This window comes from Chenopodium album, chromosome 1 (genome assembly GCF_948465745.1).
Source record: "Chenopodium album chromosome 1, dcCheAlbu1.1, whole genome shotgun sequence".
Lineage (NCBI taxonomy): Eukaryota > Viridiplantae > Streptophyta > Magnoliopsida > Caryophyllales > Amaranthaceae > Chenopodium > Chenopodium album.
In genome coordinates this window covers 39,635,365-39,707,453 of record NC_137834.1, presented here as the reverse complement: position 1 = coordinate 39,707,453, position 72,089 = coordinate 39,635,365, and positions in this window count along the sequence as shown.

Below are 72,089 nucleotides of genomic sequence, written 5' to 3'. Positions count from 1 at the left end.
GCACTGTTCACCGTGTCACGGCAAAACCTGCCGTGTCACGGCAAAGGTTCCCGTGACACGGTGGAATTTCCCATGTCACGGGAAGCGTATTATCAGCGGTTTGTTTTACGCGTGTGAAAAGATGAATTCTGGGCAGTTTCGAGCGCTTTTTCTATAAAATAAGACCAGATTATTCATGATATGCATAATTACGAAACACAAAATAATTTAGAATTTCATATTTCAATAATCATGTCTCAGAATTTTGATAATACATTGCGCGACTGGTCTTATTCTTTGACCAATGCTGAAAAAAGAGAGTTAGAACTATTTCATGTCAGGGGTTTGCTAGCCCTGCGACATGTAGCTATTGAACATGATTTTCTTAGAGCAGCATTAGATTATTGGAGTCCAGAAACGCACTGTTTCAAATTTGATTATGATGAAATTTGTCCTCTGCCGAAGGAATTTGGTGCAATCTTTGGATTTCCTGCTAGGAATCTTATAGCCATGCCTACCTTGCGTGAATATTATTACCAAGACTTTGAACGCCATCTGAATCTAACAGATCCAGATTTAAATAGAATTGTTTGTGGTAATGAAGTAGACTTAGAAAAACTTGCTAACTTATATTTTAATTGCCCCATCTCTGAGTCTTATCATGTATATCGTAGAAGGGCATATATTTTTTGCATGTTTAGCAAGCTACTATTTGCAAACGGTAGGGTAGGACATGCTTGTCTAGCATCTGTACTTGAGCATGTAGAATCCGGAAGATCTCCTATGCCAACGTGCCTTGGAGAAACATTTCGTGGCCTTGACGAGGCAAAAGATGACCGGAAAGCCATCAGGAAGGGCTCTCTGGTACTATTACAGGTAAAATACGCTCCGAATAGCCCCCGTGACACAAAACAGGCACCGTGTCACGGTTGGGGTCTGCCGTGACACGGTTAAAGCTGCCGTGTCACGGGAATCTGCAGTACCTCTTTTTTTTTCGATATCTCGATTTTGATTAATATTCTTTTTTCTTTTTTGCAGATTTGGTTGATGGAGCGTTTGGAATTATTTGAAGCCCCCGACGATATTGAAAAATATGGCCCTAACGACTTAGTCCGTAGGAAGAAGAATTACTCTGCGAACATGTCGTATGAAGATTGGAAAAATTTCTTTGCAAAGAGGGAATTTTCCATTCGTTGGGTGGTGCCTTGGTGGAGGCTTACTAGGATGGTTGGCACGAATGAAACTCCATATTGCCGTGTTCCCAGTATCTCCAAACTGACCTTTTACTGTCCCTCTCGACTGATGCGGCAATATGGACTTGAACAAGTAATTCCACGCTATAACGATAGTCCTCGTGAAGTATCGTTGCATGAAAGTAACGTTCACAAGTACGAGGCTTATTGGATTGGAAGACCTTTGTGGACCGTTTCTGCAAGTGACCAAGCTCCTCCTCCCTTATCTAGTGCATACAAGGCATGGTTGAACCCTAGAAGTAGGAGGGAACGATTCGGATCACGCAAGTCTGATGTAAAGAGTCGTCTTGGAGATAAGAAAGCTCCTCTTAAAGATCGCCTAGGTCCGAGAACACAAGGAATTGAGTTTAAGACTCCTAAGATGCCAAGAAAGAAGACCTATGTGAAAGGAAAGGGTAAAGAAAAGATGGTGTATAGGGAGAAACAACCGAAAAAGTTCAAGAAAGGTGAAAGGGGTGAAAGTTCGACTAGGGGTGTGACGGTTCGGGCTACAAAAGACACACTAATGGTGAAGGCCGACCTGACTGAGCAAGAAAGGGATGTTCCTAAAGAGAAGAGAGATTAGATCAATAGTGCTTTGCATTTTATTATTTATAATTTTTATTTAAAATAAGGCATATGATGCCAATACTTGTAGTCGCATTCATTTTAATAATAGCACATTTATTTCAGCCTTTAAAATAAAAATTACAATGACTTTTATTAATTATCCGAGTCAAGGAGTCGGACGCAATGGAAGAACGAAAACAAAAACTCGAACAATAAATTCGCAACGAATGCGCCAATAAATAAAACGGGAAACTGAAAATCTGTCGTGTCACGGTCAAATGGTCCCGTGACACGGTTCAAATTCCCGCGTCACGGCAAATTTTTTTTTTTTTTTTTGACAGACAGGGGTGACGTGGCACGGAACAATTCTCCCGTCAGACGGGAAAAAATCCCGTGTCACGGGAGTCACAATGTCCTTTTTGCCGTTCAGAGGTTGCCGTGACACGGGAATTTCTCCCGTCAAACGGGAAGAAATCCCGTGTCGCGGCATTTTTCCCCTTTTTTTTTCATTTTTTTTTTGGCGTGATGCAATGCTGAACCGACGCGCATATTAGATCAACGGAGGTTAGATCAACGGAGGGAGGATTTTTTTATTTTAAAGTGGCCGGGCCCCCTTGAGGGGTTGCCTACGTATCCTAAAAGGAATCAGGCCAGACGTAGCTCTATTGGGTCATGAACCCATGCGACTAGGCGTAGAATTTCTTGAGTTGATCCAAGTTGGTTAAATTATGGAAAACGTTACCGTCCATGTCTACCAATTGTGCCGCTCCGCCAGACAGGATGGCTTTAACAATGTACGGGCCTGACCAGTTCGGTCTAAATTTTCCTCTTGGATCTAACACATTTTTGCGAAGTGTCTTAAGCACTAGGTCACCCTCTTTGATGTTCCTGGTCTTGACTTTTTTATTAAAATGTCGTGCCATACGCTGTTGGTAGGTTTGGACATGATGCAAAGCTGCCAAGCGTTTTTGGTGAAGTAGTCGATTGCTACGAGAATGAATTCATGCCCCCCTTGTCCTGGTGGTGTGATTTTTCCAATGATGTCAATGCCCCAAGTGGAGAAAGGCCATGGAGAAGTATACGTGTAGAGAAGCGAAGGTGGAACATGCTGTAAGTTTGCGTAGATTTGACACTTCATACATTTCTTGACGTACTCGTGACAATCTCGCTCCATAGTAGTCCAATAGTAACCTTGTCGTTGAATCTTTTGGACTAACATCTTTGCATTCATGTGAGTTCCACATACACCAGCATGAAGGTTTTCCATGGTTTTATGTGCTTCTTTCTTGGCTATACATAAGAGATTCCTTCCCGTTACGGTTCTCTTGTGGAGTTCTCCCCTGATGAGCACATACTGTGAGGCCAGGAGCCTCAAAGCACGACGTGCCCTTTTATCAGTATTAGGAGGATATTCTGCTCTTGTCACATAATTAAGGATGTCTGTATACCATGGCTCTTCATCTTCCTCCTGTGGTTCTTGTTCATCATCAAGTGCATGAACATAAGCTGGTTCATATCTTCTCTCTATGGTCAGTGGCATTCTGATCGTGTCAGCTGGAATTCGCACCATTGATGCTAACTTAGCTAGTGCGTCGGCGAACTGGTTTTCTTCTCTTGGCAAATACGTATATTCCACTTCATCTAGTTGCTCCGTGAGAGTTTCCAGATGAGCTTGATACGTAGCGAGACTTTCACTCCTCACTTTCCATCTCTTAGAGATTTGGTTAATGATTAGTGAAGAGTCACCGTAGATTATGAGTTTCTTGATTCCCAAGGCGACAACTGTTTCTAATCCCAAAATGCATGCTTCATATTCTGCGGCATTGTTGGTGACATCAAAGTCGAGCTTCATGGAAATTGGGATGTGTTCTTCATTAGGCGATACGAGCAAGACTCCCACACCACATCCTTTTTGGTTTGAAGCTCCATCGAAATAGAGCGTCCAACTATCGTCTTCGGTCATGAGTAAATCTTCGTCAGGGAAATCGTACTCATCTTCTTCTTTTTCAGTCTAACGGGAAGTCTGCTAAGAAGTCAGAAACTGCGAAACCTTTGATGGCTTTTTGTGGCACAAATCTCAAGTCAAATTGAGCCAGATTGACTATCCACCTTGATAATCTGCCGTTGAGTGTTGTTTTCTCGAACAGGTATTTGAGAAGATCCATCTTAGACACGACATGCACCGTATGAGTGAGCATGTAATGTCTTAGTTTCTGTGCGGCCCATACAAGTGCGAGACACAACTTCTCGAGAGGCGTGTATCACGTCTCATATCCTTGGAGTTTCTTGCTCAGGTAATAAATTGCATTCTCCTTGCTTTCGATCTCTTGTGCTAGCATTGCCCCCATCGTTTCTCTTGTGACCGTAAGGTAGAGTCGAAGAGGAAAGTCAGGTATTGCTGGCGCTAGCACGGGTGGGTTTTCCAAATACTCTTTGATTTTGTCGAAAACCTTTTGGCAGTCGTCATCCCATGTGACTGGGACATTCTTCTTGAGCTTCTTAAATATAGGTTCACATATCGCTGTGAGCTTTGATATGAACCTGCTTATGTACTGCAACCTTCCAATGAAGCCTCGAATCTCCTTCTCGTTTTTGGGTGGTGGCATGGCCATGATTGCTTTTACTTTTGAAGGATCTATTTCAATTCCTCGAGAACTGATCACATATCCAAGTAATTTGCCTGACGTGACTCCGAATGCACATTTTGCTGGATTTAATCTCATGTTGTACTTACGGAGTCTTTCAAAAAACTTGCGAAGTGTGACGATATGGCCTGGGCGATCCTTAGACTTGACAATCATATCATCGACATAGACCTCCACTTCTTTGTACATCATGTCATGTAAGAGTGCTGTAGCTGCTCTTTGGTAGGTGGCACCCGCGTTTTTCAACCTGAATGGCATTACCGTATAGCAATATGTACCCCACTGTGTGATGAATGTGGTTTTCTCCATGTCTTCTTCGGCCATCAATACCTGATTATATCCGGCGTAACCATCCATGAATGACAGGAGTGCATGGTTTGATGCATTATCGACCAGAATGTCAATGTGAGGTAGAGGGAACCCATCTTTTGGGCTTGCTTTATTGAGATCCCTGTAATCAACACACATTCTGACCCTTCCATCCTTCTTTGGAACTGGAACCACATTTGCTATCCATTTCGGATACTTGGATACTCTGATGAAACCTGCGGCCAATTGCTTCCTGATTTCTTCCTTGATTTTGAGAGCAACATCTGGTTTCATTCGGCGCAGCTTTTGTTTGACAGGCTTCATACCTGGAATGAGTGGTATCGTATGCTGAGCTATATCCCTGTCAATTCCTGGCATATCTTGGTATGACCAAGCAAATACGTCAACAAATTCACTAAGCAAGTTAATTAGCTCTTTGCGTTCATCTTAACTTAGTGTTAATCCAATTTTTACTTCTTTAACAGTCGTATCATTGGAAATGTTAATTGTTTCTGTATCTTCAATAACTGCTGTTTTATTTTCGTGTTCTTTGATGCAAGTCTAAGCATGGAGAACTTCGAAGATTTGCTTATCATGCATCAAGATAGTTTATCCCTAAACATTGATTCAAGCCAAGCATTGCATGGACACTTTCTTGGATATCAAAGCAAAGCCACGGTTTGCTTAGTGGTTTTTCTTGGAGTCTAGTTCCCTTTCTTGAACTTTCTTGAATTTTCTTTACTTAGATTTTGCTTACAAGTTTTTACCTTTCACTTGAAAGGGTTTTTCTTGGTTCAAGCATTAGGATCTTTAATATTTATTTAGTTCTTTAATTTTTATTTATTTATTTAGTTGTTTTAAAAATCAGTTAGTTAGCAAAATAAATCAGTTTAGGCGTGTGCTTGTTCTCCAAGGAGTTTGGTGTATGCTTGTGCGCCAAGGTGCTTGCTCTTCAAGCAAGTTAGAATTCTAGTTTAATTAGGATTGAATTAGGGACTTGTCCTAATCTTCCTAGGTAAACTAAGTCTTATAAATAGGGCTGTAAACACACGAATAAACATACAGAGATTAATATTCAGATTTATTTTCTTAAGTTGCATACTTGAGTTTTGGTTGATTGCGATCAATTGCTGTTTTGCTTGTTTTAGTTAAAACATTCGTTTGGATTGATTAATTAGGTGGATTCTTAATTGATTAATCTTAGTTTTTGTTTAATTCTTGGTGGATTTCCTGTATAGAATTAGACTTAAACATATCCCTTGTGTTTTGTTGATTTTCGGATCAATAATTCACATCATCTTTGGTATCAGAGCAGGTTTGCGCAACTTCGACAAAATTTAAACTGGGAACAATTGGCTGGGAATTTTTGCGTGATTCTTTTTGCATTGAACTCTAAAAACGTCCAGCTATCACCATATAAAATTTCATAAATTTTAGTTGAGTTACGCGTTCTACACAGCCTCAAACATTTGGTGTTTGTGCACTGATTTGCGGATGGGAGTCCGGTTTTTGTGTTGCCTAGTTTTCCTTCAAGGTTCGATCTTTTAATCAAGATTTTTGCATAAACTGACTTGGTTTGTGTAGGAATCATGAGTGACGAAGAGGTCCCACAAGTTCCAAGGGGATTAACCTTAGAACAAGCTCAAAATCTTAGAAGAGATAGGCGAATTGACGAGTTGGCAGCAAGGATGGATGAGATATTAAAAAGGCTTGATACTCGTGCTGGAGATTCTTCAAGGAAAGGGAATTCTAACCCTAATTCTGGTTCAAGTGAGGAAGAACAACCAAGGAGGAACCCAAGGAGGCCACGAAATAATTATTCCTCAAGTGATGAATCACCAAGGCCTAGGAGAAGAGATAGACCAAAGGATGATGATAGGAACCTTCGATTAGATCTTCCCGAATTCAATGGGAGTATGAATGAACCTGAAAAATACTTTAAGTGGATTAGAAGGGCCGAGACACTCTTTGATTACAAGGAGTATGATGAAAGGAAAAGATGCAAATTGGCTGAATTAAAACTGACCGGTTATGCTAGTCTTTGGTATGATAATCTAAAGAAGAAGAGGCATAAGGAGGGGCGTGCAAGAATCTCAACTTGGGAACAACTCAAGAAGCACATGAAAAAAAGGTTCGTACCTAGTGATTATATTCAAGATGTTTATCTTAAGATGCAACTTTTTAAACAATATTCTATGACTGTTGAGAATTATATTGGTGAATTTGAAAAGTTATGCATGCTATGTGGCTTAGAAGAGATTGTTGAGCATAAGATTGCTAGATTTATTTCGGGGTTGAATGATAAAATTGCTGAAAAAGTTGAATTGCAACAATATTGGTCCTTTGAGGATGTTTGTAAGGTAGCTTTGAAAGTTGAAAAACAAATAAAGGGGAAGAAAGGGACGTACACTAAGTCCTTTGTAAAGGGTTTCACTAAACCTTTTGAGAAGAACAGCTTGGAGAAAAGTGGTTCTAGTTCGAACTACAAGGAGACTAAATAAAAATTTGAAGCTCCTAAAAAGCTTGTTGAAGATAGGAAATGCTTCAAGTGTGGTAGTGTTGGTCACATTGCAACTAATTGTCCATCAAAAAGAGTAATGACTGCTCAAGAGTGGGAACAAGAACAAGCTAAGTGTGAGCAGGGTAGTGACTATGAAGAAAAGAACGAAGAGGAAAACTTAGAAGAAGAGGAGGGGCATATTGACGAAATTGATCCCGAGACTCATGGTCAAAGTTTGGTTCTAAGAAGGGCGCTACACTCTAAAACCGTACCTATGGAAAACAATCAAAGGGAGAAAATCTTTCTTACAAGGTGCAAGGTAGAAGATAGGTTGTGTGACATGATCATAGACACGGGGAGTTGCATTAATGTGGTATCTACTACTTTGGTAGACAAATTGAAGTGGCCAACTACTGAACATCCAAGCCCTTATAAGCTTCATTGGCTTAACAATTCGAGTGATGTTAAGGTAACTAAACAAGCCTTAATCTCCTTTTCAATTGGTAAATTTCATGATAAAGTTTTGTGTGATGTTTGTCCTATGGATGCTTGTCATATACTATTAGGCCGTCCTTGGCAATATGATAGATTTGTGAAGTTTGATGGAAGGACTAATGTGTATGTTGTGAGAAAAGGAGAAAAAGAGAGACTGGTTGCTTTAAAACCTTTGATAAGCAACAAGTCTTCTAGTGTTACCTCTAATTCGAAGAGTTCTTATTTGATTAGTGAGAGGGAATTAGAAAAAGAGATTTGCAGCAACAATGTGGTATATATACTTGTTTCTAATGAGATTCGAATTGATCAAGATAAACAAGCAAAGAGGCCGTATGAATTGGAATCTGTTTTAGAAGAATTCAAGGATGTCTTTCCTAAGGAATTACCTCCGGGACTACCTCCTATTCGTGGGATAGAGCATCAAATTGACTTGATTCCGGGAGCACCATTACCTAATAAGGCAGCCTATAGAAGTAATCCGGAAGAAACAAAGGAGATGCAAAGGCAAATTAGAGAGCTTATGACTAGAGGATACGTGAGGGAAAGTATGAGCCCTTGTGCCGTGCCTACTTTACTTGTCCCAAAGAAAGATGGGAGTTGGCGCATGTGTATTGATAGTAGGAGTGTGAATAACATCACTATCAAATACCGATTTCCTATTCCAAGATTAGATGATCTACTTGATGAACTACACGGTTCAAAGTTGTTTTCTAAGATTGATCTTATGAGTGGTTATCATCAAATTCGAATGAGAGAAGGAGATGAGTGGAAGACAGCATTCAAGACTAAGTTAGGGTTGTATGAATGGTTGGTGATGCCGTTTGGACTCACTAATGCACCTAGCACTTTCATGAGGTTGATGCATGAGGTACTTAAACCTTTCCTTGGCAAGTTTGTTGTTGTTTATTTAGATGATATTCTGATATACTCTAAAAATTTGCATGATCATCTAAATCATCTAACAAGTGTGTTTGAAGTGTTAAGAGAGAAGAAACTCTATGCTAAGCTTGAAAAATGCTACTTCTTAGTGCCTAATGTTACTTTTCTTGGTTATGTTGTATCAAAAGATGGAGTTTCAGTTGATCATTTGAAAGTAGAGGCTATTAAAACTTGGCCTATTCCTACTAATATGAGTGAAGTAAGGTCTTTTCATGGTCTAGCTTCATTCTATAGAAGATTTGTCAAGAATAAGTTGATGCCTAGAAGTGAAGGTCCTTTCAAGATTATTGAGAAGATCAATGACAATACTTATAAGTTAGAACTTCCGGGAGAATATGGAGTTAGTGCTACATTCAATGTTGGCGATTTGGCTAAGTATATTCCTGATGAAAAACTTCGAGATTTGAGGACAAATTCTTTCGAAGAAGAGGAGGATGATGCAAGTCTAAGCATGGAGAACATCGAAGATTTGCTTATCATGCATCAAGATAGTTTATCCCTAAACATTGATTCAAGCCAAGCATTGCATGGACACTTTCTTGGATATCAAAGCAAAGCCACGGTTTGCTTAGTGGTTTTTCTTGGAGTCTAGTTCACTTTCTTGAACTTTCTTGAATTTTCTTTACTTAGATTTTGCTTACAAGTTTTTACCTTTCACTTGAAAGGGTTTTTCTTGGTTCAAGCATTAGGATCTTTAATATTTATTTAGTTCTTTAATTTTTATTTATTTATTTAGTTGTTTTAAAAATCAGTTAGTTAGCAAAATAAATCAGTTTAGGCGTGTGCTTGTTCTCCAAGGAGTTTGGTGTATGCTTGTGCGCCAAGGTGCTTGCTCTTCAAGCAAGTTAGAATTCTAGTTTAATTAGGATTGAATTAGGGACTTGTCCTAATCTTCCTAGGTAAACTAAGTCTTATAAATAGGGCTGTAAACACACGAATAAACATACAGAGATTAATATTCAGATTTATTTTCTTAAGTTGCATACTTGAGTTTTGGTTGATTGCGATCAATTGCTGTTTTGCTTGTTTTAGTTAAAACATTCGTTTGGATTGATTAATTAGGTGGATTCTTAATTGATTAATCTTAGTTTTTGTTTAATTCTTGGTGGATTTCCTGTATAGAATTAGACTTAAACATATCCCTTGTGTTTTGTTGATTTTCGGATCAATAATTCACATCATTCTTCCATTGCCTTTATTATTTCTTTGTCATTTTTATCATTAGCAAAGCAATATTGATCAGGGCTAGGGGAATGGCACGCATCGTAAGCAAAGGTATTCATTTCATTGAATTCACTGGTTAATACATCAAGAGAGGCAAGGTCAGCTGCGACCTCACCAGACTTATTAGGACTAGAAGGATAGGGCTCAACAAGAGACTCAGGGTTGAACTCTATAGCAGAAAGAGGGTCAGCCTCGGACTCTAAGGACTCATCTACAGAATTAGACTCAGACTCGGACTCGGACCCAGACGATTCAGACTCATCAAACATAGGACCCTCGCCAGCGATTATTTCCAACTTCTCTCCACTCGGCATAGTGATCCTCAATGTCTTGCGCCATCCCCTTGAAATGTTGTCAGCTTGGACGATTAACTCGGAGGGGTCGAAATCCTCGTTCGCTATGACGGCTTGAACGAGCTCGGAGTTATCATTGCAGACCGGCTTGGATTCATTCTTCTCCATTCCAAAAAGAAGGTTGATTCCCAGATCATCAGAGTTCAGGCTAGCTGACTTCTGGACTGTGGAGAGCTCTTCATCGATGAAGTCACAATCGAGGAACACCTCGAATCCCGGTTCACGGATCCCATCATGGACAAATGGTTCGGGGAATTCATAGCATGGGAAGTCTTCCCTTTCTTTGATGTACTGGTCGTTGAGAGTGAACGGATATGGATCCATGGTCATTTCCGTTTTCGTGATTCGAGCATTGTTGCGAGCCTTCATTTTCAACGCAGCTTGTTTCAGATCTTCCTTTGTCGGCTCGAATCCTAAGCCGAAAGTATCCTTCTTGATCGCACCAGGATGGCCCCAAGATTTAGCCATTTTCTTCTTGAGCCCAAGGGTCATTCCAGGAAAGTGACCTTGCTTCTTAAAAATGGCGTTGATACTGGTGTTTGAATAAGGATCGAAGTCGAGATGACACTTTTCCTCTTCTTCGATCGCAAGAACATCATCTAAAGAAAACCCCCACAGATCTTCATCTTCCTCGTCATGTTCAACATGGACGATAGGAGTATCAATAACTTGAATGCGCATAGAAGAAGCATCGATGGTAATCGGAACCCCTCCAACTATGGCTTTCACTTTCTGATGAAGCGATGATGGAATCGCCTTTAGCTCATGAAGCCAAGGGCGTCCTAATAACAGATTGAAAGAGGTCTTAATGTCCACCACCTGAAATTTGGTGCGACGTTCAATAGCCCCAGTAGTTATATTTAGTACGATAGTACCCACGGCTTGTTGGCGAGTATTATCGTAAGCTCGAATCCCTTGAGTGGAGGGAGTCAACTCTTCATTCTTTATACCCAACTTCCTTGCAGTACGGAGTGGGCACACATTGATTGCAGAGCCATTATCAACCAGGCTCATAGGAACATTCATCTGCCTACAAACTACAGTGAGGTGTAAGGCCTTATTATGTTGGTCCCCTTCCGGGGGTAGATCCTTATCAGAAAAGGAGATCAGATTGCTAGTACTCGGCAGCTCAGTAGTGAGAAAGTTGACCAATCCTTGAGGAGTCATGTCATCATCAACTCCTATCTTCACCAGAGCATTCATTACAGCCTTTCGATGCTCGTGGGAAGTGGCCAAAAGCTTCCATACATTCATCTCCACCTTGGTCTTTTGCAGCTGTTTGACCACATCGTTATTCACAGGGTCGACGGGATCAACTATCGGATTTGATTGTGGTGGAGGTGGAGGTGGGTTAGGTTGTTGCAACCGTCCACTTCTGGTGAGAACCTTGACCTCAAGGTCCCCCCAAACATTTTCACTGGTGCCAAGAGATGAACAGGCTATGTCTTTGAGATAGACGTCTTCATCATCACTATCCCAAATCCCATTCACTTCTTCAGTGCTTGAGATAAATACAACTTCCGACAGAGGTTTATTTATAGGTTGAATGAGTATTGACGGATCAAAGGAGACTTCATCTCCCATGATAGCCAAAGCATCAAAAAGAGGACCTGTTTGAATGTTAGGCTTCTTGCCCCCTGGAGGGACAGGAAGTTGGTTATCATCAATCAGGTCTTGGATTGCGTCTTTCAGCCTCCAACACTTCTCAGTGTTATGACCCTTGCCTTGATGATACTTGCAATAAGCATTGGGGTCATAGTTAGCGGTCCTATTCTCAGGTCGAGGTTCTGAAAATGGTCCGATTGGCATAATCAGTCCCTGACCATGAAGACGGTCATAAGCAGCATCATAAGTCATTCCCAAAGGCGTATAAACCCTCCTTTGCCTTTGGAATCTTTGAGGAGGAGCATTAAGGGCCAGCACATCATTGATGTTGATATTGTTGGTAGCATTATTGGGCTTAGAAGACGAAGAAGAAGGAGTGTCGTTCTTCTTGTTTTTCCAAGTGCTGTTGTTATTGTTGCTACCAACAGACTTCATCAGTTCGTCTTCGATATTGATTCCAATATCGTATACAGCATCAAAGGTACTTAGAGGCAGAAACTTCAGGTGTTGCTTGTACTTATGAGTCAGGTTGGCAATGAACAAGCGAACCATTTCCTTCTCCTTGGGAGGATCCACCAAGAGCGCAGCTGTTTCTCTCCACCTGCTTAGGTAAGTGGTGAAGCCTTCATTCTCTTTCTGTTTGAGAATGGAGAGTTCACGTTCAGAAGTCTTGGCTTGGATGTTACACTTGTACCGATTCATAAAGCTTTCAGTAACATCCTCCCAGGTCGCGACATGCTTGGATTCCAGAGAATAGAACCACTGTTGACAGGCATGCTCTAAGGAAAGAGGAAACACCGTAGGGAAGAGTGTCACATCTACTCCCTTAAGAGCCATAGTTGCAGAAAAAGCCTTCAAATGGAAAAGCGGGTTATCAGTAGGCTTGAATTTGGGAATATCAGCAGTGGAAAACTTCTCAGGAAGCTTCTCTCTTATAGACGAGGAGGTGATAGGCTGTTCCACATAAGTGAACTCTTCGGAAATCTTGCTCATTTGTTCCTTGATCTTGTCCATCGCAGCAGTAGTGACACTGTTTTGCTTGTCTTGCTCTACAGTGCTGACTCTAGTAGTGAGTATCTGCATCATGTCAGACAATCTTTCGATTGTCCTGTTGAGGTTCTCGATGTCTTCCTTAGTGGCCATTGGTTGAAAGTAGACTGGAGACGGATCTTGTGGAGATGACTGAGGTGGTTTCCTTGTACGCCTCTTTGGTATAAGAGGTTGTTGAGGTATGGACTCGAACCGTAACAATCTACCCTTGCTTCTTGCCCAAGTGCTGTGACACCGAAACAAACACACCTTTAATGACCAAACTTGACCTTAACCTATCCGGATTAAAAAAACAAGAATTTTTTTTTATTATTATTGAAGCTCTACTTATTAAAAAAAACATGGGAGGATACCATCCGACTTACTCCGAAAAAAAAAGACACAAAAAAACGAAACTTCCCTAAAATACGGTCAAAAGTGGTGCATGACGAAAAAAAAGTGTGTGGACATAATATGTGAGTGATTAGGTGAGGTTATAGACGCGTGTTTTGACCGTATAGCTAGACACGACTCAATACTGGACGCAAAAAACGAGAAAAAAGACTGACGGGACACATTCCTGGGCACCGTGTCACGGTGAAGACTGTCGTGACACGGTGCAGTCTACCATCAGACGGTAGACATTCCCGTGTCACGGCACTGTTCACCGTGACACGACAGAACATGCCGTGACACGGTGCGCAGTTCCAGGTCAGTTTTTGTGATTTTTCAGATTTTAATCGATTTTAAGTCCGTACTAATTACTATGTGAGAATAAAAACCCTTGGTCATGGGTTAAACAAAAAGAGCAAACACGTGAGGGTTAGCACCAAAATAACACATAGCATTTAGGCACGATGATGCAAAAAAGTTCGCAACCTAAAGTCAAGATCTATGTTCAACTATTGGTCAAGCTTTGGGTGTCAAAAGGGTACCATGGTTAAGAGTTTGGACGCGTTAGCAAGGCAGCCTCCCTTGAGGGTGTATGCCAACGGGCGGCTTCGCGAGTTCGTGATGAAATCGAACTCGACTCCATGGTTTGGGTGGATTTAATGACTCGGATGAACCCTTATTGCCATGAGCGTTTTTGGGTTGATAGAGCTTAAATCCCCCGGGGCTAAGACGCATGTAGAACACATACGTTTTTTCAGAAAAATCGAAGGAAGTCGACTGTGAGAAAAGAAAATAGGCCACCGGATTGATTTTAGGACTGCCGTGACACGGCAGAAATTCCCGTGTCACGGTACAGTGTACTGTCAGACGGTACACTGTACCGTGACACGGCAGACTCTGCCGTGACACAGCAGTCAGAAAATCTGACAGGTGCCCTGTTTACGGGACAGACCTGAATGCGACGTTAAAACGTCTATGCAGATGCAAAAATGCCAAATTAATCACAGGAATATTTTTTCAAGAATCTTTCAAGTCTCATCCACTCATCTTAATTAAATACCGATCACTCAAATCGATAAATAATTAAGAATCCTCCCAAGTGGAGTCGCCAAATTGTAGGCGTCGCTCGAAGTGCGCCTACGTTAAAAGCATGTGGTGAATATGCTTGGCACTCATAGGAAGTGGGAATTGACATTACGATTAAGGACAACGATTAGGGACAAATAAATTAGGGAGCCGCCAACAAGTTTTTAAGGAACTTGTAAACCGTTCACGGATCATAAAAGGCAACCACGATAAGGGACAACGATAGGCAACAACGATTGACCCGTGAAGGTTACACCCCATTCATAATCCATGAGATTATTAACTCCATATGGTTCGGAACCACGAAAGGAGGATCGGGGATGATGGTACGAAGTGAGTCATAGAGTCACATTCGCCCGTATTGGCCTCTACTCGATTCTTATATTGAAAAGCATTCATGTGACCTCAAAGGCATCCAAACAATAATTCAATTCGCTCCAAACTATTATTTAACTAAATTGGTTCAAAATTAATGCACACATAATTCTAAAATTTGGTGATCACTTCAATTAATAACAAGATTAAAAGGATCCTAAATCGGTTGTCCAAATTATCTTATTAGTCGTGACTTTCAATTACATATTCCCTTTAAACATGCAATATGGTGATCAAAATAAATAATAGAATCAATATTAATATAAAAACCAATTTAATCACAATTCCAACAACATATAAAAATCGTTAGAAAAATAATAATAATAATAAAAAGAGCATGATCCTTACTTTGAATCTGTTTGTTTGCAACTACAAAATAATAAACGAGTTAGTATGATGCAAGTCTAAGCATGGAGAACTTCGAAGATTTGCTTATCATGCATCAAGATAGCTTGTCCCTAAACATTGATTCAAGCCAAGCATTGCATGGACACTTTCTTGGATATCAAAGCAAAGCCACGGTTTGCTTAGTGACTTTTCTTGGAGTCTAGTTCACTTTCTTGAACTTTCTTGAATTTTCTTTACTTAGATTTTGCTTACAAGTTTTTACCTTTCATGTTGTATATTTGGAGTATCAACCCGAAATATACAAGGGATAAACCAAGATAAGTAAGACTAATGAACCAAATAGCTTCTTAGCTACAGTCACACCACTAAGAAACGAAATGGGTTCCTAAGATCACAAGCCAACTAGTAGTCTAAGCTAGTTAACTAAGCAAAGGAATTTAAATTCCAAATCCAAGAATTTCTGGTTTGTTTCTAATCCAAGAAACGAGTGTAAAACACAAAGTTTGTTTGTTCGAATAATCTGATTTTTCATTCACATTTGCTTGCTATTTATAGTAAACAAGCATCCTTAAGTACAAGCTAACTTAAGTGACTTTCAGCTTACTTGTTACACGCCTAAGCTAAGCATCAAAAACAGATTTTGTGTCTAGATACATCAATAAAAGAAGCTAAGCTTAACTAGATACATCAAAGGAAAAAGTGGCGGTTTGTAACCTCCACATTAAGGCTTCATAAAATCAGAAATAAAGAGCATAACTCTCCCTTGATTCACGCCCAACAAAGCAGCAAGTAAGAAGCAAAACAGCCCCTTAATTCACGCCCAATTCAAACAGCAAAAAGAAGTGTAACTCCTCCTTGATTCAAGCCTTGGATCAAGCTTGAATGTATGTAGACAAGAGTGTACTTGGACGCCTTTTAGATGCTCATTTGCTGACTGAAATCTACGCCCACTTGAAGGCTTAATTGAAAGCTTGTAACTCCTCATTGAAGCTGATTGTAACACCCAAGTTAAAGCCTTGAAATTCCTTTTAAAGAATTTCGAATTCTATGCTTCTTTCACAAGCTTAAATGGCTGCCTTCTTGATGTATCTTGCACTTGTACTTTGTGTGAATGTGACATTACATTTCCGAACTATAATCAGCTAAAAGAACTAAAGAAAAATGTAACTAATTTGCAAACTTAAAATAAGACTAAAGTTTACAACTTATTCAAAGCATAAAAGAACTAGAATGAACTAGTTAATAAGAACAACAAGAAACTCAAAGGATTGAATATCTTGCTGCACATAGATAGAACGCATAGCACCAATGCATGATGCTACGTCTTGGACCAAAGAAACGTCCATAACCAAGTTGTTAGGCTTGGCTACAACATTCCCCCCTTCTTGAAAAGAGTTTGCCCTCAAACTCGGCAACTCTTCAAACTCATCATAGTAAGGTGATAAATCAGCCACATTAAAGGTGCTAGAAACACCATAGTCTCCGGGCAATTCAACCTTATAAGCATTATCATTCACCTTTTCAACAATAGCAAATGGACCATCACTACGAGGACTAACCTTGGAACGCCTCTTGGAAGGAAATCTTTCCTTTCGTAGATGAATCCAAACCAAATCACCAGGTTGAAAACGGACCTCCTTTCTCTTCTTGTCATAGTAGGCTTTAGTCTTTGCATTAGTTTGTTCAATTCGAGAACGAACTTGCTCATGCATAGACTTGATTTCTTTGGAACGCACCTCGGCATCATGACTAAACTTGTTAGGTGAGGGAATGGGAGCAAGATCAATAGGAGTACAAGGATTGAATCCATACACAACTTCAAAAGGACTCAAACCGGTTGTCTTGCTAGGCACTCTGTTGTAAGCAAACTCCGCATGAGGGAGCATCTCTTCCCATTGCTTGGGACGTTTAGTAGCCAAAGTTCGCAACAAAGTTCCCAAAGTTCTATTAGTCACTTCGGTTTGACCATCTGTTTGAGGATGACTTGAAGTGCTAAAGTTCAATTTTGTGCCCATCTTCTTCCATAATGTAAGCCAAAAATGACTTAGGAATTTTGGATCACGATCACTCACCATGGACTTAGGTACACCATGTAAGCGCACAACCTCGTTAAAAAACAAGTTAGCAACATGAGTAGCATCATAAGTTGTATGACAAGAAATAAAATGAGCCATTTTAGAAAAACGGTCCACAACAACCATAATGGAATCTTTCTTTCGTTGGGTCATAGGAAGTCCCACAACGAAATCAAGACTAACATCTTCCCATGGAGCTTGCGGAATAGGTAAGGGCAAAAGATAGCCTTGTGGAAGACTATGACTCTTGGCCTTTTGACAAACCACGCATCTTTTCACAATAAACTCCACATCACGAACCAATCTAGGCCAATGAAAGTACTCTTGCACAAGAAGAGTAGTCTTCTCTATGCCAAAGTGTCCCGCCATTCCTCCTTCATGAAACTCTTTGATAAGAGATTCTCTTAGGCTTGATCTTGGAACGCACAACCTGTTTCCTTTGAACAAATAGCCATCTAAAATGTAATAATCTTTGTAAGCATGATTAGAACATTTTAGAAATGAATCACCAAAGTCATGATCATTTTTGTAACTTGCTTTCACATCTTCAACACTAATTACTTTTGCCTTGAAAGAATTCAAGAGTGTGTATCTCCTTGAAAGGGCATCAGCTCCTTTGTTCATGGCGCCTCTCCTATGCTTGATCACAAAATGAAAAGCTTGCAAATACTCCACCCATTTGGCATGGCGTGGTTGGAGTTTTTGTTGGCTTTGAAGATATTTGAGAGCTTCATGATCTGAATGAAGGATGAACTCCTTGGAAATGAGGTAATGTCTCCAATGGTCCAAAGCACGAACAAGAGCAAAGAACTCCTTATCATAGGTGCTATACTTCCGTTGTGCTTCATTGAGTTTTTCACTAAAGTAGGCAAGGGGACGCCCAACTTGTGACAAAACAGCACCAATACCAACTCCACTAGCATCACATTCTACTTCAAAAACTTCATCAAAGTTAGGTAAAGAAAGAATAGGTGCACTAGTAAGTTGATGTTTTACCTCATCAAAGGCCTTTTGAGCCTTATCATTCCAAACTAACTTCTGATTTTTAGTTAGCTCGGTGATAGGTGCCATGAGAGTACTAAAATTTCGCACAAATCTCCTATAGAAAGAAGCAAGTCCATGAAAACTACGAACTTGTTGAATTGTTTGTGGCGTGGGCCACTCACGAATTGCAGCAACTTTCTTTTCATCAACTTCTATGCCTTGAGAGGAAACTTTGAAACCAAGAAAAATAACTTGGGAAGTGAAAAAATGACACTTCTCTAAGTTACCATATAGTTGCTCACGAGCAAGGGCTTCAAAAACCTGTTACAAATGCATAGCATGCTCTTCTTCTTCCCTACTATACACCAAAATATCATCAAAATAGACTACAACAAATTTACCCATGAAAGGTTGCATAACCTGATTCATAAGGCGCATAAATGTAGATGGTGCATTAGACAAACCAAATGGCATCACAAGCCACTCATAGAGGCCCTCCTTTGTCTTGAAAGCGGTCTTCCATTCATCTCCTTTGAAAATTCGAATTTGATGATAGCCACTTCTCAAATCAATTTTAGAGAACACTTTAGAACCATGCAAATCATCAAGTAAATCATTCAACCTTGGAATAGGAAACCGGTACTTGATAGTGATCTTGTTGATTGATCTACTATCAACACACATGCGCCACTCTCCATTCTTCTTAGGCACAATCAAGGTAGGACAAGCACATGGACTAAGAGACTTACGAATAAGACCCTTTGACAACAATTCCTCCACTTGTCTTCTAATTTCCTCGGTTTCTTTGGGATTGGTTCTATAGGCTGGTTTGTTTGGGAGCATGGATCCGGGCACAAGATCAATCTTGTGTTGGATGTCACGCTTTGGGGGTAATCCGTGAGGGATATCTTTGGGGAAAACATGGGAATAGGTTTGGAGAAGAGAGGTGAGGAGTGGGTGGTTTTCTTCTTTGGACGGTTGAGAGGGGGTATCAAGTTGGCTCAAAATGAAGTGTTTGTGAGCCCTATACTCACGAAATTCAGATTTTATGAGAGTGGTGAGGGAAGTGGGAGGCGTGGATATGGGGTGGTCATTTTTGAGGATTAAAGGGGTTAGGACAATTTTCTTTCCATCCTTGGAAAAGGAGTAGGTGTTTTTGTAACCATCATGCATCACACGTCTATCAAATAACCAAGGTCTACCAAGTAAAACATGACATGCATCCATAGGTACAACATCACACCATAATTTTTCCTCATAAGTTTTACCAATGCTAAATGATAACAAGACTTGTTGTGTGACATGAATCCCTTTACTATGACTTAACCATTGAATTTTATATGGTGTAGGATGAGGGATAGTTTTCATTTTCAGCTTGTCTATCATTACTTGTGAAGCTACATTGGTACAACTACCTCCATCAATAATCAAAGTGCATACCTTTCCACCAATGGTGCAACGAGTGTGAAAGATTGCCTCACGTTGCAAGCTCCCTTCTTGGTCCAACAAATTGCTTAGTGTGCGTCGAACTACCAAGCATTCTCCTTCATCCGGACCTAGGCACGCATACTCATCATTCTCTTCAAGATTGCTGTCCTCTTCAACCTCTAATTCGTTCTCCTTTTCATACTCTACCAAAGTAACAATTTTTTTATTTGGACAATCACTAGCCATATGTCCAAGGCCTTGACACCTAAAGCATCTTCTTGGGGCTGGTTTTGGGTTGGAATTTTGGGTGTTTTGTGAAGGTGGTTTAGAAGTAGGCTGATTGGATGTGGGTTTGAAAGGTGGGAAATTGGATGTTTGCTTTCTTTGGGGAAATGAGGTTTGAGATGCAAAACGTGATGATTCACTTTTGCCTCTTGCTTTTTGTTGCTGCTCAATCTTATGTGCTAAGATAATGAGCTCTTCAAGGGTGGTGTAAGGGTGTAGTTCGGCCACATTGGCTATTTTTGGGTCAAGTCCACCTAGGAACCGAACCAAAGTTTGAGGCTCATCTTCCTCTACTCCACACTTCATAACAAATCCTTCAAACTCTCTAGCATACTCCTCTACAGATTTCGTACCTTGCTTAAGGGTATGGAATTTTGAAAAGTTTTCTTGCACATAGTATGTGGGAAGAAACTTTTGTTTCAACAATTTCTTCATCTTAACCCATGATCTCACTTTTTCTTTGTCTTGTCGTTCCCTCTTGGCGCACACACTAGCCCACCAAGTTGAGGCATATTTTCGTAGCTTCAAGGCCACAATTTTCACCTTTTTCTCTTCCGGTGTTTGCTTATAGTCAAACACTCTCTCCACTGTTCTAAGCCATTCTACAAACTCATCGGCATCGAGTTTGCCATCATACTCCGGAATGTCTGCTTTTATGTCATTAATAGGCCGTGACCTTTCTCTTTCATGAGAAGGCCTATCATTGTGATTGAAATTAGATTCACTCAATTCTTCATCACTTTGGAGGGGTGAGCCCTCTCTCTTATGGCGCATCTTATTAGTAAGATCTTTCAGTTGATCTTGCATATATTTCATTCGTTGCTCCATATCTTCTTTCTCTTGTGTAACCTTATTGACATATTCTTGCCAATTAGGGGGTGGGACGCTGGACATGGTTTGTGTTTGGGTATGTGTTTGGGGTATGTGTTTAGGTATTTGTTTTGCTAGACCCCCTCCTTCTAGCGCCAAATGTTGTATATTTGGAGTATCAACCCGAAATATACAAGGGATAAACCAAGATAAGTAAGACTAATGAACCAAATAGCTTCTTAGCTACAGTCACACCACTAAGAAACGAAATGGGTTCCTAAGATCACAAGCCAACTAGTAGTCTAAGCTAGTTAACTAAGCAAAGGAATTGAAATTCCAAATCCAAGAATTTCTGGTTTGTTTCTAATCCAAGAAACGAGTGTAAAACACAAAGTTTGTTTGTTCGAATAATCTGATTTTTCATTCACATTTGCTTGCTATTTATAGTAAACAAGCATCCTTAAGTACAAGCTAACTTAAGTGACTTTCAGCTTACTTGTTACACGCCTAAGCTAAGCATCAAAAACAGATTTTGTGTCTAGATACATCAATAAAAGAAGCTAAGCTTAACTAGATACATCAAAGGAAAAAGTGGCGGTTTGTAACCTCCACATTAAGGCTTCATAAAATCAGAAATAAAGAGCATAACTCTCCCTTGATTCACGCCCAACAAAGCAGCAAGTAAGAAGCAAAACAACCCCTTAATTCACGCCCAATTCAAACAGCAAAAAGAAGTGTAACTCCTCCTTGATTCAAGCCTTGGATCAAGCTTGAATGTATGTAGACAAGAGTGTACTTGGACGCCTTTTAGATGCTCATTTGCTGACTGAAATCTACGCCCACTTGAAGGCTTAATTGAAAGCTTGTAACTCCTCATTGAAGCTGATTGTAACACCCAAGTTAAAGCCTTGAAATTCCTTTTAAAGAATTTCGGATTCTATGCTTCTTTCACAAGCTTAAATGGCTGCCTTCTTGATGTATCTTGCACTTGTACTTTGTGTGAATGTGACATTACATTTCCGAACTATAATCAGCTAAAAGAACTAAAGAAAAATGTAACTAATTTGCAAACTTAAAATAAGACTAAAGTTTACAACTTATTCAAAGCATAAAAGAACTAGAATGAACTAGTTAATAAGAACAACAAGAAACTCAAAGGATTGAATATCTTGCTGCACATAGATAGAACGCATAGCACCAATGCATGATGCTACGTCTTGGACCAAAGAAACGTCCATAACCAAGTTGTTAGGCTTGGCTACAACATTCCCCCCTTCTTGAAAAGAGTTTGCCCTCAAACTCGGCAACTCTTCAAACTCATCATAGTAAGGTGATAAATCAGCCACATTAAAGGTGCTAGAAACACCATAGTCTCCGGGCAATTCAACCTTATAAGCATTATCATTCACCTTTTCAACAATAGCAAATGGACCATCACTACGAGGACTAACCTTGGAACGTCTCTTGGAAGGAAATCTTTCCTTTCGTAGATGAATCCAAACCAAATCACCAGGTTGAAAACGGACCTCCTTTCTCTTCTTGTCATAGTAGGCTTTAGTCTTTGCATTAGTTTGTTCAATTCGAGAACGAACTTGCTCATGCATAGACTTGATTTCTTTGGAACGCACCTCGGCATCATGACTAAACTTGTTAGGTGAGGGAATGGGAGCAAGATCAATAGGAGTACAAGGATTGAATCCATACACAACTTCAAAAGGACTCAAACCGGTTGTCTTGCTAGGCACTCTGTTGTAAGCAAACTCCGCATGAGGGAGCATCTCTTCCCATTGCTTGGGACGTTTAGTAGCCAAAGTTCGCAACAAAGTTCCCAAAGTTCTATTAGTCACTTCGGTTTGACCATCTGTTTGAGGATGACTTGAAGTGCTAAAGTTCAATTTTGTGCCCATCTTCTTCCATAATGTAAGCCAAAAATGACTTAGGAATTTTGGATCACGATCACTCACCATGGACTTAGGTACACCATGTAAGCGCACAACCTCGTTAAAAAACAAGTTAGCAACATGAGTAGCATCATAAGTTGTATGACAAGAAATAAAATGAGCCATTTTAGAAAAACGGTCCACAACAACCATAATGGAATCTTTCTTTCGTTGGGTCATAGGAAGTCCCACAACGAAATCAAGACTAACATCTTCCCATGGAGCTTGCGGAATAGGTAAGGGCAAAAGATAGCCTTGTGGAAGACTATGACTCTTGGCCTTTTGACAAACCACGCATCTTTTCACAATAAACTCCACATCACGAACCAATCTAGGCCAATGAAAGTACTCTTGCACAAGAAGAGTAGTCTTCTCTATGCCAAAGTGTCCCGCCATTCCTCCTTCATGAAACTCTTTGATAAGAGATTCTCTTAGGCTTGATCTTGGAACGCACAACCTGTTTCCTTTGAACAAATAGCCATCTAAAATGTAATAATCTTTGTAAGCATGATTAGAACATTTTAGAAATGAATCACCAAAGTCATGATCATTTTTGTAACTTGCTTTCACATCTTCAACACTAATTACTTTTGCCTTGAAAGAATTCAAGAGTGTGTATCTCCTTGAAAGGGCATCAGCTCCTTTGTTCATGGCGCCTCTCCTATGCTTGATCACAAAATGAAAAGCTTGCAAATACTCCACCCATTTGGCATGGCGTGGTTGGAGTTTTTGTTGGCTTTGAAGATATTTGAGAGCTTCATGATCTGAATGAAGGATGAACTCCTTGGAAATGAGGTAATGTCTCCAATGGTCCAAAGCACGAACAAGAGCAAAGAACTCCTTATCATAGGTGCTATACTTCCGTTGTGCTTCATTGAGTTTTTCACTAAAGTAGGCAAGGGGACGCCCAACTTGTGACAAAACAGCACCAATACCAACTCCACTAGCATCACATTCTACTTCAAAAACTTCATCAAAGTTAGGTAAAGAAAGAATAGGTGCACTAGTAAGTTGATGTTTTACCTCATCAAAGGCCTTTTGAGCCTTATCATTCCAAACTAACTTCTGATTTTTAGTTAGCTCGGTGATAGGTGCCATGAGAGTACTAAAATTTCGCACAAATCTCCTATAGAAAGAAGCAAGTCCATGAAAACTACGAACTTGTTGAATTGTTTGTGGCGTGGGCCACTCACGAATTGCAGCAACTTTCTTTTCATCAACTTCTATGCCTTGAGAGGAAACTTTGAAACCAAGAAAAATAACTTGGGAAGTGAAAAAATGACACTTCTCTAAGTTACCATATAGTTGCTCACGAGCAAGGGCTTCAAAAACCTGTTGCAAATGCATAGCATGCTCTTCTTCTTCCCTACTATACACCAAAATATCATCAAAATAGACTATAACAAATTTACCCATGAAAGGTTGCATAACCTGATTCATAAGGCGCATAAATGTAGATGGTGCATTAGACAAACCAAATGGCATCACAAGCCACTCATAGAGGCCCTCCTTTGTCTTGAAAGCGGTCTTCCATTCATCTCCTTCGAAAATTCGAATTTGATGATAGCCACTTCTCAAATCAATTTTAGAGAACACTTTAGAACCATGCAAATCATCAAGTAAATCATTCAACCTTGGAATAGGAAACCGGTACTTGATAGTGATCTTGTTGATTGATCTACTATCAACACACATGCGCCACTCTCCATTCTTCTTAGGCACAATCAAGGTAGGACAAGCACATGGACTAAGAGACTTACGAATAAGACCCTTTGACAACAATTCCTCCACTTGTCTTCTAATTTCCTCGGTTTCTTTGGGATTGGTTCTATAGGCTGGTTTGTTTGGGAGCATGGATCCGGGCACAAGATCAATCTTGTGTTGGATGTCACGCTTTGGGGGTAATCCGTGAGGGATATCTTTGGGGAAAACATGGGAATAGGTTTGGAGAAGAGAGGTGAGGAGTGGGTGGTTTTCTTCTTTGGACGGTTGAGAGGGGGTATCAAGTTGGCTCAAAATGAAGTGTTTGTGAGCCCTATACTCACGAAATTCAGATTTTATGAGAGTGGTGAGGGAAGTGGGAGGCGTGGATATGGGGTGGTCATTTTTGAGGATTAAAGGGGTTAGGACAATTTTCTTTCCATCCTTGGAAAAGGAGTAGGTGTTTTTGTAACCATCATGCATCACACGTCTATCAAATAACCAAGGTCTACCAAGTAAAACATGACATGCATCCATAGGTACAACATCACACCATAATTTTTCCTCATAAGTTTTACCAATGCTAAATGATAACAAGACTTGTTGTGTGACATGAATCCCTTTACTATGACTTAACCATTGAATTTTATATGGTGTAGGATGAGGGATAGTTTTCATTTTCAGCTTGTCTATCATTACTTGTGAAGCTACATTGGTACAACTACCTCCATCAATAATCAAAGTGCATACCTTTCCACCAATGGTGCAACGAGTGTGAAAGATTGCCTCACGTTGCAAGCTCCCTTCTTGGTCCAACAAATTGCTTAGTGTGCGTCGAACTACCAAGCATTCTCCTTCATCCGGACCTAGGCACGCATACTCATCATTCTCTTCAAGATTGCTGTCCTCTTCAACCTCTAATTCGTTCTCCTCTTCATACTCTACCAAAGTAACAATTTTTTTATTTGGACAATCACTAGCCATATGTCCAAGGCCTTGACACCTAAAGCATCTTCTTGGGGCTGGTTTTGGGTTGGAATTTTGGGTGTTTTGTGAAGGTGGTTTAGAAGTAGGCTGATTGGATGTGGGTTTGAAAGGTGGGAAATTGGATGTTTGCTTTCTTTGGGGAAATGAGGTTTGAGATGCAAAACGTGATGATTCACTTTTGCCTCTTGCTTTTTGTTGCTGCTCAATCTTATGTGCTAAGATAATGAGCTCTTCAAGGGTGGTGTAAGGGTGTAGTTCGGCCACATTGGCTATTTTTGGGTCAAGTCCACCTAGGAACCGAACCAAAGTTTGAGGCTCATCTTCCTCTACTCCACACTTCATAACAAATCCTTCAAACTCTCTAGCATACTCCTCTACAGATTTCGTACCTTGCTTAAGGGTATGGAATTTTGAAAAGTTTTCTTGCACATAGTATGTGGGAAGAAACTTTTGTTTCAACAATTTCTTCATCTTAACCCATGATCTCACTTTTTCTTTGTCTTGTCGTTCCCTCTTGGCGCACACACTAGCCCACCAAGTTGAGGCATATTTTCGTAGCTTCAAGGCCACAATTTTCACCTTTTTCTCTTCCGGTGTTTGCTTATAGTCAAACACTCTCTCCACTGTTCTAAGCCATTCTACAAACTCATCGGCATCGAGTTTGCCATCATACTCCGGAATGTCTGCTTTTATGTCATTAATAGGCCGTGACCTTTCTCTTTCATGAGAAGGCCTATCATTGTGATTGAAATTAGATTCACTCAATTCTTCATCACTTTGGAGGGGTGAGCCCTCTCTCTTATGGCGCATCTTATTAGTAAGATCTTTCAGTTGATCTTGCATATATTTCATTCGTTGCTCCATATCTTCTTTCTCTTGTGTAACCTTATTGACATATTCTTGCCAATTAGGGGGTGGGACGCTGGACATGGTTTGTGTTTGGGTATGTGTTTGGGGTATGTGTTTAGGTATTTGTTTTGCTAGACCCCCTCCTTCTAGCGCCAAATGTTGTATATTTGGAGTATCAACCCGAAATATACAAGGGATAAACCAAGATAAGTAAGACTAATGAACCAAATAGCTTCTTAGCTACAGTCACACCACTAAGAAACGAAATGGGTTCCTAAGATCACAAGCCAACTAGTAGTCTAAGCTAGTTAACTAAGCAAAGGAATTGAAATTCCAAATCCAAGAATTTCTGGTTTGTTTCTAATCCAAGAAACGAGTGTAAAACACAAAGTTTGTTTGTTCGAATAATCTGATTTTTCATTCACATTTGCTTGCTATTTATAGTAAACAAGCATCCTTAAGTACAAGCTAACTTAAGTGACTTTCAGCTTACTTGTTACACGCCTAAGCTAAGCATCAAAAACAGATTTTGTGTCTAGATACATCAATAAAAGAAGCTAAGCTTAACTAGATACATCAAAGGAAAAAGTGGCGGTTTGTAACCTCCACATTAAGGCTTCATAAAATCAGAAATAAAGAGCATAACTCTCCCTTGATTCACGCCCAACAAAGCAGCAAGTAAGAAGCAAAACAGCCCCTTAATTCACGCCCAATTCAAACAGCAAAAAGAAGTGTAACTCCTCCTTGATTCAAGCCTTGGATCAAGCTTGAATGTATGTAGACAAGAGTGTACTTGGACGCCTTTTAGATGCTCATTTGCTGACTGAAATCTACGCCCACTTGAAGGCTTAATTGAAAGCTTGTAACTCCTCATTGAAGCTGATTGTAACACCCAAGTTAAAGCCTTGAAATTCCTTTTAAAGAATTTCGGATTCTATGCTTCTTTCACAAGCTTAAATGGCTGCCTTCTTGATGTATCTTGCACTTGTACTTTGTGTGAATGTGACATTACATTTCCGAACTATAATCAGCTAAAAGAACTAAAGAAAAATGTAACTAATTTGCAAACTTAAAATAAGACTAAAGTTTACAACTTATTCAAAGCATAAAAGAACTAGAATGAACTAGTTAATAAGAACAACAAGAAACTCAAAGGATTGAATATCTTGCTGCACATAGATAGAACGCATAGCACCAATGCATGATGCTACGTCTTGGACCAAAGAAACGTCCATAACCAAGTTGTTAGGCTTGGCTACAACATTTCACTTGAAAGGGTTTTTCTTGGTTCAAGCATTAGGATCTTTAATCTTTATTTAGTTGCTTTTAAAATCAGTTAGTTAGCAAAATAAATCAGTTTAGGCGTGTGCTTGTTCTCCAAGGAGATTGGCATATGCTTGTGCTCCAAGGTGCTTGCTCTTCAAGCAAGTTAGAATTCTAGTTTAATTAGGATTGAATTAGGGACTTGTCCTAATCTTCCTAGGTAAACTAAGTCTTATAAATAGGGCTGTAAACACACGAATAAACATACATAGATTAATATTCAGATTTATTTCTTAAGTTGCATACTTGAGTTTTGGTTGATTGCGATCAATTGCTGTTTTGCTTGTTTTAGTTAAAACATTCGTTTAGATTGATTAATTAGGTGGATTCTTAATTGATTAATCTTAGTTTTTGTTTAATTCTTGGTGGATTTCCTGTATAGAATTAGACTTAAACATATCCCTTGTGTTTTGTTGATTTTCGGATCAATAATTCACATCATAGTAACTTCAAGGAAATAATAAAACAACAATTAAATTAAATCAAATAAAATATGGTTGATTTTGGGGCCAAACCCTCAAACGATTCTACCTTTCACGCCTTGGCTTAAGGACAAGACCTCGAGTAAAATATGGACTCCTTTGAGTGCTTGAAGAAGGAATTTTGAAGTGAAAAGGGTAGGCTAGTGTTTAGGTTGAGAGCATAGAAGAGAGAAAATAAGAATAATCCAATTCTCGTTGCCCCGTACATCAGAAATGAGGGGGTATTTATAGGGAAATGTGCTGAGGGAGCACACGGAACCCTAAAATGATAAAAACCCTAAAAAAGTATCCCGTGACACGGTCAGACTGTACCGTGACACGGTTAGACAGTACTGTCAGACGGTACATATTCCCGTGACACGGTACAGTTTTGGAGTGACGCGGGAAATTTTCAGAAAACGGAACGGAAAACGCGTTAAGGGTTTATGCGGAAAGGACACGGAACTTCCCGTGTCACGACAGACCTCCCGTGTCACGGGAAGTCCCACCATCAGACGGGAAGGGTTCCCGTGACACGGTCAGGCTGTACCGTGACACGATCAGTTCCAGTCCATTTTTCCGTCTAAATTCATTTTTAACCCTAATTTCTTTCGGCTTTTTAAGTGCCGATTGATAATTTCGGGCTTTTTTCTGACTTTTATTATTCGGGCTAAAATAAGAAAATAATAAAATAAAAATAAATAAAATGTTTGGGCCAAAAATAAATAATAAAATAATAAAATAAAAAAGGTTTGGGCTTAAAATTAATTAATAAGCTTGGGCTAAAATTAGAACTATGCTTTTACCAAACATCGAGACTGATCCATGGACCTTTCAAAAAATATGAATTTAATAAAATACGATTTTTTAAGCACTCTCGGGATTAAATACTAAACCCGACCAACAGTGGCGGTGAAAGGTTATTTATCATCGGGTTTGGTTTTGGGGAGACATTTTTAGGTGTCTACAGCCTGCTATCAGCTCTGAAACGGATGAGGAACCCGTCTATATGATAGTAGGCGGATTCGTCGGAGGTGGTCCAACCATCCGGGGAAATAAGGACCATTTGAGAAAGATGGTCCATTCTGTTGATGAGGGACAGGCGGCTAGCACATCCGCCTTCCCCGAAGTCATCATCACCAAAAAGGACAGAGGCAAAGTCCGTCGGCCGCATGATGACCTTGTGGTCATAGAATGCAAACTGGCCAACCAATTGGTTGGTCGCATGTTGATTGACACAGGAAGCTCCTCAGACATCATTAGCTACAAATGTCTATCCAACCTAAAATACAGGCCGGATAGCATGATGGATGTCTCCCATCCCCTAGTGGATTTTGGGGGAGGAGTTGTGCATCCAGTCGGATGCATTGATTTGCCCATCCAACTAGGAGAAAAAGGTAGGGGTCGGCACATGACCATCCGGTTCTTTGTGGTCGAGGAGCTGACCGCCTACAACCTTATCCTTGGCCGACCTACTCTTAACGAGTGCAAGGTCGTCATCATTCCATCTCTTATGCTAGTCAAGTATGAGAGAGAGGATGGGACTGTTGGCTCCCTGAACGGGGACCTGAAGACAGCTCAAGAATGCTATCTCTTGGAAATCAAGCCTGCGGCAGATGTAGCCGTACAAGGCAAAGAGCTAATTGACCTTGATGAGGTCAAGGATGACCATCCGGCCCTTTAAAAAGCGAAAGCCTAATCCGCTGGTGGAGGTCAAAAAAGAAAAGCTATAGCAATCACTAACCGGGGAGCGGTCAGATGACCTCCGTCCCTAGCCGGCTAGTGAGCATACTAATATTCCTTTGGACGACAGTCGTCCAGAGCGAACTGTTAAGATGGGGACGGCTGCTTTTGCCCAGTTGGGCGTAAGTCTGCACCAACTCTTGAAAGAATTCAAAGACATTTTTGCCTTTGAAGTGGAAAAGATGCCAGGCATCAGCCCGGATCTTGCTGTCCACAAACTCGTTGTGGATCCTAAAAAGAAGCCCATTTGGCAAAAGAAAAGAAACCATGGCGAGGAAAGAAGTGATGCAAGTCTAAGCATGGAGAACTTCGAAGATTTGCTTATCATGCATCAAGATAGCTTGTCCCTAAACATTGATTCAAGCCAAGCATTGCATGGACACTTTCTTGGATATCAAAGCAAAGCCACGGTTTGCTTAGTGACTTTTCTTGGAGTCTAGTTCACTTTCTTGAACTTTCTTGAATTTTCTTTACTTAGATTTTGCTTACAAGTTTTTACCTTTCACTTGAAAGGGTTTTTCTTGGTTCAAGCATTAGGATCTTTAATCTTTATTTAGTTGCTTTTAAAATCAGTTAGTTAGCAAAATAAATCAGTTTAGGCGTGTGCTTGTTCTCCAAGGAGATTGGCATATGCTTGTGCTCCAAGGTGCTTGCTCTTCAAGCAAGTTAGAATTCTAGTTTAATTAGGATTGAATTAGGGACTTGTCCTAATCTTCCTAGGTAAACTAAGTCTTATAAATAGGGCTGTAAACACACAAATAAAGGATACATAGATTAATATTCAGATTTATTTCTTAAGTTGCATACTTGAGTTTTGGTTGATTGCGATCAATTGCTGTTTTGCTTGTTTTAGTTAAAACATTCGTTTGGATTGATTAATTAGGTGGATTCTTAATTGATTAATCTTAGTTTTTGTTTAATTCTTGGTGGATTTCCTGTATAGAATTAGACTTAAACATATCCCTTGTGTTTTGTTGATTTTCGGATCAATAATTCACATCATCTTTGGTATCAGAGCAGGTTTGCGCAACTTCGTCAAAAATTAAACTGGGAACAATTGGCTGGGAATTTTTGCGTGATTTTTTTTGCATTGAACTCTAAAAACGTCCAGCTATCACCATATAAAATTTCATAATTTTTAGTTGAGTAACGCGTTCTACACAGCCTCAAACTTTTGGTGTTTGTGCACTGATTTGCGGATGGGAGTCCGGTTTTTGTGTTGCCTAGTTTTCCTTCAAGATTCGATCTTTTAATCAAGATTTTTGCATAAACTGACTTGGTTTGTGTAGGAATCATGAGTGACGAGGAGGTTCCACAAGTTCCAAGGGGATTAACCTTAGAACAGGCTCAAAATCTTAGAAGAGATAGGCGAATTGACGAGTTGGCAGCAAGGATGGATGAGATATTAAAAAGGCTTGATACTCGTGCTGGAGATTCTTCAAGGAAAGGGAATTCTAACCCTAATTCTGGTTCAAGTGAGGAAGAACAACCAAGGAGGAACCCAAGGAGGCCACGAAATAATTATTCCTCAAGTGATGAATCACCAAGGCCTAGGAGGAGAGATCGACCAAAGGATGATGATAGGAACCTTAGATTAGATCTTCCCGAATTCAATGGGAGTATGAATGAACCTGAAAAATACCTTGAGTGGATTAGAAGGGCCGAGACACTATTTGATTACAAGGAGTATGATGAAAGGAAAAGATGCAAATTGGCTGAATTGAAACTGACCGGTTATGCTAGTCTTTGGTATGATAATCTAAAGAAGAAGAGGCATAAGGAGGGGCGTGCAAGAATCTCAACTTGGGAACAACTCAAGAAGCACATGAAAAAAAGGTTCGTACCTAGTGATTATATTCAAGATGTTTATCTTAAGATGCAACTTTTTAAACAAAATTCTATGACTGTTGAGAATTATATTGGTGAATTTGAAAAGTTATGCATGCTATGTGGCTTAGAAGAGATTGTTGAGCATAAGATTGCTAGATTTATTTCGGGGTTGAATGATAATATTGCTGAAAAAGTTGAATTGCAACAATATTGGTCCTTTGAGGATGTTTGCAAGGTAGCTTTGAAAGTTGAAAAACAGATAAAGGGGAAAAAAGGGACGTACACTAAGTCCTTTGTAAAGGGTTTCACTAAACCTTTTGAGAAGAACAGCTTGGAGAAAAGTGGTTCTAGTTCGAACTACAAGGAGACTAAATCAAAATTTGAAGCTCCTAAAAAGCTTGTTGAAGATAGGAAGTGCTTCAAGTGTGGTAGTGTTGGTCACATTGCAACTAATTGTCCATCAAAAAGAGTAATGACTGCTCAAGAGTGGGAACAAGAACAAGCTAAGTGTGAGCAGGGTAGTGACTATGAAGAAAAGAACGAAGAGGAAAACTTTGAAGAAGAGGAGGGTCATATTGACAAAATTGATCCCGAGACTCATGGTCAAAGTTTGGTTCTAAGAAGGGCGCTACACTCTAAAACCGTACCTATGGAAAACAATCAAAGGGAGAAAATCTTTCTTACAAGGTGCAAGGTGGAAGATAGGTTGTGTGACATGATCATAGACACGGGGAGTTGCACTAATGTGGTATCTACTACTTTGGTAGACAAATTGAAGTGGCCAACTACTGAACATCCAAGCCCTTATAAGCTTCATTGGCTTAATAATTCGAGTGATGTTAAGGTAACTAAACAAGCCTTAATCTCCTTTTCAATTGGTAAATTTCATGATAAAGTTTTGTGGGATGTTTGTCCTATGGATGCTTGTCATATACTATTAGGCCGTCCTTGGCAATATGATAGATTTGTGAAGTTTGATGGAAGGACTAATGTGTATGTTGTGAGAAAAGGAGAAAAAGAGAGACTGGTTGCTTTAAAACCTTTGATAAGCAACAAGTCTTCTAGTGTTACCTCTAATTCGAAGAGTTCTTATTTGATTAGTGAGAGGGAATTAGAAAAAGAGATTTGCAGCAACAATGTGGTATATATACTTGTTTCTAATGAGATTCGAATTGATCAAGATAAACAAGCAAAGAGGCCGTATGAATTGGAATTTGTTTTAGAAGAATTCAAGGATGTCTTTCCTAAGGAATTACCTCCGGGACTACCTCCTATTCGTGGGATAGAGCATCAAATTGACTTGATTCCGGGAGCACCCTTACCTAATAAGGCAGCCTATAGAAGTAATCCGGAAGAAACAAAGGAGATGCAAAGGCAAATTGAAGAGCTTATGACTAGAGGATACGTGAGGGAAAGTATGAGCCCTTGTGCCGTGCCTACTTTACTTGTCCCAAAGAAAGATGGGAGTTGGCGCATGTGTATTGATAGTAGGAGTGTGAATAACATCACTATCAAATACCGATTTCCTATTCCAAGATTAGATGATCTACTTGATGAACTACATGGTTCAAAGTTGTTTTCTAAGATTGATCTTATGAGTGGTTATCATCAAATTCGAATGAGAGAAGGAGATGAGTGGAAAACAGCATTCAAGACTAAGTTAGGGTTGTATGAATGGTTGGTGATGCCGTTTGGACTCACTAATGCACCTAGCACTTTCATGAGGTTGATGCATGAGGTACTTAAACCTTTCCTTGGCAAGTTTGTTGTTGTTTATTTAGATGATATTCTGATATACTCTAAAAATTTGCATGATCATCTAAATCATCTAACAAGTGTGTTTGAAGTGTTAAGAGAGAAGAAACTCTATGCTAAGCTTGAAAAATGCTACTTCTTAGTGCCTAGTGTTACTTTTCTTGGTTATGTTGTATCAAAGGATGGAGTTTCAGTTGATCATTCAAAAGTAGAGGCTATTAAAACTTGTCCTATTCCTACTAATATGAGTGAAGTAAGGTCTTTTCATGGTCTAGCTTCGTTCTATAGAAGATTTGTCAAGAATTTCTCAAGTATTGTGGCGCCTATGACCGAATGTTTGAAGAAGGACAAGGGTAAATTCGAATGGACTAAAGAAGCTCAAAGTGCGTTTGAGTTGGTAAAAAAGAAGCTATGTGAAGCACCTATACTTGCGTTACCAGATTTCTCAAGTCCTTTTGAAGTTGAAACCGATGCTAGTGGAGTTGGAATTGGAGCAGTTTTACTCCAAAAGAAGAGGCCTATTGCATATTTCAGTGAGAAATTGGGAGGAGCTCGATTGAACTATTCTACTTATGATAAAGAGTTCTATGCCATTGTTAGAGCTTTAGATCATTGGAGTCATTATCTCCGACCTAATCACTTTGTGTTGCATTCTGATCATGAAGCATTGAAGTACATACATGGACAACAAAAGCTCAATCCTAGACATGCTACATGGGTTGAATTTTTACAATCATTTAATTTTTCTTCAAGGTACAAAGAAGGGAAATCGAATGTTGTGGCTGATGCATTATCTAGAAGATACACTTTGATTGGAATTCTAAATAGCAAGCTACTTGGTTTTGAATTGATCAAAGAATACTACAAAGGTGATGATGATTTTGCTACATTGATTGAAGAGTGTTCTAAAGGAGCCGTGGGTTCTTATTTGCTGCAAGATGGTTTTCTTTTCAAAGGAAATCGACTTTGTCTTCCTAAGTGTTCTATTAGAGAGCTAGTTGTTAGAGAAGCTCATGGGGGAGGAATTGCTGGTCACTTTGGCATTACAAAGACCTTGAGTATGTTACAAGAACACTTCTATTGGCCTAAGATGCTCACGGATGTGCAACTAGTTATTTCTAGGTGTGCAACTTGTCAAAAAGCGAAGGCTACTTTTCATCAAGGCTTGTATACTCCTTTACCTGTTCCAGATTCACCTTGGGAAGATATTTCTATGGATTTTATTGTGGGATTGCCGAGAACACAACGGGGGAAAGACTCTATTATGGTTGTTGTGGATAGGTTCTCTAAGATGGCTCATTTTGTTCCTTGTCACAAAGTGGATGATGCTATGAAAGTGGCGGAATTATACTTCAAAGAGATTGTTAGATTGCATGGAATTCCAAAAACTATTGTGAGTGATCGAGATACAAAGTTCATGAGTTTCTTTTGGAAGTCTCTATGGAAGCTTGTGGGAACTAAATTGCTCTTTAGTACATCTTACCATCCACAAACTGATGGACAAACCGAGGTTACTAATCGTACTCTTGGTGCGCTTTTGCGTGGGTTAGTGAGTAAGACACAAAAGGATTGGGACATCAAGTTAGCTCATGCGGAGTTTGCTTATAATAGATCACCTACATATGCTACCAAACATAGTCCCTTTGAGGTAGTTTATGGAGTCAATCCGAAACTTCCAATTGATCTTGTTCCATTGCCTAAGGGTGAGTTAATTCACAAAGATGCCGAGTCTAAATTGAAGAGTATGCTGAAATTACATGCTCAAGTTCGAACAAGAATAGAGAAAGTAAATGACATGTACAAAGCTAGAGCAAACAAGCATAGACGGCAACAAAGTTACAATGTTGGAGACTTGGTATGGTTACATTTGAGAAAGGAAAGATTTCCAGGAAAACGCAAGAATAAGTTGATGCCTAGAAGTGAAGGTCCTTTCAAGATTGTTGAGAAGATCAATGACAATGCTTATAAGTTAGAACTTCCGGGAGAATATAGAGTTAGTGCTACATTCAATGTTGGCGATTTGGCTAAGTATATTCCTGATGAAGAACTTCGAGATTTGAGGACAAATTCTTTCGAAGAAGAGGAGGATGATGCAAGTCTAAGCATGGAGAACTTCGAAGATTTGCTTATCATGCATCAAGATAGCTTGTCCCTAAACATTGATTCAAGCCAAGCATTGCATGGACACTTTCTTGGATATCAAAGCAAAGCCACGGTTTGCTTAGTGACTTTTCTTGGAGTCTAGTTCACTTTCTTGAACTTTCTTGAATTTTCTTTACTTAGATTTTTCTTACAAGTTTTTACCTTTCACTTGAAAGGGTTTTTCTTGGTTCAAGCATTAGGATCTTTAATCTTTATTTAGTTGCTTTTAAAATCAGTTAGTTAGCAAAATAAATCAGTTTAGGCGTGTGCTTGTTCTCCAAGGAGATTGGCATATGCTTGTGCTCCAAGGTGCTTGCTCTTCAAGCAAGTTAGAATTCTAGTTTAATTAGGATTGAATTAGGGACTTGTCCTAATCTTCCTAGGTAAACTAAGTCTTATAAATAGGGCTGTAAACACACAAATAAAGGATACATAGATTAATATTCAGATTTATTTCTTAAGTTGCATACTTGAGTTTTGGTTGATTGCGATCAATTGCTGTTTTGCTTGTTTTAGTTAAAACATTCGTTTGGATTGATTAATTAGGTGGATTCTTAATTGATTAATCTTAGTTTTTGTTTAATTCTTGGTGGATTTCCTGTATAGAATTAGACTTAAACATATCCCTTGTGTTTTGTTGATTTTCGGATCAATAATTCACATCAAGAAGTCAGGCGCCAGCCGCCGAAGTAAAAAAGCTGTTAGACGCTGGGTTCATTCGGCCATGTAGCTTCTCTGACTGGGTTGCGAATGTTGTGCTTGTAAAGAAGCCGAATGGTACCTGGCGCATGTGCGTCGATTACACTGAATTGAAAAGAGCATATCTGAAGGATAGTTATCCACTTCCAAAGATCGACAGTCTAGTCGACTCTACAGCCGGACATGCCCTGATGAGTTTTATGGACGCCATTCAGGCCTCTATCAAATACCCTTGTGGAAGAAGGATCAAGAAAAGACGACATTCATCACTGATTAGGGGTTATTCTGTTACAATGTGATGTCGTTTGGTTTGAACAATACGCCTGCTACCTTCCAACGAATGATTAATACAGTCTTCGTTAATCAAATTGGGAGGAATGTAGAGGGATACATTGATGATATGATAGTCAAATCCAAACAATAAGCGAATCACCTGTCTAACCTTAGAGAAACATTCGCCACACTCAGGCGGCACAAGGTCATGCTTAATCCAAAAAATTATGTCTTTGGTGTTGAGTCTGGGAAGTTTCTCGGATTCTTGATTGACCAAAGGGGGATTGAGGCCAACCCTGAAAAAATACAAGTGGTAATTGACATGCAGTCACCCCGTTCTGTAAAGGAAGTTCAAAAACTAACTGGTTGTTTGGCAGCTCTAGGAAGATTTCTCAGTCAGTCAGGTGACAAGTGCCTCTATTTCTTCCAGGTGATTAGGAAGAAGACTAGATTTGAATGGGGGAAGGATGCTGAAACCGCCTTCCAAAAGTTGGAAACGCATCTGCACTCTTTGCCAAGGTTGGTCAGTCCCTTGCCCAAAGAAGTGCTCTATATGTATTTGGCAGTTTCAGATCATGCCCTCAGTGATGTACTCTTAGCTGAAAGAGACAACATCGAGCTTTTAGCCACGTTCTTAGAAATGCAGATCTTCGGTACTCCATGGTTGAAAATTTTGGTCTCGCCCTTTACATTGCTGTCAAGAAGTTGAAACCATACTTCTTGGCACATCCGGTTACGGTTTATACTGATCAACCGATCAAGCGGCAACCGACAACCCTAGAGTCTTGTGGTCGAATGCTCAAATGGGCTATTGAACTACAGGGATTGGAAATCGCTTTCGAACCAAGGAAGGCAATAAAGGGGCAAGCATTCACTGACTTTATTGTTGAAATGACAAGGCCGGCTGAGCCGAATCATATCAATCAGGTTTGGAAAGTGTGTGTGGACGGAAGCTCCACGATGAACGGCTGTGGTGCAGGCGTAATTTGTCAGTCTCCTGAGGGGGACAAATATGAATATGCACTACGGTTCAAGTTCCAGGCCTCAAATAATGAGGCCGAGTATGAAGCCTTGTTAGCCGGCATTCGAATGTGCAAGGTGGCAGGGGCAACAAGAATTGTCGCCTACTCTAACTCTCAATTGGTCGTAAGCCAATACAATTTTGTCTATGAAGCCACCCATCCGGTTATGATTAAATCCTTGCAGGCGGTCAAGGCTGAAGCTAGGACACTTGAAGATTTTAAGTTAAGTCAAGTACCCAGATCACAGAATAATCAGGCGGATGCTCTGTCCAAGCTGGCCTCATCCGCCTCCTGTGAAATGCCTCGGTCAATCTAGGGCCAGGCGACATTACTTCTGGCCGATCCTTGAGTCGGATGCTATGGAGATGGTAAAAAAAGTGTTAAAAGTTTGGCACGCTGATCCATCGTCCGGCCACTAACCTGACGGCCATCCATAGTCCTGTGTCGTTTGCTAAATGGGGCATGGACATCTTGGGTCTATATACGACTGCACCAGGCGGCAGGCGCTAAATCTTAGTGGCTGTGGATTACTTTACCAAATGGGTAGAGGAAGAGGCGGTCAAAAACATTAAGACAAAGGATGTGATCTTCTTCATCTATTAGAATATCATCAGTCTTTTCAGGGTGCCTATGTCGATGGTTTTTGACAATGGTCCTCAGTTTGAGACTCCTCATTTGATGACATGGTTAGGAGATCAGGGGATCTACAATTACTTTGCATCAGTCGGCCGACCCCAAGCAAACGGCCAAGTTGAAGCCTTCAACAAATTAATCTCAGACGACATTAAAAAGAAAGTTGAGAGAGCTAGCGGCCTATGAGCGGATGAATTACAACACATCCTATGGGCCATCAGAACAACCGCAAAAGGGGTGATTGGAGAGACCCCATTCCTCATGGCATACGGGGCAGAAGCTGTTTTGCCTATCGAACACTATGAGCCGACTCTTCGGAATATGCTATATGATGAAGAGGAAAAATGGGAGGCCATGCGCCTGGCATTGGATTCACTCCCAGAACGCAGGGGCAATGCTTCCTTACGCCATGAAATCTACCGTTTGAGAATGACTCCTGTTTCGAGGGTTTTTGTCCCTTGGGAGAGTTACAACACTGAGACTGGATTCAGCAAAGAACATCTATACCTGCAAATCAAACGAACCGCCGGATGGTCAGTGGTCAGCCTCCGAAGATTACGTTAGTAATTATTCGGAGTAAAACGTGCGAAAATAAAGTTATCTGCTCGGATTCCAAGCTCAGGTAAGGTGCTGTCTGTTTCTTGAAAACGACAGCTCTGTATTAAATGTGAAAGTGACGTGTTGTCTCGTATTCCCCTGTCATAAATGTAGGAACTGTCCCTATTTATAGGGTCTTTTTGAAAAGCGTGCCCTCCCTAGGATCTGGTGACCTAGGGATTAGGTCACGCCGCAAAACAGCGCCTCAAGGTTTGGGCCCTTGAAGGCCGCCATTCGAGAGGCAATGCCTGAGTGACACGTGTCACTGAGCCCAAAAGGCTTTTGGGCATCTTTTAGGGCGACACGCGTCGCCCTCTTAATGGTCCATGCTGGATCATCAATCATTTTAGAATAGAAGAATGTCCGCCTACCACGTGTCACCATCTCAAAGGCCCAGATGGAACCTTTATCAATGACACATGGCGAATTCTGGTTGGGCCATCTGGCCGGCAAAAATACCCAAATCATTTTCCCCTCACAGGGGTCACGTGCATTGCACATGGCACCTGTGACAGGTGTCATCATCCGACTGGCCGAATTTTCAAATTACATTTTGGGGGGAAAAATTAGGGTTTGCCCTTTCTATAAATAGGGGGGTTTGACTCCCCTTTTGTTTTCACACCTTTGCGAATCTTGGAGAATCTCTGGACTTTTGACTTTCAAAGACTCTTAAAGACCTAAACTTGTCAAGCATCCGACGCTCGGCTTTCTGTCCGTCAGTTTCAGCCAACCAGGCGTCTCGTAATACTTTCTTCTAAGGTAACCGCCTGCTCTCTTCTTTTACTTATTCATTTTTGCATTTTTCATTTATCAAATGGTTTCCCAAACGTACACGGCACGGCCTAGGTTAGCAATCAGCCGGTCACCGGGGACGGCTGAATCTAGAACTAGGAGTGCCGAATGCTCGTTCGAGAACTTTCCTTTAAGTACATCTCCAAATCCGACAGTGTCTGTGCATCTGCAGGACACGATGGCCTGAACAAAGCAGACAACGAGGATATATAGGCCGAATGGTTCCTTTTACCATTCGGACAATGAGACTTTCAACTATGACGGCTCCATTAGGGTGCCTGCTAGTAAAATTTTCTGAGCACCCCCCAAACCCTTCTTCTGACCTTCCCCAAACTCCAACTTATTACTCTTCCCCTTCTTCAAGCGACACCCCCAGTGATACTATACTGCGGGCAGCCGACAGTCAATACCAGGCCGAGCCTTCGGAATAGGCGTCGGAGGAGAGTCTAGGGGAGGAACCTGCTGGCCCTAGCCGGCAGTCCCCTAGCTCTGGGGAGAGCTCTGATGACGATTCGGCCTCGTCATCTTCTGAAAATGCCTCTGTTACTTCAGAGGAGGCCCGAGCAAAGATAAGCATTGCAAGGGAATCCTTGTCAGTGGAAAAGGGGGAAGGCTAGGCGGAGACGAGTGCTTCTAGGCGCTTGGAACGCGCCCCCTACTATCACCATGTCCCGCAAAGCAAGCGGACTTCTATGACATTCGGTCTTGCCAATTTCAAGCGCAAGACTGTAATGGGTCATGACTTTTCCTTGTCTGTTCCCAACAAGGATGATACGATAACCTGGCCGACCTTGGCAAGTTATAAGGACCAAGCATTCGGCTGCTACGAGGCGGTCCTTCAGGCTGGTCTACGCTTCCCTCTCCATCCGGCCGTGGAGAGGATACTAGACGGATACCTACTGGGTATCTGGCAACTTGTCCCGAATTCATGGATTAATATCATCGGGTACGTTACCGCATGTGAAATGCTGGAGGTGGATCCCAACTTTGAGGCATTCGCCAACATGCATTATCTCAGTCGAGCGCCTGCTAAGGGCGGCGAAGGCTGGTACACCTTGTCCACCTACAAGGGGTACATGATGGCAGTCGGCAAGGAGAACAAGTGGAAGGACTGGAGAACAAAGTTCTACATAGTCCATTCCTCTGATAGCCGACTGAAACAAAAATACAATAGGTTGAACAAGGATCCGCCCCTCCTGGCTGGCAAGAGTGCCTTGCTCCTCTCCCTAGGCGGGCCCAGGAGGAAATTTTTGACCAGGGTTTGTTCAAAGTGTCCGTTCGGACAAATGAGCAGGGGGAGAAAATAGTCGTCCCCCAGAGCTACATTCCCCTTTACAAGTCGCTGGAAGATGGGGTGTTCTTGGCCGCTTGTGGGCTAAGCTCTGAGATGCCGAGAGGTAGTCGGCTGTCTGATTTTATGCAACCTTTAAATTGCTTTTCAATGTTTGTTTATAAAGTCTAACTCCTTCTTTTGGTGCAGACAAAGATATGGAAAAAGTCTCGGCAACAAGGAAACCGGCTGCCGTCTCTGCAGCAAAATATCGCTCGAACGTCCTTAATCAGGCGAGTGACGGCCAGAAAACAGTCGGGACTCCCAAGGTATTTATTTATGACACTTGGTATATTTTTCAACAAAGGTTAAATTTTGCCCGCCTGTTTTTCTGACGCCTTTCTTTTGCTCATGCAGAGTGGTTCCACCAGCCCCTCTCCCTCCAAGCAATCCCAACCCAAGATTCAAAAAACTAGGGCTGGTGATGTGAGTGCATCCGGTAAGAACCGGAAGCACATTGCTCACAAGCCCAAGAGAGGGGACAACTCTACTCTCGAAGCTGACAGGGAGGTCAGCAAACCGGATGCTACTCAGGCATCGAAGGGTGGCTTTAAGCAACCCAGCACTACTGTTGGCTCAGCAGGAGAGAAGAGGCGTCACGGGAAGGAGGAGGAGGTTCAGCCGGACGGTATAAACCGCGCCTTCACTGAATTTCTACATCAAGATAGTTTCTTAGAACTTCTTTGACTAACTTTAATTTTGCAGCTCTTGTGCAAAGGCCGACTGTCGTCCAGATGGCCAAGGAGATGCTGAGGGGGCTTGACCCAGAGGACAAGGCGTCCGTAATAGGAGTCGACACCCTTAACTTGGATGCCATCTTGGGGAACCTCTGTGAGGTAAAAAGTAAGCTTAATTTTCTTAGTATTTAAGCACATATCCGACTGGTCTTGACCATTCGGCTCTTTTCTCATTTTCAGGCTATGTTGCGCATCCAGGGGCGAAGAAGGCCAATCCTGGAGAAGTCTAAAGAGGTAAAAGCCGCTAAAGCTCGAGCCGAGTCCGCCTTAGACCGAGCTCAATTTGAAATTGCTCAAAATGAGCTTCTGGCCCATGATATGATGTATTCCCAGGCGGATGCCAACCTGCAGGTAAAGAAGGACTTGGATTCGGCTCGCTCCAAAATCAATGACCTTAAGGCCGAAATTAAAGGTCTTAAGGAAAAGCTTGAGCCTCTTCAAGAGGCCAAGAAAGAGGCCGAGAGTGCCAAGGAGCAGGTTGGTCGCCTGGAGGTGTGCATGTCGAACTAGGAGAAGCAGTTGAAGGCCAAGTTCCAGTCCCGAGCCGAGGAGGAGAAGGAGGCCCTTGTCAAACAAATGATGGAAGACTATGAGGCCATCATGCGAATGGCATGGGAGGCGATACAGCCGGGTGCTGATTTTAGCATCTGGAAATCCAAGTTTGATCAAGCAAACGAGGATTTCAAAGCTGAACTTCTTCGCCAATCTGAAGAGGAGGCAAACAAGGCTAATGCTGAGGGCAAAGAGGCCAGCTCCTCATCAGGCTCTTCTGGGGACGAGGAGGGGGACGAGGAGAATGATGAAAATATAGAGCAGTCGGCAGGTGGTGATGCGACTGCCAATGTTGATAACTCCCCCGCCCCTTAAGGTTCTTATAAGTTCTTTCTGCGGCCGAATTGCCATTTATCTCATCTTCCGGCCTGCGTGCCGAGTAAATGTGTATCTTTACCGACCGAGGGGTCGGGTAAATTAACAATTTCTCTGGCTTTGCCAGCAAACACTATTACCCAGTCGTCTGGTGACGATTGGGCTTTTTAATTTGAAATCATTCGGCCGTTTGGCAGAAGTTATTCATATTGTTGTTCTTTAAATTTTTTCATTGCATGTTTTTTGGCTAAGTATTATAAACTGTATACCATGCGAATGTTCTTGTCCCTGGACGGATGTCGAGTGGTTTCGGTTGAGTGGATTGATTGACTTAGAAATTATTGATACTTAGAAGAGTATGCATGGTTTCTAAGTCAATCAATCACTATGGTGATTGCTCCAAACCACGCGACAGACGGGCACTCGGAGCTAATGAATGATTGTTTTTATTCGGCCATTGGCACAAACGAAATACAAAATTCTTGACTTAGCAAATTTGCTAAAAAGAAAACCTTCGCCTGTTTTGTCCCAAGAGCTAAAAGCAGGCGCGTCCGGCCATAGGCCTTGTCGAGATAAGATGCTAAGTTTTAACTTAGTCTTAATTTTACTTAAGAATAATAATCCGCCTGTCTTGCCCCAAGAGCAAAGAACAGGCACATCCGACCCACAGGTCTCTTTTTCAATCTGCTAAGTATTTTAGCTCATTAACTTTATTTTATTTTTTTTTAGTAATAGTCCGCCTGTCCTGCGTTTGGGCAGAAACAGACGTATCTGGCCAAAGGCCACATAAGTTAACTTAACTTGCAGATAAGTAAAAATTTTCCGCCTGTATTGCCCAGAGAAAAAACAGGCGCATCCAGCCTAATGCCTCAATAGCCTCTACTTACGAAACAGCGACCCTTTTCCGACTGTGCTAGAATAGTTAGAAAATTCTGGCCTTTTAGATTTCACTTTCGATTAAATCAATCGACTGCGAATGCTGCCTTAGCATTCGGTAGGGCCGCTTGATGTATTTGTAGAGCAATGTGCCACCCAAATGGGAGATGCTTCTCCTCGACAAATTCGCCCGAATGGACGTCGCCGGTTATCTGACTCACGTTGGAGCAGATGGTCATACTCATGTTGGAGCAGACTGTGACCATTCGGCCTCTATTTGTTTTTTAATATCCGGCCATTAGCCTCAAAATAATTTTATCTGACCTTAGGCCTTTTTAAGCAAATATTCGTTAAGTGTTAGCATAAACTTAAAGAATTTCGTAGGAACGACTACTTTAAAACAGTCGGCTCCTTTAGAGAGATTGGGACGTCTGCTGTTGGGGCAGACGCTTTCCAAATACGTTGGCCGTCTGTATTTTGTACGGGCGACACTAATAAAAAAGACAAGTTGGGAAATGAAGGCATATTCTCATTAGCAAAATTTGAAATGACAAAATTTGAGGTATTTACATTCGTACTTAGAAATAGTACTTTTTCAAGTTGTCTACATTCCAAGTTCTAGGCAGCTTCCTGCCGTCTGGCTCTTCCAGGCGGTAGGTGCCGTCTCTTACTTCCTCATATATTCGGTAGGGGCCTTCCCAATTTGGGGTTAGTTTTCCCTGTTCATTCGCCCTACCGACTGCCTCCATTTTCCGTAGCACAAAGTCCCCCACTTTGAGAGGACGCTTGTGTACTCTTTTGTTGTAAGCCCGTGTCATTCTCAGACGGTAAATCTCATGGCGCAAGGCATCATTCCCCTGCGCTCTGGAAGCGAGTCCAATGCCAGCCGCAATGCCTCCCAGTTAACTCCTTCGTCATATAACATGACTCGAAGAGTCGGCTCATAGTGTTCAATGGGCAGGACAGCTTCTGCACCATACACCATGAGGAACGGGGTTTCTCTAGTCACCCCTTTAGCAGTCGTTCTGATGGACCAGAGGACGTGTGGTAATTCATCCGCCCAAAGACCACCAGCCCGTTCAATTTTCTTTTTAATCCCGTCTGAGATTAGCTTGTTGAAGGCTTTGACCTGGCCGTTTGCTTGAGGCTGGCCGACTGATGCAAAGAAGCTTGAAACCCCTTGGTCTCCCAGCCAAGTCTTGAGTTGAGGCGTCTCAATTTGAGGACCATTGTCAAAAACCATAGACATGGGCACTTCGAAACGAGTGATAATATTCCTCCAGATGAAGGAAATGACATGTTTTGTCTTGATGTTTTTGACCGCCTCCGCCTCTACCCACTTGGTAAAGTAATCCACAGCTACCAATATGTAGCGCTTGCCGCCGGGTGCCGCTGTGTAAGGCCCAAGTATGTCCATGCCCCATTTGGCAAAGGGTATTGGGTTGTGGATGGCCGTCAGGTATGTGGGCGGACGATGGATGAGCTAGCCAAACTTTTGGCACTTGTCACATTTTATGACCATTTCCATGGCATCCTTTTCCAGAGTAGGCCAGAAATAGAGCCGCCTATATGGAAGTCGCAGAAACCCGCATGCAAATCTTCGAGGACCTCTTTACCCTTCTCTGGGGTAACACACTTCAACGGGGGTTTCAAGAAACCAGTTTTGAAGAGTTCTCCTTGCCTCAACTCGAAGTTTTCCGCTTTCTTCTTCAGAACAGCCGCCTCTTGGGGTGAATCAGGGAGCGTGCCGTCTGCAAGATAAGCCCGGATGCTGTCCATCCAAGTAAAGCTTCGGTCGAGGATTCCAATGGGGTCTTCATTAGATATACTTCTCTTTTCCATGACCTCCCAGAAGACCGACCGAGGCGTTTCACAGGAGGCGGATGATGCTAGTTTTGACAGAGCATCCGCCTGATTGTTTGAAGATCTGGGCACCTGAGTTAGATGGAACTCCTCAAGTGTCCCAACTTCACTTTTGACCGCCTGCAAATATTTTATCATGGCTGGGTGAGTGGCCTCGTACGTTCCATTGACCTGGAGTACGACTAGTTAAGAATCAGAGCAGGCGTCAATCTTCTTTGCCCCTGCCGCCTTGCAATACCGAATGTCGGCTAGCAGGGCTTCATACTCGGTGTCATTGTTAGAGACCTGGAACTTGAACCGTAGTGCATATTCGTACTTATCTCTCTCACGAGATTGACAGATAATCCCTGCACCACAGCCGTTCGTAGTGGAGCTCCCGTCCATGTACACTTTCCAAACCTAGTCAGTATTGTCCGGTGCAACCGGCCTTGTCATTTCGACAATAAAGTCGGCGAATGCTTGCCCCTTTTATTGCCTTCCTTGGTTCGTAAGTGATTTCTAATCCTTGCATTTCAATCGCCCATTTAAGCATTCGTCCAGAAGACTCCAAGGTTGTGAGTGGCTGCTTGATCGGTTGGTCAGTATAGACCTCTACCGCATGCGCCAAAAAGTAGGGTTTTAGCTTCTTGATGGCCATGTAAAGGGCAAGGCCAAATTTTTCAACCATGGGGTACCGAAGCTCTACCTTCCTTAGCACATGGCTAATGAAATACACCGGGAGCTGGATGCCGTCTCTTTCAGCTAAGAGAACGGCACTGAGGGCATGATCAAAGACGGCTAAATACATGAAGATCTTCTCTTTGGGCAAAGGGCTAACAAGCCTCGGCAAAGAATGCAGATGAGTTTTCAGCTTTTAAAAGGCCGCCTCTACATCATCCCCCCATTCAAAGTTGGTCTTCTTTTTTATTGCATGGAAGAAGTAGAGACACTTGTCGCCTTACCGACTGAGGAATCTCCCCAAGGCCGCCAGGCAACCTGTTAACTTTTGCAGTTCCTTCACAGTACGGGGCGACTGCATGTCGATTACCGCCTGTATTTTCTCAAGGTTGGCCTCTATTCCCCTTTCGTCAATCAAAAATCCGAGAAACTTCCCAGACTCAACGCCAAAGACACACTTTTTTGGGTTTAGCATGACCTTGTGCCGCCTGAGTGTGGCGAATGTTTCTCGGAGATCAGCAAGATGATCCACCTGTTGTTTAGATTTGACTATCATGTCATCAATGTACGCCTCTACATTCCTTCCGAGTTGATTAATGAAGACCGTATTAATCATTTGTTGAAAAGTAGCAGGCGCATTCTTCAAACCAAACGGCATCACCGTATAACAGAATAACCCCTGATCAGTGACGAATGTCGTCTTTTCTTGATCTTTTTTCCACAAGGGGATCTGATGGAAACCTGAATAGGCGTCCATAAAACTCATCAGGGCATGTCCGGCTGTTGAATCGACCAAACTGTCGATCTTAGGTAGTGGATAGCTATCCTTTGGACATGCCTTGTTGAGGTCTATGTAATCAACACACATGCGCCAAGTTCCATTCGGCTTTTTTACTAACACAACGTTAGCTTCCCACTCAGGGAAATTGCACGGCCGAATGAACTTGGCATCTAGCATCTTTTTAACTTCAGAGACTGCCGCCTGACTTCTTTCCTCGCCATGGTTTCTTTTCTTTTGCCGGATGGGCTTCTTTTTAGGATCCATGACGAGTTTGTGGACAGCGAGATCCGGGCTGATGCTTGGCATCTCTTCCACTTCAAAGGCAAAGATGTCTTTGGATTCACTCAACAGCTGGTGCAGGCTCTCACCCAACTTTGCAAATGCAACCGTCCCCACCTTAACCGTCCGCTCTAGGCGGCTGTCATCCAGAGGGATATCAATGTGTTTGCCAGCAAGTTGGGGACTGAGATCATCCGACCGTTCCCCGGTCAGTGATTGCTATTGTTTTTCTTTTTTGACCACCACCAGCTGATTAGTCTTTCTTTTCTTTCCAGCTGGTGGAGCCGACTGTTCTTCCTCGACATCGTCCAGGTCGATCATTTGCTTGCCCCGGCCGAATGCTGCGGCCACAGTCTTGACGTCCGAGAGATAACACTCTCGAGCCGTCTTTTGGTCCCCATTGAGGGAATCGACTGTTCCATCATCCTTCTCATACTTGAGCAACATGAGAGCAGGGATGATGACGGCCTTACACTCATTTAGAGTGGGGCGGCCAAAGATGAGGTTGTAAGCTGTGAGCTCTTCAACCACTAGGAAACGGATGGTCATGTGCCGACCGTCTCCCCTGCTTCCCAGGCGGACAAGTAAGTCAATTCGTCCGACTGGGTGCACAAGTCCTCCCCCAAACCCAACAAGGGTGTGGGAGACCTCCATCATGCTATCCGGTTTGTACTTGAGATTAAATAAGCATTTGAGGCTGATGAGGTCCGAGGAGCTTCCTGTGTCAATCAAAATTCGACCAACCAGCTGGTTGGCCACCTTGCATTCAATGACCACAGGGTCATCATGCGGCCGACGGACTTTGCCTCTGTCCTACTCGGTGATGACAACTTTAGGGAAGGCGGATGTGCCTGCCGCCTCTCCTTCCTCAACAGAGTTGACTATCTTTCTCAGATGGTCCTTGGTGCCCCGAATGGTCGGGCCACCCCCGGCAAATCCGCCTGCTATTGTGTATACCGGATCTTCATCAATTTTGGCACTCACAGCAGGCTGGGGAGTCTTTTTCTTGGACTGCCCCGAATTTACCTTTGAAGCCACTTTGGACTTCACATAGGACTTCAGCTGTCCTTTGTCGGCCAGACGGTCAAGCTCCCGCTTGAGACTGAAGCAGTCGTTCGTGTCATGGCCGACATCCTCATGGAAATGGCAATGCTTGTTTTTGTTCCGATTTTCAGCGGAACCTTTCATAGGAGTCGGCTTCTCAAGGGTCAACCGATCCTTAATTTCCAAGAGGATGGAGCAGCAGTCCTTGTGGAACTCGTACCTTGGGACGTACGGTTTCCACTCTTTTTTCTTCTTCTGGGCCGGTTGATCAGAGTTATCAATGGCCCAGATTTGTTTTTTCTTTTTGCTCTCTTCTAGCTTAGGAGCCGGCTGAGCTGGCCGACTCTCCTTCTGTCGGTCGAACTTCTTAGGGCCCGACTGCTTATTGGAGGAGCAGAGCTCGGTCGCCTGTATATAGGCTTCCGCCTCTTGTAAGGCTCCTTGCAGAGTGAAAATTTGTTTGCGGACGAGTTCATACTTAAAAGTAGACCTGTCCTTCAGACCTTAAAGAAGTCTGTGAAGGCGACCTCATCAGACAGCCCATGAATCTGGATTCGTACCAGATTGAACCACCTGATATAGGAACGCAGGCCTTCTCTATCTCCCAGATGTACATTGCCCAAATCAAGGCTTGTCTTTTTGGCAGGGATGTTCATAGAGAAGTTTGAAGCGAACAAGAACGCAAGCGTCTTGAAGATATTATACAACCAGCCGGCAGATTGCCTAACCACTGTTGGGCTATGCCCTTCAGGGTAGCTGGAAAACAACGACACCATGCGGCATCATCAAACCCTTGTAAATACAAGAGGTGGGTGTATGCTAGCAGGTGGTCTTCTGGGTTGGAGGTCCCGTCATAGGTTCCAACCAGAACATTTTTAACCTTGGCCGGTTGTTCGGCTTTGTTTATTTCCTTAGAGAAGGCAGAGGGTTGATCTCCAAGGTGTTGCAGCCTGAGCTTCCAGTCCATCGGCTGATAGCCGTATGCCGCCTGTCCTCCAAAGAGGGCAGGCTGCATGTAAGGAAAAGCCGACGATTGGTACAATGGTGAAGCCATGTACTGGGCCGACTGGATCATATAAGGGCCAGACTGAACCCGTGGGCTGCTTGCTGGGGTCTCATGTACAGACTGGGAATACCTCACAGAGGTATTCCGAAAGCTATCATGGTAGGTCGACGTTGAAGCCGACTCTAATAGCTGGGTCTTCTTCTGCTAAATGTATTGTCGAGCATCAGAGAATTTTTTCTTGCTACCATCCGGCTGTATGTGCCGGAAGGCTTTTCTTGTGCCCGTTTCTGGGAAACGGAACCTGGTGAGGTAAAATTGGGGCTGAGCCTTCTCCGTAGGGGCAGGATGAGGAGTCGGCTGGCGGTCCCTGATCGACTTCTGTTTGCCAGCTTGGGCTGGCTTCTTGGCCAACTGCTCCTTTCTAGGAGTAGGCGACTTCTTAGAGGCGAGTTGTTTGATTTCACCCCTGAGACTGCTCAGGAGTTTCATGAGTTCATCTCAAGCGGCGGGAGTCGATCCTGCCGCCTGGGAAGGATCACCTGTCCGCACCGAGGTCTTTTTTGGCTGACCAGCAGTTTTGCTTGGCCCTGCCTGATCAGCGTGACGCTCTCGCTTTTCCTTACTGCGGATGCGTTTTGAGATGAGGGACCCGTTACGATCCACATAGGTTTCGACGTCAGCGTCGTCCCCTGAGTCATGGTCCGTCTGGACCACTATGTCTTCTGGAGGCCGATTGGTCTTAGGATTCGGTACAGGGACTTGTGAAGCCATCTCAGAGGTACTCTCCCCACAGACGGCGCCAAATGTTTCAGGGGTTTTTGTCCCTTTTGAGAGTTACAACACTGAGACTCGATTCAGCAAAGGGCGCCTGTACTTGCAAATCAAACGGACCGCCGGATGGTCGGTGGTCCGCCTCCGAAGATTAAGTTAGTATGTATTCGGAGTAAAACGTGCGGAAATAAAGTTATCTGCTCGGATTCCAAGCTCAGGTAAGGTGATGTCTGTTTCTTGAAAACGACAGCTCTGTAATAAATGTGAAAGTGATGTGTTGTCTCGTATTGCGTGTATTCCCCTGTCATAAATGTAGGAATTGTCCCTATTTATGGGGTCTTTTTGAAAAGCGTGCCCTCCCTAGGATCTGGTGACCTAGGGATTAGGTCACGCCGCAAAACGGCGCCTCAAGGTTTTGGCCCTTGAAGCCCGCCATTCCAGAGGCAATGCCTGAGTGACACGTGTCACTGAGCCCAAAAGGCTTTTGGGCATCTTTTAGGGTGACACGCGTCGCCCTCTTAATGGTCCATGCTGGGCCATCAATCATTTTAGAACAGAAGAATGTCCGCCTACCATGTGTCACCATCTCAAAGGCCCAGATGGCACCTTTATCAATGACGCATGGCGGTTTCTGGTTGGGCCACCTGGCCGAACAAAAATACACTAATCAGCTCGAGCGTACAACAAAAGAGTACACAAGCGCCCTTTAAAAGTTGGGGACTTTGTGTTACGAAAGATGGAGGCAGTTGGTAGGGCGAATGAGCAAGGGAAGCTAACCCCAAATTGGGAAGCCCTTACCGAATCTATGAAGAAGTAAGAGGCGGCACCTACTGTTTAGGGTAAAAATACCTTAGACATGTGGACCAATGAGAGGAGGCCACGTGGCGAGTTCAGGATGGCCCAGAGACACTCTAGAGCGGGGTGCCAGCTAGGCGGGTACAAAACGATCCTCTAGACAGCCGGAAGGGGAAACCCATACGGCCAGCGGATCAGCTCTCGTCACTCGAGATGAACTCATGTAGTTCATGACATGTTTCAAGGGTGAAATTAAAGATCTGATCACGAAGAGTCGGGCTCGCCCAAGTAGGGGTCAGTCGGCAAAAAAGACTCATCTGGAGAAGGGGAAGTCAGTTAAAGATCGGCAGCCAACTCCTCATCAACAGGAGAAGGCAGTCGGGACCATTGATTGGTCCAAGATTCTTCTGCCTAAGAGGAATATCAACAATCCTCGCCGGACTCAACAGCCGGTGGGAAACAAAAAATCAACTCTGGACGCCCGGGAGATCATCACCCGCAAGAGAAATAATCAGTTGTCTGAGTCGGCTTCTACATCGAGCTTTCCAGACAGGTTCAAGAACACATCTACAGGGAATGTACCTTCCTTGCATGAGAGCCATACAAGCAGTAATACCGTCCATTACGGTCCTCGGATGATTGGGACTGCACTGTATGTACCGTCTCTGGTCTACAGTCCGTATTCTCCCTATTTCATGAAGCCAGCCCTCTTCGGAGGTCAAGCGACATACAACAATGTCCAGCCACTGGACTGGCAGCTTCGTTTGCTCCGCCTAGGTGAACAACCTTCTGCGTTCACCCGGGAGATAACCTAGGCGGCACAGCCGACCAAGGTTAATGATGTGTTGGTAGGCACCTATGACGGTACCTCCAACCCGGAAGATCACCTCATGGCTTATACCAACCTCATGTACTTACAGGGGTTGGATGATGCCACTTGGTGTCGATGTTTCCCGGCTACATTGAAGGGCATTGCCCAACAATGGTTTGGCAACTTGCCAGCCGGGTCCATTGATAGTTTCAGGAAGCTTGCCTTTCTGTTTGCTTCCAACTTCTCGATGAACATCCCTGCGAAGAAAACAGGTCTTGACTTGAGCACCATTAAGCAGGGAGAGAGAGAGAAGGATTGCGCTCCTATGTCAAGCGGTTCAATCTGATCAGAATTCAGATTCGAGGACTGTCCGATGAGGTAGCTTTTACAGACTTTTTCAAGGGTTTGAGAGACGGGTCGACTTTTAAGTTCGACCTAGTAAGAAAAAGGGGCTTTCACTCTACAAGCGGCCCTGAGGAAGGCATAAAGCTATATTCAAGCAACCGACCTCTGCTCGCCTGGTAACCAGTCGGACTCTAAGAAGTTTGACAGGCAGAAAGACAGCCGACCTGCTAAGCCAGCCATGAAAAAAGAATGGAGCAAGAAGAGAAAAGAAGTCTGGGCAGTTATTGATTCTGACCAGCCGTCTCAGAAGAAGAAGAAAGAATTTAAACCATACGTTCCTAGGTAAGAGTTTAACAAGGACTGCAACTCCATCCTCATGGAGATAAAGGACCGGTTGTCTCTAGAGAAGCCGAATCCAATGAAAAGTTCCATTCAATTAAGGAACAAAAATAAATTCTGCCAATACCATGAGGAAGTTGGCCATGACACCAACGACTGCTTCAGCCTTCAACGGGCGTTGGACCGTCTGGATGACAAGGGGATGTCAAAGTCCTATATCTCTAAGTCCAAAGGGACTAATAAGAAGAACCCGGGGCAGTCGTCTAAGACACCCTAGCCTGCTAGTAGTTCGGACACTGATAAGGAGTCGGTCTACACCATAGCAGGCGGGTTCTCATGCGGTGTCCCTACCATCTGGGGCACCAAGAGCCATCTTCAAAAGATGGACAATGATGAGGATGATGATCAGGCATGGAGCTCCTCCTTCCCAGACGTCCTGATAAGGACAGGGGCACTGTCCGAAGTCCGCATGATGACCTGGTACCCCATGGTTGAAAAATTTGGCCTTGCTCTATATATGGCCTTCAAGAAATTGAAGCCGTACTTTTTGGCTCATTCGGTGGTAATTTACACCGATCAGCCCCTCAAGCGGCCAATGTCCACCTTGGAGTCATCCGGCAGAATGCTGAAATGGGCTATTGAAATGCAAAGTCTTGAAATCACTTTTGAACCTAGAAAGGCAGTGAAAGGTCAGGCGTTTGCCGACTTCATTGTTGAAATGACACGACCGGTCCTACCGGATAACATTGATCAGGTTTGGAAAGTGTATGTAGACGGGAGCTCGACGAAGAACGTCTGCGGTGCAGGAATTATATATGAGTCCCCTGAGGGAGACAGATTTGAATATGCGCTGCGGTTCAAGTTTCAAGCCTCAAATAACGAGGTGGAATATGAAGCCCTGCTAGCCGGAATTCGCATGTGTAAGGCAACAGGAGCTACAAAAATTGACGCCTACTCTAATTCACAGTTGGTCGTAAGCAAGTTTGAGGGAAAATATGAGGCAACTCATCCGGCTATGATCAAGTATCTTCAGGCAGTAAAAGAAGAGGACGGGACACTTGAGAAATTCCGGCTGAGTTAAGTACCCAGGTCAGATAACAATCAGGCGGATGCGTTGTATAAATTGGTATCTTCTGCCTGCTGTGATACGCCTCGGTTAGTCTTTTAGGAAGTTCTTGAAAAGAGAAGTATATATGAAGAGCCCATTGGGATCCTGGACCGAAGCGCTACCTGGATGGATGGCATCCGGGCATATTTAACACACGACACACTTCCTGAATCACCACCAGTTGCAGTCGTCATGAAGAATCGAGCAGCAAACTTCGAGATGAGAAACAGAGAGCTCTTCAAGGCGGGTTTCCTTAAACCTCCATTGAAGTGTGTTACCCCAGAAAAGGGGAAAGAAGTTTTTGAAGAATTGCATGCTGAATACTGCGCCTCTCATATAGACGGCAGGTCCCTAGCTGTCTGAGCCAGGCGGCATTACTTTTGGCCTACTCTTGAAGCATATGCTAAAGAGTTGGTGAAGAGGTGTGACAAATGTCAGAGGTTTGGCAAGTTTATTCACCGCCCGCCTACTGATCTGACGGCAATCCACTGCCCAGTCCCGTTTGCTAAGTGGGGCATGGATACCCTGGGTCCTTATACGCCTGCTCCAGGCGGAAAATGTTATATTTTGGTGGCTGTGGATTATTTTACCAAATGGGTAGAGGCTGAGCCGGTCAAGAACATTAAGACAAAGGATGTCATTTCTTTCATTTGGAAGAACATCATCACCTGGTTTGGGGTACCTATGTCTATGGTGTTTGATAATGGCCCTCAGTTTGAAACGCCTCACCTTAAGACTTGGTTGGGAGATCAGGGTATCTCACATTGTTTTGCATCAGTCGGCCGACCCCAAGTAAACGGCCAAGTTGAAGCCTTCAACAAGCTCATCTTAGACGACATAAAAAAGAAAATTGAAAGAGCCGGTGGCTTATGGGCAGAAGAGCTTATTCATGTCCTATGGGCCATGTCCTATGGGCCATCTAGACAACTGCCAAAGGGGCAACCGGTGAAACCCCATTTCTTATGGTATACGGTGCTGAAGCTGTCTTGCCCATTGAACATTACGAGCCGACTCTTAGAGTCATGTTTTATGAAGAAGAGGCAAATTGGGAGGACATGCGGCTAGCATTGGACTCCCTCCCGGAACGCAGGGGCAATGCTGTCCTGTACCATGAGATATATCGTCTGAGAATGACGAGAGCCTACAACAAGAAAGTACATAAGCACCCTTTGAAAGTTAGCGACTTTGTGTTACGAAAAATGGAAGCAACCGGTAGGGCCAATGAGTCTGGAAAGTGTTTTGGGTGTTTTTGTCCCTCGGGAGAGTTACGACACGAAGACTGATCCGGTGCGGCCTGTACCTGCAAAACAAACGAAGACACCGGTTGGGTGGTGCTCCGCCTCCGACGAACAAGTTAGTAACTTGAAGGGAGAGAAAAAGGTGCGGAAGTTTAGGTGGGTATCTGCTCGGATTCCAAGCTCTGATGTCTCTATCACAGCGACAGTTTGTAATAAATGGTAAAACGTGCCCTCCAAAAGAGGAGAATCTCCCTATTTATAGGATCCTTGGGATTTGTGCCCCTGATTAGGTCACTGAACCCTAATCATTGGTAGGCTGCGCCGCATTGCGGCTTTCTCGGGATTTGGGCCTGAAGGCCACCATTCCTCCCAGGTTTCTGGAGTGACATGTGTCAAGCAGGGGTAGGTCCACCTTGGGCCATCCTGGGGCTGACACGCGTCACGCTCCGATTGGTGGTAATTTTACCGCCAAAGAGTAACTGTTCACCTTCTGAGTAAATTACGGGAATGCCCCCGCATTTACCCTCTATGTATAGCCGTTTACCCTCATAATTTTGTACGTTTACAAAAATTTTCAAGAGAGACAACTTTGAGAGAGCAGAAGTCATTCGTTTGAGTCAAGCGCAAGCAAGAAAACTCGTTCTTCGTCAACCCAGCCAGACCCGTCTATCTTCAGATATCAAATCTAAAGGTACCGTCTCTGCCTCTCTCAGCTCTTTTTCTTGTTTCACCGCTTGTACATATTTCTTGTAATAAATGGATGCATCACGAACACACACGGCACAACCTAGGTTAGAGTCCAGCCGGTCACCAGGGACGGCTGAGTGTAGGACTGGGAGTGCCGTCTCGGGGTGTTGGGACCACCCTTTTGCTTGGATTCTGACCATTTATGTGTCTGTGTAGGACATAATGGCTCGGACTATGCAGACGGCCCCCGATCCGGACTACAGAAGCGAGGGATCAGGCGGTCAAACGCCTGAGGGAGAAGCGTCTGGTCAGAGAAACCAGACGGCTCTGGAGAGATCCCCTCCGTGTGCCCCTTTAACTCCCGCAGATTCCTTTTTGGAAGAATACGACCAAGACGGCGATGAAGCCGTCTCAGCTCCTTTGCTACAAAATGAGAAGGAGACGGAGAGCGACAACTCCGCCTCCACTTCTGAGAGCAGTGACGACTTGCCACCGCTTGAAGATAGTGAGGAGGAGGAGAGGAAGAAGTGGAGTGAGAAGGACGACCCCTTCAAAATCCACGTCTTAGCCAAAGACAGGAGTCACATGGAGGAGAACTTAAAAAGATTTAAACAAATGCACCCGTTAGGAGACGGGTACAAGATCAGAGTGCCACCTGAGGACGGCACCATCGCCTGGGAAGACGATCAACATAACGCCAACAGCTACTTCGGCTGTTATGAGGTGGCGTTCAAGGTCGGTCTTCGCTTTCCCCTTCACCAGTCGGTGAAGGCAATCTTGAGAGGCTACGGCCTCGGAGTCTGGCAACTTACCCCCAATTCTTGGGCAAACATCTAGGGGTATATTGCCGCCTACGAACTCTAGGGGCTCCATCCCAGCTGGGAAGCTTTTGCTAAGATGCATTATCTTAGCCGAAGCACAGGCGGCTAGAGGGCGTGGTACACTTTAACCACGTATCCCCAATACAAGGTCTCCAAATTTGACGGCTAGAAGCACAGGTTCTACCTGCTGTCGGCTCCCAACAGGCGGGAGAACTACGAGTTCCGCCAATACAATAAGAAGCCCGAACTGATGGGCCGGAAGTGCGCTCTTCCCCGGATCCCAGATGAGGACTTCGACAAAATAATTGAGGCAGATTTTTCGGCCTCACAGACGCAATCTTGTCAACCGGGGAGACAATAAAATTCCCCAAGAACTGGATCCCTACGCCTAGTTTAGGGACGAGTGTTTCTTAGTCGCCTGCAGGCTAGAAAACATGTTTACCAAACGTATGCGCCTGAGTTCACATCCGCCTGGAGTACTTCTGTATCACAATTGCTTGATGATGTATTAATCAACTTTTTTTTTTGTAGAAGAAGCTTTAAGCATGTTGCAGACGGAGAAGACACCCAAGCGGTCCTCTGCAACCATCCGCAAGGAGCTTACGGAAAAACAGGCGGCCGCAGTCAGGGCCAAGGTAAAAAACTCTTGACTCTTCCTTAGATTGGCCTCAAAGTTTATTATATCCGGATGTTAACTTTAACTTGGTTATTTTCACAGGGGAGGAGAGGTAGGAAAGACGTTTGAGAAAGATCTCAAATAGGCTAGGGAGGAATCCGCCTACACCCCTAACAAGCCCAAAAAGTCCGCCTCCGCCTTAATTCCTGGCGCCTCAGCCAGGAACCAACTGATGCGGATAGGGGGGTGAAATGAGATGATAGGCAGCAGTCTGTGCCTCGACCTCGTCAACCCCCTATTAGCAACCGGGGGGTTCACCACGCCTGCAAGCGGCTCTCGCTTGGCCGGCTCTGAAGGTAAGAACCCATTTGAATCCCCGCCTGAGCTGGGGTGGCCTTTGCGAGTGAAATCCCACTCCCAACAGGCGTCATCCTCAGACGGTCGGCAACAGATAGGTGCTGCCTTAATTTCGCACTCATCACCTGTTGATTATGGTGCAGATCAATCTCCTCGCTGGCCATACGTCTAGAGGCATGCTAAGGCCATGCTGGAGGCGGTGAGCAGGAAGGACAAGAACTATATCCCTGGGATAGAGACGTTCAACCTGGAACGAATCCTGTCCTTGGGATAGATACTTAACAACTTTTTCCAAGTGCTTTACTTCTCCTGCAATACTAACTTGATTTATTTTTGCAGGCTCTGCTGTGGGTAAACGGGCTCAAGCATCCTTATTCCCGCAAACGGGAAGAGGTAAAAAGGGCCAAGAAGTCCGCCACAGATGCTGATAATGTTGCTTTATACTCCACTATCGTAAATGAACTTGAAACTAAAGCAATCACAATGACACAGGCGTCGAAAATCCAGCAGCTGGAGGCGGATCTGAAGACGGCCAGCCAGCGGGTGAGCGACGCTGAGACGCTCAGAAGAAGGCGAAGGAGGCCTAGAAAAAGGCAGATGAGGGCCTCAAGAAGGCTAACGAGGCGCTCAAGAAGGCCCCAGCGGACCTTGGCACACTCCAAGGTGTTTCTAAAGAGAACACCAACCTGAAAGCCAAGGTTGAGAAGCTGGAGAAGGAGGCTGCCCAGGCTCAGATAAACTTTGCAGCAACTCTGGAGGTGGAGCAAAACCGCCTGGTTGCTGAAAGCGATGCTGACAACGACGCCCGCATGAAGATCGCCTGGGCTGCCTTATACCCAGACAAGGATTATGGCATCTGGGCACTGGCCACAGGTACGTCGAGGACGTGGTGTACTTGAGAGAGAAAGGTGAGCCAGAGCTTGAGTCCTTCGACGCCTGGGCTAACGCCAACACTGAGCTTCCCGCGCCTGAGCTACCTTGTCCTGGTGAAGCGCATGAGATTCCCTCAGATGATGAGGAAGAGAAGGAGGACCAGGAGGAGCCGCCTGTGGGCCAGAAGTGATTTTCACCGGCAGTATGCCAACTCTTCTTTTATTATTTTTTCATTAATCTGAGGCAGTATGCCAAAAACTTGCTTTTTCAGCCTGCGTGCCGAGTATTCTTGTATTTACCAGCTATAGAGCCGGGTAATCAACAATTTCTATCTTCTCCCGGACGGGGTCCGGTTAACATTTGATCCACTACAACCGTTTGGTTGGGTGGACTTTTTATGAATGCACCGACTGAGTCGGTTTTGATCATTTTTCATTTATGTTTGGATTTCAATTTTTGCATTTGTGCGTATATGCCTGATTTTTGTCAAACTTATGAAAAGCATGCGGCGATTTTTTGCCTAACTTATTAAAAGCCGACTGTCCTTGCCCCTGGACGGCTGTGTGGTTGGTTTCAAATTGAGTTGGTTAATTGACTTGGGAACGTCTGATGCTGCAAAGAGCATGATACGTTTGTAAGTCAATCAATCACAATAGTGATTGCCCCAAACCAAGTGCACAGCCGTACACCAACAGGCGTTCCAGTCTCTAACCAAACGGTTTTTCTCCGTCTTGGTAGAGATTGCATAGCCATTGCACAATTATTTTGCCCCAATTGGGATAGAAAGTGCAACTTTGGAATAAATAACCTAAGTGAGAACTTCAGCCGCTGGCCGACTGATGCCTAGGGGCATCCGGTATTCGGTAACTTGATCGTTCTTCACAGATCATTCTAGTCAGACGGCTATGAGTTGACCGATTTGGTCGTTCAATTTTTGCCGTCTGCATAGGTACGTAGAACTGACAAATAGTATGTTCTCTACGACGATTGCATCCGAAGGGGTGTTGCCGGACGCCTTTGTCCAAGTTGGGACAGGCGGTTTTATAAAATAAGCAACTATCCGGCCGTTTTAGCCTTTGATCTTGTTTAGGACCGGTTGTATAGCCACTAAGCGTTTTTGTGCTTAGTTTTTAATCGGAGCATTGGCCGAGCGTTATTACAACATTGAATTTACACTAAGTGTCGAACTTAGTTGGTTAAACAAAAAAGCCCGTCTGGGTATTACCCAGACGGACAGGCAATTATTAAATCATACCAAGTATCAAACTTAGTTAAATAAACAAAGGATCCATCTGAGTATTACCCAGGCGGTCAAACAAATGTAACCTTTACTAAGTATCAAACTTAGTTAGGTAAATGAAGAATACGTCTGAGTATTACCTAGGCGAATAATCAAAAAACAACAAAACAATTTTGCAAATAAAGTCTGAATTCTCATTAATTGACTCACTGTTTACAAAAAAATTTACATTCTCAGAAGTAGTACTTTTTCAAATTGTCTACATTCCAAGTTCTAGGCAGGCGTCTACCGTCTAGAGTTTCCAGGCGGTAGGTGTCGTCTCTTACTTCTTTATAAATCCGGTAGGGACCTTCCCAATTTGGAGTTAGCTTTCCCAGATCATTGGCCCTACCGGTTGCCTCCATTTTCCGTAAAACTAAGTCGTCAACCTTTAAGGGACGCTTGTGTACTCTCTTGTTGTAAGCTCTGGTCATTCTCAGACGGTAAATCTCATGATGCAAGGCGGCATTGCCCCTGCGTTCTGGGAGTGAATCCAATGCCAGGCACATTGCTTCCCAGTTTGCCTCTTCATCATATAGCATGACTTTGAGAGTCGGCTCGTAATGTTCAATGGGCAAGACGACTTCAGCACCGTAAACCATGAGAAATGGGGTTTCACCGGTTGCCCCCTTTGCTGTTGTCCGGATGACCCATAGGACATGGATTAACTCTTCTGCCCACAAGCCACCGGCTCTTTCAATTTTCTTCTTACTGCCGTCTGAGATTAGTTTGTTGAAGGCTTCAACTTGGCCGTTTGCTTGGGGTCGGCCGACTGATGCAAAACAGCTTGAGATCCCTTGATCTCCCAACCAAGTTTTGAGTTGAGGCGTCTCAAACTGAGGACCATTATTGAACACCATAGACATAGGCACCCCATACCGGGTGATAATGTTCTTCCAGATGAAGGAAATTACATCTGAGGTCTTGATGTTCTTATCCGCCTCAACCTCCACCCACTTGGTGAAATAATCCACAGCCACCAAGATGTAGTGCTTTCCGTCTAGAGCAGGCGTGTAAGGACCTAAGATGTCCATGCCCCATTTTGCAAACGGGATTGGGTTGTGGATGGCCGTCAGATCAGTAGCCGGACGGTGAATAAGTTTGTCGAATTTTTGGCACTTGTCACATTTCTTCACCAACTCCTTGGCGTCTGCCTCAAGAGTAGGCCAAAAATAATGTCTTCTGGCTCTGACGGCTAGGGACCTGCCGCCTATGTGGGAGGCGCAGAATCCCGAGTGCAAGTCTTCGAGAACTTATTTCCCCTTTTCCGGGGTGACACAGTTCAACAAAGGCTTCAGAAAACCCGCCTTGAAGAGTTCTCCATTCTTAACTTGAAGCTTACAGCTCGCTTCTTCAGGACAGCTGCCTCCTGTGGCGAATCAGGAAGTGTACCGTCTGAAAGGTAGTCCCGGATGCCATCCATCCAGGTAGAGCTTCGGTCAAGAATTCCAATGGGTTCTTCATAGATGCTTCTTTTTTCAAGTTCTTCCCAGAAGACTGACCGAGGCGTATCATGGCAGGTGGAAGATGCCAGTTTTGACAATGCATCCGCCTTGTTGTTGTCCGACCTAGTCACTTGATTCAGACGGAATTCCTTAAGTGCCCTAGCCTCTTCTTTGACTGCTTGAAGGTATTTGATCATAGCCGGACGAGTTGCCTCATATTTTCCCTCATACTAGCTAACGACCAACTGTGAATCAGAGTAGGCGTCAATTTTCATTCCCCCTGCCGCCTTACACATACGGATACCGGCTAGCAGGGCTTCATATTCCGCCTCATTGTTAGAGACATGAAACTTGAACCGTAGTGCATACTCATATCTGTCCCCTTCAGGAGACTCGTAGATTACACCTGCACCACAACCGTTCTTTGTAGAGCTCCCGTCTACATACTGTTTCCAAACCTGATCAAGATTATCCGGAGCCACCGGACGGGTCATTTCAACAATGAAGTCGGCAAACGCCTGACCTTTCACTGCCTTTCTTGGTTCGTAAGTGATTTCAAGACTTTGCATTTCAATAGCCCATTTCAACATTCTCCCGGATGACTCCAAGGTGGACATTGGCCGCTTGAGTGGCTGGTCGGTGTAAATCACCACAGGATGTGCCAGAAAGTAAGGCTTCAGCTTTTTGAATGCCATATACAAAGCAAGGCCAAATTTTTCAACCATGGGGTACCGGAGTTCAGCATGTTTGAGAACATGGCTAATGAAGTAAACCGAGAGCTGAACGTCGTCCCGCTCAGCAAGGAGAACGGCACTGAGAGCATGATCTGAGACGGCTAAATACATGTACAACGTCTCCCTAGGCAAGGGACTAACCATCCTAGGTAGAGAATGCAAATGTTCTGTTAACTTCTGGAATGCCGTCTCAGCATCGTCCCCCATTCAAACCTGGTCTTCTTCCTGATTGCTTGAAAGAAGTAAAGGCATTTGTCGCCTGACCGGCTGAGGAACCTCCCCAAGGCGGCCAGGCAACCGGTGAGTCTCTGAACTTCCTTGACAGAACGGGGTGACTTCATGTCAATCACCGCCTGTATCTTTTCGGGGTTAGCCTCTATCCCCCTTTGATCAATCAGGAATCCGAGAAACTTCCCAGACTCAACACCAAAGACGCATTTCTTGGGGTTTAACATGACCTTATGCCGCCTGAGGGTGGTGAACGTTTCTCGGAGATCAGCAAGGTGATCCGCCTATTGCTTGGATTTGACTATCATGTCATCAATATACGTGCTGTAGCCAAGCCTAACAACTTGGTTATGGACATTTCTTTGGTTCAAGATGTAGCATCATGTATTGGTGCTATGCATTCTATCCTTGGGCAGCAAGATATTCAACCCCTTGAATTTCTTGTTGTTCTTATTAACTAGTTTATTCTAGTTCATTTTATGCTTTGAATAAATTGTAAACTTTAGTCATATTTTAAGTTTGCAAATTAGTTATATTTTTCTTAGTTCTTTTTAGCTGATTTTAGTTCGAAAAATATTGTCACATTCACACAAAAGTACAAGTGCAAAGATACATCAAAATGGCAGCCATTTAAGCTTGGAATCCGAAATTCCTTTACAAGGAATTTCAAAGCTTTGACTTGGGAGTTACAATCAGTTTTCAAAGAGGAATTACAAGCCTTAACTTACGCCTTCAAGTGGCCGTTGATATCAGTCAACATTGGAGCATCTAAAGCCTTAATTTCAGCCTTCAATTGGCTGTTTAATTCAGTCAGTTTTGGAGCAACTAAAGGGCGTCCAAGTACACCCTTGTCCACATACATTCAAGCTAATTTCAAGGCTTGAACCAAGGAGGAGTTACATGATGCAAGTCTAAGCATGGAGAACTTCGAAGATTTGCTTATCATGCATCAAGATAGCTTGTCCCTAAACATTGATTCAAGCCAAGCATTGCATGGACACTTTCTTGGATATCAAAGCAAAGTCACGGTTTTCTTAGTGACTTTTCTTGGAGTCTAGTTCACTTTCTTGAACTTTCTTGAATTTTCTTTACTTAGATTTTGCTTACAAGTTTTTACCTTTCACTTGAAAGGGTTTTTCTTGGTTCAAGCATTAGGATCTTTAATCTTTATTTAGTTGCTTTTAAAATCAGTTAGTTAGCAAAATAAATCAGTTTAGGCGTGTGCTTGTTCTCCAAGGAGATTGGCATATGCTTGTGCTCCAAGGTGCTTGCTCTTCAAGCAAGTTAGAATTCTAGTTTAATTAGGATTGAATTAGGGACTTGTCCTAATCTTCCTAGGTAAACTAAGTCTTATAAATAGGGCTGTAAACACACGAATAAACATACATAGATTAATATTCAGATTTATTTCTTAAGTTGCATACTTGAGTTTTGGTTGATTGCGATCAATTGCTGTTTTGCTTGTTTTAGTTAAAACATTCGTTTGGATTGATTAATTAGGTGGATTCTTAATTGATTAATCTTAGTTTTTGTTTAATTCTTGGTGGATTTCCAGTATAGAATTAGACTTAAACATATCCCTTAGGTTTGTTGATTTTCGGATCAATAATTCACATCATCTTTGGTATCAGAGCAGGTTTGCGCAACTTCGGCAAAAATTAGACTGGGAACAATTGGCTGGGAATTTTTGCGTGATTCTTTTTGCATTGGACTCTAAAAACGTCCAGATATCACCATATAAAATTTCATAATTTTTTGTTGAGTAACGCGTTCTACACAGCCTCAAACATTTGGTGTTTGTGCACTGATTTGCGGTTGGGAGTCCGGTTTTTGTGTTGCCTAGTTTTCCTTCATGATTCGATCTTTTAATCAAGATTTTTGCATAAACTGACTTGGTTTGTGTAGGAATCATTATTGACGAGGAGGTTCCACAAGTTCTAAGGGGATTAACCTTAGAACAGGCTCAAAATCTTAGAAGAGACAGGCGAATTGACGAGTTGGCAGCAAGGATGGATGAGATATTAAAAAGGCTTGATACTCTTGCTGGAGATTCTTCAAGGAAAGGGAATTCTAACCCTAATTCTGGTTCAAGTGAGGAAGAACAACCAAGGAGGAACCCAAGGAGGCCACGAAATAATTATTCCTCAAGTGATGAATCACCAAGGCCTAGGAGGAGAGATCGACCAAAGGATGATGATAGGAACCTTAGATTAGATCTTCCCGAATTCAATGGGAGTATGAATGAACCTGAAAAATACTTTGAGTGGATTAGAAGGGCCGAGACACTCTTTGATTACAAGGAGTATGATGAAAGGAAAAGATGCAAATTGGCTGAATTAAAACTGCCCGGTTATGCTAGTCTTTGGTATGATAATCTAAAGAAGAAGAGGCATAAGGAGGGGCGTGCAAGAATCTCAACTTGGGAACAACTCAAGAAGCACATGAAAAAAAGGTTCGTACCTAGTGATTATATTCAAGATGTTTATCTTAAGATGCAACTTTTTAAACAAAATTCTATGACTGTTGAGAATTATATTGGTGAATTTGAAAAGTTATGCATGCTATGTGGCTTAGAAGAGATTGTTGATCATAAGATTGCTAGATTTATTTCGGGGTTGAATGATAATATTGCTGAAAAAGTTGAATTGCAACAATATTGGTCCTTTGAGGATGTTTGCAAGGTAGCTTTGAAAGTTGAAAAACAGATAAAGGGGAAGAAAGGGACGTACACTAAGTCCTTTGTAAAGGGTTTCGCTAAACCTTTTGAGAAGAACAGCTTGGAGAAAAGTGGTTCTAGTTCAAACTACAAGGAGACTAAATCAAAATTTGAAGCTCCTAAAAAGCTTGTTGAAGATAGGAAGTGCTTCAAGTGTGGTAGTGTTGGTCACATTGCAACTAATTGTCCATCAAAAAGAGTAATGACTGCTCAAGAGTGGGAACAAGAACAAGCTAAGTGTGAGCAGGGTAGTGACTATGAAGAAAAGAACGAAGAGGAAAACTTTGAAGAAGAGGAGGGGCATATTGACGAAATTGATCCCGAGACTCATGGTCAAAGTTTGGTTCTAAGAAGGGCGCTACACTCTAAAACCGTATCTATGGAAAACAATCAAAGGGAGAAAATCTTTCTTACAAGGTGCAAGGTAGAAGATAGGTTGTGTGACATGATCATAGACACGGGGAGTTGCACTAATGTGGTATCTACTACTTTGGTAGACAAATTGAAGTGGCCAACTACTGAACATCCAAGCCCTTATAAGCTTCATTGGCTTAATAATTCGAGTGATGTTAAGGTAACTAAACAAGCCTTAATCTCCTTTTCAATTGGTAAATTTCATGATAAAGTTTTGTGTGATGTTTGTCCTATGGATGCTTGTCATATACTATTAGGCCGTTGTTGTATATTTGGAGTAACACTCGAAATACACAAGGGATAAACCAAGGGATAGATAAGGCTAAAGAACCAAAGGTTTCTTAGATAAAGTCACACCACTAAGAAACGTTTTGGGTTCCTAAGATCACAAGCCAACTAGTAGCCTAAACTAGCTAACTAAGCAAAGGAAACGAAATTCCAAATCCAAGAATTTCAGGTTTTGTTTCTAATCCAAGAAACGAATGTAAGACAAGTTTTTTTTATGCAAGACATTTGCTTGTTATTTATAGTAAACAAGCATCCTAAATACAAGCTAAATCAAGTGACTTTTCAGCTCACTTGTACACGCCTAAACTAAGCATCAAAGTCAGCTTTAGTGTCTAGATACATCAATTAAAGGAAGCCTTGTTTAACTAGATACATAAGCTTATAAAGTGGCGGCCATAACCTCCTCAATTAAGCCTCATCAAATCTGAAATAAAGGAGTGTAACTCCCCTAGAATCACGTCCAATAAGGCAGCAAGTAAGAGCATAACCTTCCCTAGAATCACGCCTCAACCAAGCAGCAAGTAAGAAGCAAAACAGCCCCTTAATTCACGACCAATTCAAACAGCAAAAAGAAGTGTAACTCCTCCTTGATTCAAGCCTTGGATCAAGCTTGAATGTATGTAGACAAGAGTGTATTTGGACGCCTTTTGATGCTCAAATGCTGACTGAAATGACGCCCACTTGAAGGCTCAATTGATAGCTTGCAACTCCTCATTGAAGCTGATTGTAACACCCAAGTTAAAGCCTTTGAAACTCCTCCAAAAGGAATTTTCGGATTCTATGTTTTTCCCAAGCTAAACGGCTGCCTTCTTGTTGTATCTTGTACTTGTACTTCATGTGAATGTGACACTACATTTTCGAACTTTAACAAGCTAAAGAAAACTAAAGAAAATGAAACTAATTTGCAAACTTAAAATAAGACTAAAGTTTACAATTTATTCAAAGCATAAAATGAACTAGATTGAACTAGTTAATAAGAACAACAAGAAACTCAAAGGATTGAATATCTTGCTGCACATGGATAGAACGCATAGCACCAATGCATGATGCTACGTCTTGAACTAAAGAAACGTCCATAACCAAGTTGTTAGACTTGGCTACAACATTCCCCCCTTCTTGAAAAGAGTTTGCCCTCAAGCTCGGCAACTCTTCAAACTCATCATAGTAAGGTGATAAATCAGCCACATTAAAGGTGCTAGAAACACCATAGTCTCCGGGCAATTCAACTTTGTAAGCATTATCATTCACCTTTTCAACAATAGCAAATGGACCATCACTACGAGGACTAACCTTGGACCGTCTTTTGGAAGGAAATCTTTCCTTTCGAAGATGAATCCAAACTAAGTCACCGGGCTGAAACTGGACCTCCTTTCTTTTCTTGTCATAGTATGCCTTTGTCTTTGCATTAGCTTGTTCAATTTTGGAACGAACTTGCTCATGCATAGACTTGATTTCTTTTGCACGCACCTCGGCATCATTGCTGAACTTGTTTGGTGAGGGAATGGGAGTGAGATCAATAGGAGTGCACGGATTGAATCCATACACCACTTCAAAAGGACTCAAACCTGTTGTCTTGCTAGGTACACGATTGTAAGCAAACTCCGCATGAGGAAGCATCTCTTCCCATTGCTTGGGACGTTTAGTAGCCAAAGACCGCAACAAGGATCCCAAAGTTCTATTAGTCACTTCGGTTTGACCATCTGTTTGAGGATGACTTGAAGTGCTAAAGTTCAATTTTGTGCCCATCTTCCTCCATAATGTAAGCCAAAAATGACTTAGAAATTTTGGATCACGATCACTCACCATGGATTTAGGTACACCATGCAAACGAACAATCTCATTGAAGAACAAATTAGCAACATGAGTAGCATCATAAGTTGTATGACAAGAAATAAAATGAGCCATTTTAGAAAAACGGTCCACAACAACCATAATGGAATCTTTCTTTCGTTGGGTCATAGGAAGTCCCACAACGAAATCAAGACTAACATCTTCCCATGGAGCTTGCGGAATAGGTAAGGGCAAAAGATAGCCTTGTGGAAGACTATGACTCTTGGCCTTTTGACATATCACACATCTCTTCACAATGAACTCCACATCACGAACCAATTTAGGCCAATGAAAGTACTCTTGGACAAGAAGAGTAGTCTTCTCTATGCCAAAGTGTCCTGCCATTCCTCCTTCATGAAACTCTTTGATAAGAGATTCTCTTAGGCTTGATCTTGGAATGCACAACCTGTTTCCTTTGAACAAATAGCCATCTAAAATGTAATAATCTTTGTAAGCATGATTAGAACATTTTAGAAATAAATCACCAAAGTCATGATCATTTTTGTAACTTGCTTTCACATCTTCAACACTAATCACTCTTGCCTTGAAAGAATTCAAGAGTGTGTATCTCCTTGAAAGTGCATCAGCTCCTTTGTTCATGGCGCCTCTCCTATGCTTGATCACAAAATGAAAAGCTTGCAAATACTCTACCCATTTGGCATGGCGTGGTTGGAGTTTTTGTTGGCTTTGAAGATATTTGAGAGCTTCATGATCTGAATGAAGGATGAACTCCTTGGAAATGAGGTAATGTCTCCAATGGTCCAAAGCACGAACAAGAGCAAAGAACTCCTTATCATAGGTGCTATACTTCTGTTGTGCTTCATTGAGTTTTTCACTAAAGTAGGCAAGGGGACGCCCAACTTGTGACAAAACAGCACCAATACCAACTCCACTAGCATCACATTCAACTTCAAAAACTTCATCAAAGTTAGGTAAAGAAAGAATAGGTGCACTAGTAAGTTGATGTTTTACCTCATCAAAGGCCTTTTGAGCCTTATCATTCCAAACTAACTTCTGATTTTTAGTTAGCTCGGTGATAGGTGCCATGAGAGTACTAAAATTTCGCACAAATCTCCTATAGAAAGAAGCAAGTCCATGAAAACTACGAACTTGTTGAATTGTTTGTGGCGTGGGCCACTCACGAATTGCAGCAACTTTCTTTTCATCAACCTCTATGCCTTGAGATGAAACTTTGAAACCAAGAAAAATAACTTGGGCCGTATGAATTGATCAAGATAAACATGCAAAGAGGCCGTATGAATTGGAATCTGTTTTAGAAGAATTCAAGGATGTCTTTCCTAAGGAATTACCTCCGGGACTACCTCCTATTCGTGGGATAGAGCATCAAATTGACTTGATTCCGGGAGCACCATTACCTAAAAAGGCAGCCTATAGAAGTAATCCGGAAGAAACAAAGGAGATGCAAAGGCAAATTGAAGAGCTTATGACTAGAGGATACGTGAGGGAAAGTATGAGCCCTTGTGCCGTGCCTACTTTACTTGTCCCAAAGAAAGATGGGAGTTGGCGCATGTGTATTGATAGTAGGAGTGTGAATAACATCACTATCAAATACCGATTTCCTATTCCAAGGTTAGATGATCTACTTGATGAACTACATGGTTCAAAGTTGTTTTCTAAGATTGATCTTATGAGTGGTTATCATCAAATTCGAATGAGAGAAGGAGATGAGTGGAAGACAGCATTCAAGACTAAGTTAGGGTTGTATGAATGGTTGGTGATGCCGTTTGGACTCACTAATGCACCTAGCACTTTCATGAGGTTGATGCATGAGGTACTTAAACCTTTCCTTGGCAAGTTTGTTGTTGTTTATTTAGATGATATTCTGATATACTCTAAAAATTTGCATGATCATCTAAATCATCTGACAAGTGTGTTTGAAGTGTTAAGAGAGAAGAAACTCTATGCTAAGCTTGAAAAATGCTACTTCTTAGTGCCTAGTGTTACTTTTCTTGGTTATGTTGTATCAAAAGATGGAGTTTCAGTTGATCATTTGAAAGTAGAGGCTATTAAAACTTGGCCTATTCCTACTAATATGAGTGAAGTAAGGTCTTTTCATGGTCTAGCTTCGTTCTATAGAAGATTTGTCAAGAATTTCTCAAGTATTGTGGCGCTTATGACCGAATGTTTGAAGAAGGACAAGGGTAAATTCGAATGGACTAAAGAAGCTCAAAGTGCGTTTGAGTTGGTTAAAAAGAAGCTATGTGAAGCACCTATACTTGCGTTACCAGATTTCTCAAGTCCTTTTGAAGTTGAAACCGATGCTAGTGGAGTTGGAATTGGAGCAGTTTTACTCCAAAAGAAGAGGCCTATTGCATATTTCAGTGAGAAATTGGGAGGAGCTCGATTGAACTATTCTACTTATGATAAAGAGTTCTATGCCATTGTTAGAGCTTTAGATCATTGGAGTCATTATCTCCGACCTAATCACTTTGTGTTGCATTCTGATCATGAAGCATTGAAGTACATACATGGACAACAAAAGCTCAATCCTAGACATGCTACGTGGGTTGAATTTGTACAATCATTTAATTTTTCTTCAAGGTACAAAGAAGGGAAATCGAATGTTGTGGCTGATGCATTATCTAGAAGATACACTTTGATTGGAATTCTAAATAGCAAGCTACTTAGTTTTGAATTGATCAAAGAATACTACAAAGGTGATGATGATTTTGCTACATTGATTGAAGAGTGTTCTAAAGGAGCCGTGGGTTCTTATTTGCTGCAAGATGGTTTTCTTTTCAAGGGAAATCGACTTTGTCTTCCTAAGTGTTCTATTAGAGAGCTAGTTGTTAGAGAAGCTCATGGGGGAGGAATTGCTGGTCACTTTGGCATTACAAAGACCTTGAGTATGTTACAAGAACACTTCTATTGGCCTAAGATGCTCACGGATGTGCAACTAGTTATTTCTAGGTGTGCAACTTGTCAAAAAGCGAAGGCTACTTTTCATCAAGGCTTGTATACTCCTTTACCTGTTCCAGACTCACCTTGGGAAGATATTTCTATGGATTTTATTGTGGGATTGCCGAGAACACAACGGGGGAAAGACTCTATTATGGTTGTTGTGGATAGGTTATTTCTAAATTGCTCTTTAGTACATCTTACCCATCCACAAACTAATGGACAAACCGAGGTTACTAATCGTACTCTTGGTGCGCTTTTGCGTGGGTTAGTGAGTAAGACACAAAAGGATTGGGACATCAAGTTAGCTCATGCGGAGTTTGCTTATAATAGATCACCTACATATGCTACCAAACATAGTCCTTTTGAGGTAGTCTATGGAGTCAATCCGAAACTTCCAATTGATCTTGTTCCATTGCCTAAGGGTGAGTTAATTCACAAAGATGCCGAGTCTAAGTTGAAGAGTATGCTGAAATTACGCTCAAGTTCGAACAAGAATAGAGAAAGTAAATGACATGTACAAAGCTAGAGCAAACAAGCATAGAAAGCAACAAAGTTACAATGTTGGAGACTTGGTATGGTTACATTTGAGAAAGGAAAGATTTCCAGGAAAACGCAAGAATAAGTTGATGCCTAGAAGTGAAGGTCCTTTCAAGATTGTTGAGAAGATCAATGACAATGCTTATAAGTTAGAACTTCCGGGAGAATATGGAGTTAGTGCTACATTCAATGTTGGCGATTTGGCAGAGATTGCTCATTAATTGAAGATGAAGGTCTACAAAGGATTGAACAAACTCCTTCTTCAAAATCCAAGTTCATCAATGAAGAAAACCACACTTTCTCTCTCTACCTATGAAGACTAATAGTGTTTCTCTCTCTAAATTAAGCTAAAAGTGCCGAAAATTAAAACTAAGTTAATCTAATTACATCAAAACATTCTAAGATGGGACTTATATAGTCCGTACAGAGCCATCTGAGAAAAGGAGTGGTCCGACCGAACAATGCGAAGGTTCGGCCGGACTACAGGGTAGGTTCGGCCGAACCATGGGTAGGTTCGGTCGAACCTCCCTGATCCTGGTCTGGTCGAACTTCTGTGGTTCGACCACTCTTGCAAAATTGCCAAATTGCATCTTGTCCCTGCCTCGACGTTCGGTCGAACCACTGAGCAGGTGATGTGAATTATTGATCCGAAAATCAACAAAACACAAGGGATATGTTTAAGTCTAATTCTATACAGGAAATCCACCAAGAATTAAACAAAAATTAAGATTAATCAATTAAGAATCCACCTAATTAATCAATCCAAACGAATGTTTTAACTAAAACAAGCAAAACAGCAATTGATCGCAATCAACCAAAACTCAAGTATGCAACTTAAGAAATAAATCTGAATATTAATCTATGTATATTTATTCGTGTGTTTACAGCCCTATTTATAAGACTTAGTTTACCTAGGAAGATTAGGACAAGTCCCTAATTCAATCCTAATTAAACTAGAATTCTAACTTGCTTGAAGAGCAAGCACCTTGGCGCACAAGCATACACCAAACTGATTTATTTTGCTAACTAACTGATTTTTAAAGCAACTAAATAAATAAATAAAAATTAAAGAACTAAATAAAGATTAAAGATCCTAATGCTTGAACCAAGAAAAACCCTTTCAAGTGAAAGGTAAAAACTTGTAAGCAAAAATCTAAGTAAAGAAAATTCAAGAAAGTTCAAGAAAGTGGAACTAGACTCCAAGAAAAACCACTAAGCAAACCGTGGCTTTGCTTTGATATCCAAGAAAGTGTCCATGCAATGCTTGGCTTGAATCAATGTATAGGGACAAGCTATCTTGATGCATGATAAGCAAATCTTCGAAGTTCTCCATGCTTAGACTTGCATCATCCTCCTCTTCTTCGAAAGAATTTGTCCTCAAATCTCGAAGTTCTTCATCAGGAATATACTTAGCCAAATCGCCAACATTGAATGTAGCACTAACTCCATATTCTCCCGGAAGTTCTAACTTATAAGCATTGTCATTGATCTTCTCAATAATCTTGAAAGGACCTTCACTTCTAGGCATCAACTTATTCTTGACAAATCTTCTATAGAATGAAGCTAGACCATGAAAAGACCTTACTTCACTCATATTAGTAGGAATAGGCCAAGTTTTAATAGCCTCTACTTTCGAATGATCAACTGGAACTCCATCTTTTGATACAACATAACCAAGAAAAGTAACACTAGGCACTAAGAAGTAGCATTTTTCAAGCTTAGCATAGAGTTTCTTCTCTCTTAACACTTCAAACACACTTGTCAGATGATTTAGATGATCATGCAAATTTTTAGAGTATATCAGAATATCATCTAAATAAACAACAACAAACTTGCCAAGGAAAGGTTTAAGTACCTCATGCATCAACCTCATGAAAGTGCTAGGTGCATTAGTGAGTCCAAACGGCATCACCAACCATTCAAACAACCCTAACTTAGTCTTGAATGCTGTCTTCCACTCATCTCCTTCTCTCATTCGAATTTGATGATAACCACTCATAAGATCAATCTTAGAAAACAACTTTGAACCATGTAGTTCATCAAGTAGATCATCTAACCTCGGAATAGGAAATCGGTATTTGATA